Raw genomic sequence first — 72,089 nt, forward strand, 5'->3', positions numbered from 1 at the left:
ACCAAGGCGAACTCGTTTGACTTGATTGATTTGCCGTTTCGTGGTTGACAAATTTGCGTTTTTCCGTACAGATTTTGTTGTACGTCATACACGTCTTAAAATGCATAATAAACGTACTTTGCACGGCAAAAACGTATAGGTTGACAGGTATGATAGTATCAATATTACCATATTTTACAGATTATAAGGGGCACCTAGAAAACCTTAATTGACACGAAAGTACGCCCTATTACCTGCAATATTATGCACGGGGCATGTTAGCCAGCTAACTGACGGGTAAAGAGGCTAACCTAGACTGGAAGCATTCGGCAGCCCTGATGTTAACAGGGAGATATCTGGACATTAGTATACATGTGGTGAAAAAGCACAATGGAGAAGTCATAATCCTAAACTGTGGCGATGGGAAAAATGAGACGGATACTAAAACGGCAGCAGAAAAACGTACCTGTCACAGCTTTTGGGGATCGAAGCATGCAACTTTTACAAAACAGTCACAAATCATCCAGATACACGATACACAACATTACATTAAAAAAAAGCCGGAATGAGCTGTGTGCAATCGCTGTTCACTACAATCGCCATCTGTTTTGGTCATGTGTTTTTTTCTACAGCACCATCGATTGATCTGAATCTTTGTTTTCATCAGGTGACATCACAGCTCTACATGATATGACCCAAATCGGTCAACTTTGAGCTTAAATGTCTTGAGTCCCCCAAGGCCTGGAATATTTTGCAATATATCTGCTTGATTGTGGGGAGGAACACTATGCGTGCATGATTGAAAATAAATAGTCCTTTATAATCCCTTCATGTCCAAAACCTAAAATCTAGTGTAGGTTGTACAAAGACAAAATTGAGTTTAGTATTTTAAATTTGAGCATGCGTCTTTTAATCAAGTGCGCTCTGTAGTCCGGAATTTACGATGTAAACAGCATATAGGATATCTACCAATATATTTCATTGATCGGATTTATTATAATTTGCTAAAATAAAACAATCAAATGGTTGTTATAGCAAAAAGGCTGATTCAGGAAAGACATAAAGTGTAAGAACAGCAGAAACTCGCTGTGGCAATTGCAAGCAGGACAAGACGAAAGCCCCCTTCTGCTCCATAGCACGCAACTGGAACAAGGACAATGTTTGAGAGGTGATTATAACAGAACCTTTAGAACTGCAATTTCATGTTTTAATCTTCTTTCTATTTGAACATGACATTACCATGGACTAAATTGTTTTTGGTTTGTAGGTTACAGCTGGGTGTATGTGGTCTCAATGGGTTTGATTTTAGACCAGGTTTATCATGACAGACTGGGTTTTGACTAAACTGGTATGACAGGAGGAGTACTTCTATCCTGGGGCGAGTGAGACCCAGGGTATTTTTGGATTTAGGTAGGATGGAATTTTGTGGTTGTGGCCATTTAGGACCAAGCGTTCTGGGGACATTGTAACTCATTTCAATATACTTTAGCCTGTTATCATCTTTCCTTCATTGGTGAGAACCTTTTGTTAATTCCCTGTAGCCTTTATAAACCGTCAGTTTGGATCCCCCTCAGCCCAACATAGAAAATGGTGCAAAATCCATGCCTGTCTCACTGAGTGAACTACGAGATCGATTCAGATTCCTGCTATAGCAGAATTCTGGACTGAGATTTTTATCTTGAACAGCTGAAAAGTTTCAGGTAAGTATCTCGGACGGTTGGCGTAACCTAAGTGCCGCGCACAATTGTTTTACAGTCGTGTTGCTGCTGATCGCTGGTGAAGGGCAACCCCTCCCATGGCTGCTAAGATGCTGTTCGGCTTCCGACTGCTCACTAGTGAGTATGGGTTGGTGTAAAGGTTGCTCCCACTTCCGTAGGCAAGTAGCCCTTCTAGAGGGACGTCTCCGTCACTGCCAGCTGGACCTAGAGCAGTTTAAAAGGAAAATGTTAGGTGCCGCGGACACCACTGCTAGCGTGGGTTGTAGCAAACCTGCTAGTCCGGTTAGCATTAGCCCTAAACGGCATGCTAATCGCGGTGAGCCAATCCAGACACATAACAAGTTCAGCCCCCTAGCTAGTCCAACTCCACCCCAGTCTACTGGCTCCCGCACCCTTGTTATAGGTGACTCCATCACCCGTAACATAAAGCTTAGCACCCCAGCCACGATTATGTGTATTTCTGGGGCCAGAGCACCCGACATTGAGGCTAATTTGAGGGAGCTCACATGCAAATCTAGGCACCAGGACAGGGCTAGCTACACCGATATAGTCATTCACGTCGGCTCTAATGATACTAAAATGAGGCAATCTGAGATTACAAAGAAAAATATTGCTAGGACCTGTAATCTCGCCAGAAAGATGAGTCTGCATCGAGCAATTGTCTCTGGCCCCTTGCCTGCAAGAGGCAATGATGAGAGGTCTAGCAGATTAGTCTCGCTAAAACGGTGGCTGGCAAGTTTCTGTAGTCAGCAGGGATTTAGGTATGTGGATAACTGGCCTGCTTTCTGGGGCCGACCTGACCTGCTGAGGAGAGATGGCCTTCACCCTAACTGGAAAGGTGCTCTCGCTCTTTCTAATGTAGAGTACTCTTTAAGCCTTCCACTAGTGCAGGCCAGGTCACAGGTGATTAGTGAACCTTTAACTACGGGTGGGGAGTCTGTATTGCTAGAGCTAACTAGTGCTATGCTAGATTCATGCAATTCAGCTTAGTTTTTGTAGTTTAGAGTGTTCCATTGCCCGCACCACACACCCTGATATGTACTTCTATAGCATCTTCTTCTGTGCTTCTTACCTCTGATTCTCCCTTGTTAGGTGAGGAGGGAGAAGAAATAACATTATTTTCTACCACAAGTCATCCAGCTACTCCACCTGTCAACAATATTCCTGTGGTATGGAATTCGGGCCGCATCTGCTGTCTTACAAGGCACAAGACCCAGGACTGGCAGTATAATCCCGTGGAGGTTACCAATAAGGTTGCCATTAAGGTTCAAAACTCTGGAAAGGGCTCAGCTCAGTCCACAGGATCACTAGCCTCCAAAACTTTACTTGTCAATAACCTTATTAATGAACACAATCTTAACCTTATTGGCCTTTGTGAGACCTGGTTAAAACCAAATGAGTTTGTAGTGTTAAATGAGGCTTCTCACCCTAACTTTGTGAGTTCGCACTTGGCATGACCATGCAAAAAAGGTGGAGACGTTGCTCTTATATTGGAAGGTAATTTGAAATTTACTCCTGGTACCCCTACTGTTTTTCAATCGTTTGAAGCACTTGTTATGAAGTCCTTAATGCCAACACCAATTTATCTAGTTGTTCTGTATCGCCCACCTGGACCGTACTCAATTGTTTTGGATGAATTTTCGAAACTGTTAACAGACTTATGCGGACAATGTTGTAATTATCGGTGATTTTAATGTTCACATAAACTCCCCATCAAATTCACTGGCAATTGCTTTTAAGTCATTGATTGATACATTTGGTTTCGATCAAATAGTTGATGTGCCCACTCATAAAGATGGGAACACTCTAGAACTTGTTCTGACCCGTGGCGTAGTAGCCTCAAATGTTACAGTGTTACCGTATCCTAATGCCATCTCTGATCACTACCTTGTTAAGTGTGAGGTGCTGTTTAATGTTTACTGTGCTATGGAAAATGTAGGCTTTAGCAGTCGCAATATCGGCCCTACAACAGCATTAGCTTTAAAATAAATATTACCCATGGTAACTGCAGCCTTCCCTTCGTACACTGGGTCTGTTGACTCACTTACACACAACTTTAATACTGCTTTGGTTAATGTTGATGATTCTGTGGCGCCCCTAAGGCATACATTTCGAAGAAGCATACACCTTGGTTTACTGAAGAAACCAGGTCACTCAAACAAGGTTGCAGGAAATGGCGCACTACAAAGCTGGAGGTCTTCCGACTGGCCTGGCGTGACAGCTTGCTGAAATATAAAGTAGCTCTTGCCTCAGCTAAAGCATCGTTTTTCTCTAAGATTATTGTTAAACATAAGAATAATACAAATTTTTTGTCTGACACAATGGTGAAACTTACCAGACAACAACTTAACCCAAATAGTTCTACTTATGACTTTATGGATTTTTTTAATAAAAAGATTCAACTAATCAGGAATGAAATTTTAAATTAACGCTCTGTAATCTCCTCCTACCTCAAAGATGTGGAGGTGTTAGGTAAGGACCATGTCGGCGGTTGTTCAGAAACATTCTCCAGTGTCAATGATTTGTCCCTTGATAGTCCAACACAAATGGTCAGTAGGGCCAGACAAACTACTTGCCTGCTTGATTCGTTTCCAGCTTCACTGGTGAAGGATCTGTTTGGGATCTTAGGACCATCAGTTTTAAATATTATTAATATATCGCTATCCTCGGGTATCGTTCCTGTAGCCTTCAAGTCTGGAGTCATTAAACCCACGCTTAAGCGACCTAACCTTGACCCAGAAAGCCTAGGTAATTATAAGCCAGTGTCAAATCTGCCATTTTTTTGCAAAATTACTTGAAAAGGTCGTTGCACAGCAGCTAAATGACTTCATGTCAGAAAATAACCTCTTTGAAACTGTCCAGTCAGCATTTAGGGCAAATCACTCTACTGAGACAGCCCTGGCTAAAGTAAACAATGATCTCCTTTTGGCAATAGACTAGGTGCCTCATCAATGTTACTGCTGCTGGATCTCAGTGCTGCTTGTGATACTGTCGACCACAACATATTACTTGTTCGTCTGGAATGCATTGGTATCTCAGGAACTCTACTCTCGTGGTTTAGGTCCTACCTGACAGACAGGAGGCAATATGTTAACTATGGCAATCTAAACACTCTAATGTCCCCTGTGGTGTTCCACAGGGCTCTGTACTTGGCCCCCTTCTTTTGAGTATTTATATGATTCTGCTTGGTGACATTATCCGCAAGTATATTATTAGTTTCCATTGCTATGCAGATGACACTCAACTGTATGTGCCACTGGAGACAACTGGACTGTAAAATTGAGGAAATCTGGAGGCTTGCTTACTGAGATTCAAAGATGGATGTCACTTAATTTTTTGCGCCTTAACCCAGAAAAAAACTGAAATGTTGATTATTGGTCCAGCTCACTGTCGTGAGTTGTTTTCAAACACTGCCCTGAACCTAGACAAATGTAATATCACCCATAGTGACACGGTCAAAAATCTAGGTGTTATATTTGATTTTAATCTGTAGTTTCAGTCACATGTGAAACATATTACTGGAATAGCTTTCTACCACCTCCGTAATATTGCGAAGATTCGCTTAAAGCTGTCCCAATCAGATGCAGAGGTTTTAATTCATGCGTTTATTACCTCTCGGCTTGATTACTGAAATGTATTGCTTTCTTGTCTCCCGATGTCTACCATCAAAAGTTTGCAGCTGGTTCAGAATGTGGCAGCTCGACTTTTGAGTAAAACCAAAAAGTTTGAGCATATTACTCCTGTATGGGCCAACTTGCACTGGCTCCCAGTCCACTTAAGATGTGACTTTAAGGTTCTCTTATTAAGATACAAATGTTTGCATGGACTTGCACCCTCTTATCACTCTGATTTGATTCCCCCCTATATTCCTGCACGGAGTCTGCGCTCGGACAATGCCGGTCTACTTGTGACTCCGAGAGCCAAGAAGTCTGCAGGCTTGAGAGCGTTCTCCATCCGGGCCCCGATGCTATGGAATGCCCTGCCTCTGGAGATAAGATCTGCAACCTCAATGGAAGTTTTTAAATCAAGGTTTAAGACACACTTCTATTCCAAAGCTTATGATTGATGCCCACCTCATATTCTGTATTGTCCTGTCTTTTTCCGACTGCCTGCCTGGTGGTGATACGAAGGAGAAGGACAATTTGAGATGAGTCAGCGGACCAGCGTTGGACCTGAAGTATGTCAGCTCCTGCATGGACCAGCTGGCAGTGATGGGAAGCTGCGTCTTGGCCGTCATAGACTTTCTGGACTAGTTTGCAGGCTGGTGGCGTCAATGCTGTTATGCACTTTCCGGACAAATTTTCAACATGTTACCTAGTGTTTATTATGTTTGTGTATTGTAATGCTAAATGTAATTCACCCTTGTCATCCTGAAAGGGGGATTACCTCTTGTGAGGTCCCTTGTCAAGGTTTCGCTTTTTCCTCACGCTGAGGTTTTGAGTTGTTCCTTGCCCTGTTGGTTTAAGATCAGGTAATTGTGTCATTGTAATCCTGTGCAGTCCTTTGAGATATTTGTGTAATTAAGGGCTATATGAATAAATGTGACTTGACTTGACTTGAAATACAACAGCCTTTTACGAAAGAGGGTGATTCCGTTAAAATCTGGGACCTATCCACAGGGTAAGCCAGCCACCCTCCCGAATGATTCTCCGTAACCTAAACTCAGCCAAAGGGAGACAGAAGTAGCAGACAGACCGCTGAGCCGTTGGCCATCAATAATAGAGCGCTCCATCCTGCCGGCATGAAATATACATGAGGATGAAGCGCAGACTGCAGGTGTGTGTGAGCCATTCCTTGCTTTATACATGTGTCGCGACACACTCACTTCTGATAGAAAACGGGGTTGTGCTCTTGCTTTGATTCTTAGAGTACTGCAGGACTTATGTTCGAAACACATTGGGTTTGGGACTTAACAGAGAATTCCATGCTAGTCTTATGTCGTATATACGATGCATAATGTTTAAAAACCCGGGTGTATTAGAGTGTGATAGACCAGTGCCATGTTGTGTCTGGTGAGGCACAGTCAGATCTCAAATACATGAACCTAAAACATATTGATAATTTGATTGACAGAGCAAAAGGGTGTGGTGTAAACTGTAGCATATAAAAACACATTGTCTTGCCTCAAATTACAAATCTTTGCGATGCTCCTTTTGAAGAAAAGCATCAATAGATAATTGATAATAGGTAGATAATGCATACTAGGTAATCATCCATTATGAAAAACATACCATGCAACGAAAAGGTAAATGACTCAATGGCTTGACTGTAATTTAGCTTGCTAATACTATAATTAATTATCTTGTTTGGGGATGAGATGTGCACCAAATCAAGTTCCTTGATCCCACTATCACCCTCGACCATGAGCCAAAATATTGGGAGCCTCACTCTGCCTCTCCAGACGCTCAGCACAGTAATTTGTTACATACTAATTGTATTAATAATGTTTCTAATGTAATGTTAAAATATGGCAATTCAAAAAAAGAAAATCAAGTCAAGTCATGCGTATTTGTATAGCCCTTAATCACAATGAGTCTCAAAGGGATGCACAGACCACAGACTATTGCAACTGCAAACTATTATTACACCATCCCCTGATCTATAACCCACATGCGGACAAGAAAAACTCAAAATTATCAGCATGAAAAAAATTAAAATCAAACTTGAGAAGCGACTGCACATGAGGTCTTGGATGACCAGGCTGCTATGGATAAAAATAAAAAATTCCCATGAACCGGAACAATATCAGGACCCAAATGTGTGACGTTTCTCACACAAACTTTTTATTTTACGGGAAATGGGGAGTCATGTACGTTAGGCAACAGTCTGGCGTGAAATAACAGGTAGGCAGAGGCCAACGAGATTGATACAGATTGCCCGAGCAGATATCGGACACCGGATAGGACGGCACAGACAGGATTGATATCGAAACAGGATGTCGAGATTAAACAGGACAAACTAGACGGCAATCAAAACTGGAGAGAACAATAAACAGGACAAAATAGACGGGACATTTGATTAGGTTTGCTATCTCATTTTTGACCGAGCCGAGACCAGTTTTACTTTGAAATATTGTGAAATATTCATGTAGATTAAAAAAGGAATTATTAAAAAAAATGAATTTGAATCAGTTAACAATGGTAATAATGTTTTTTTTTTTTTAATTTAATTCATCTTTTGACAAAAAGTGACCAGTCGATACCCTCAGAACCTTTGGAAAATTAATGTTTTGAAAATTATTTTTTGGAAGATGTCATGCAAATTGTTTTCACCAAGTCTACGCTAGATGGCAAAATAAAAAAAAATAAAAAGAAAAAGAAAATAAAAACATGTGTGAGTGATAGCATGTATGCTTAGGAACTGATTGTATTAACCTAGTTTGATCTAGGTCAGAAATTGTCTCATTGACAGATAATTATTATTAAGTTGAACTTGTATTTAGTCAAATAATAATCCGATGAAGTGGTGTACTCATTCCATGTTTTTTTTTTTTTTAATAATTAATAAGTTCTACTACATTGTGGAACTTCAGGCTGCTTTTAATCTGACATTGATTCCCTAATGCCCACAATTTGCAGGTAGGCGCCTTGCATGGCTGACTCCCTATTGATGTTTGAGTGTGTGTGAATGGGTAAGTGTGAATAACATTGTAAAGCGCTTTGAGAGGTCTTCATTGGCTTGAAAAGTGCTATATAAATGCTGACCATTTACCATAATGTGCACCCAAGTTTTCCTTTCCCCTGGCAACAAACATGTTTTTTTAGAAATCAGTTGCTAAGGAAAAAACACTGGAATCAAAATTGTCTTTTTTCTCGTTGTTAACAGCGTAGGGAAACATTTTTTTTCACAACTTTGGACATGGCACCCCAGGATAAAATATGTAATAAAAAAGACATAGGAATATAACATGTGAGGATAAACAGGGATCATAATTACAAGGTAATGCTTAAAAATTGGTCTATCATTTTCTGTGCATCAGAAGAATAGTGCATTCAAATATTGCAATAGCATTAGCAGAAGCATGTTACTAAAATAAAACTATAAAATATAAATACTTGTTTTTCCTGCATAGACAATATTTAATAAAATATGTTTTCAATGCCCTGCGATTATTTAGGGAAGAATCAGTCCTTCAGGCTATTTGTCCTTGTTTCAAGTGACTTGTAGCATCTACCAGAGGGCACCAGTTCACCTCCCGACTCGCTGGAGGCCAGGTACAATTTTCTGGGCTGTGATACAGGATTTGATACAGTTTTTTCGTGTCCAAATTCAAAAAACTTGTCAAGGCCTTTGAAAGACAATGTTCCATTAGGTCATCAAAAGAATAAATCAGAAGTGAATCATGCACTTTGCGCGGTTATATGTATATCTGTGATTTACAAATGAGATTTTTCATCCTGCGTGTTCATTTATCAAATGATATGATTTTTGGATGTTGAGTACAGATTAGATATATATATATATATCTGGATCCGAACAATACGCGAATAAATGTGTTTAAGAAAAATCCCCATATAGGGGTTGGGTAATGTTGATATATGTCACTTATGCTTTCAGTTGCAGGAAGTTCTTCCCAATACAATTTATCACTGGACCTATATTTATAGCATGATTTGTATTCCTTGCACTAATACACATTTTATCGTGCCCTGTTTATGTGTAGCATGAACCTGTCCTCTTGGGCTTGACCCGTAGGGGGCAATGAGGCTTCATAGGTCAATCCCACACAGAAAAAAAAAATGCCAGATGCCATTAATTACGAAGGAATAACAAATGCAATGGCAAAGGGAAAACTCTATGAGAAGTATTGTTAAGCAGACTTGTTGAGAAATATGACAACAATAGCAAGCGTTCAGTGGGCAGCACGGCGGCGCAGTGGTTAGCGCATGTGCGGCACAGTTCTGAGGTCGTGGGAACCTCCTGCGTGGGTTCAAATCCAGCTCCCGGCCTTACTGTGCGGAGTTTGTATGTTCCCCCCGTGCTTGCGTGGGTTTCCTCCGGGCACTCTGGTTTCCTCCCACATTCCAAAGACATGCATTTCAGGTGAATTTGCCGGTCCAAATTGTCCCTAGGTGTGAATGAGTGAGTGAGTAGTCTGTCCCTGTGTGCCCTGCGATTGGCTGGCAACCAGTTCAGGGTGTCCCCTGCCCACTGTCCGATGATTGCTGGGATGGGCTCCAGCACGCCCGCGACCCTACTGAGGATAAGAGGTGCAGCTGATGAGATGAGATGATGATAAGATCAAGCGTTCACAAACATTCACCCAAAACCCTGCTGTCGTACTCTTAGGTCCCCACACCATGAAACCGTATCCCAGAAGGTTCTCGAACCTGGTTCTGAAGAGGGACACCAAATATTACATTTGTACAAAACTTTATAATGGATGAGGTCACAGGAGGCCACGATGGAGCCCTATTTGATAACATAACAGGAACGTGTCATTTCCAAATTGAAATAATCTAAATTTCTGACTTTGTTCTTCGGATCTGGGATGAAAGGAAAGCGAGTAGAAAAAAAGCAAATAAGAAAAACAGTCAGTAGCCTTTATGCCGCTAATAATACTGCACATTGTGTATTCGGATTTGACGAAGAAAAAAAAATAAAAAGGGGAATACAAATAAAAACAGAGCAAGGAACTTCAAAACAACTTAATTGGAAGTTGCGGATGCTACATGTGCGTAGGAGCTGAGGTTGACTCGCGTTTGTGATCCACAAGTGCTCCTTGTTTGTTTTTGTTTTCATCCCGATGAGGCAGGGTGACACGGTTCATCTGGAAAAAAAATATTTTTTTCAAAAAAGAACATGTTTTGCTTGTTAGTTTTCATTGTTCTTCACACTTTGCAAACCTCAAGAAAATATTAGAGAGAAAAGGTGGAAACTCATTTGTGTCATCGTGGATCATTTATGTATGTGGACGATAATGGAAAGGTTGGCGCCCATCTGATTTAAGTGAATACAGGGTAGTATTGATCGATACCGATCCGATACTGATACTTTTTGCATGGAAATGTCACAATAATTGAAAATTTGAGTCCCTCATCTTTGGGTTACCATAAGAACAACAGACATATTCTCGGCACTAAAACTGTTTGTTTTTTTATTGAATAACTACCATGCAAATTTTAAAGGGTCTGTGTGTATTTTTTAGCACATCATAAAAACAATCCTTTCTTTGTTAAAGAAGACAATATTGTTTTAAATTACAAGCAAAAATACATGAACTGTCATACAAATGTGTAATTAATAAATACGCATAGGCCGATAACTTTGCATGAGCCTCACCGAGAGGGAGTGGTCATTGCTTATCGGTGATTTTGCTGCTACAGCTACCCAAAAACTTCAAAAAGGCTGGGCAAAGAAATTTGAAGTAAGAAAAAGAATGTTGTTCACTAAGAGACCCCGTAGTTGCTGTTCCTTCTCATGTTTTTTAGCATTCGTTTTGTCTTGCACTACATACTACAGAGACATTCAGACGTAAGATTATACACACTGCTCCTTTAACAGTATACATAAAATCACAAAATAAATAGCTCTACTTTATATCAGTGTTGACAAGATTAAAATATTTTGAAAATAGTCCAAATAAAGTGTAAAAACAATTAAAATCAATTACAGTGGAACCTCGGTTCTCGATCATAATCTGTTCCAGAACCATGTTCGAAAACCAATTTGTTGGATCACCGAAATCATTTTTCCCATTAAAAATAATGTACCGTAAATTCCGGACTGTAGAGTGCACCTGATTATAAGCTGCACCCACCACAATTGTGGAGGAAAACCGATTTTGTACATACACAAGCCACACCTGTATATTAGCCGCATGCGCCGACATTAAAAAAACACAATTCAAACACAAATTTAACCAATAACCGATTAAGTTCAAAAGACACAGCCAGCAAATTGAACGGAAAATGATACCGGTACTTAAAATTTAATGCAGACCTGCAGAGTCCAGGTGCCCATTGAAAGTAATCCAAGGAAAAAGTGTATATTTCCAAAGGTAAGGGTGGGAAAAATATATATCCACTATTGTCGGCCATGTCCACAAACACGTCTCACCTTGACTCCACTTCCCGTCAGCTCGCGTTTTCCCGCCCCTTCTTTCTCATTTGCTCATACAAAACATATCAGAATAAGTTTCTAAAATAAATACATTAAACAAAAATATACAGTTGCAAATACATATTATACATGGTTACACATATTTACAAAGAAAGACGGTACACCGAGAGAGTTTTCAAAGCTTTAATAATAATATTATAACTTTCATCCCAAATTGTGCCTGTGAAGGGTAGCAAAACGCTACTAGGAACACGCTCTCAACACAGTAAACAGCTCTGTTAATAAAACATACCGTACCTGAAGTAAGCCCGGTAAACCGTCCTTATCTTCCTCCTCGTAACCAACGTCATCAAAGTCGTCTCCCTTCAGTATGGGATAGAGACTTTGTCATATAGACGTCGTCCCATGCTCCCTAAATAAAAATACGCTTGCATGACACTCGCTAAACAAAGTTTCCTTCTATATCGGACTGCTTGATTGCGTATAACTTGAAAGTTGCGTCATCTGCCTTTTTGTTGCAATTTGCATGATGAGGATATGTCTACGCTGATTTAATTTGTGCACAAGCTAAGAAATTGCAGTATAAATCTTACTTTTTGTACTCAAACGCCTCTGGCGGCCGTTAGAAAAATTACATGAATTGGCCGCATCACTGAATAAGCCGCAGGGTTGAAAGTTTGGGAAAAATGTAGCGGATTATAGGCCGGAATTTACGGTAAATCGTTTTAATCCGTTCCAACACCCTGAATGTTTACCTTGAATGTTTAACGGAAACATAAAGGTAACCCAGGCTGATCGTTTCTTTCTTAAAAGCAATAGTTGTACGCACTACTTTTCTTTTCACTAACTTGCACTGACTTTCTTCAGAGGCACAATTAGGGGCTAAAACACTCCGTACACCTATATTAAAAGTGAAAGCAAAACGAAGCACGTCCGCACGCGATAACAGTTGGCCACGAAAAGAGCGATCTACACCCGTACGCCGCTGAGCATCGCACCCTAGCGTACGCACTCACGCATTACCGGCGTTCGAACTCCGATTTTTTGACCTAACAGCGAAGCAAGAATTTCTCGAATTTTTTGGTCGGACTGCGATTTGTTCGAACTGAGAAAACCGAGGTTCCACTGTAACATGATTATTATAGTGCTTGTTATAATGTAAAGACATTATTGATCCCAGGACAATAGCATTATTCCATTAAAAGCCTTGCTCACCTTACTAATTAAAGTATTACAAAAGGAAAACCAAATGTGAAACCTTAGATGGCACTGACGAAGCCTCCACATTTTCTCAATGTTTTGCATGAGTTAAAACAACAGCGTCACTTAGCATTAATATGCTAATAGCCCAAGCTCACACGAATAGTCTTTGTTTCTTTGTTGAAATGATTGCATACATCTCTGCAAACTTTTGTGATCTGTTCTGAGATGGATCTTTAATTTTGTTTTTGTAGAAAGTTCATATATCTGTCTGATATATATATATATATATATATATATATATATATATATATAAATATATATATATATATATATATATATATATATATATATATATATATATATATATATATATATATATATATATATATATATATATATATATATATTTTTTTTTTTTTTTTTTTTTTTTTTTTAATTCATGTTTTGTATATAATCATTTCCAGGCAACCACAACATAAATAATTTATTTATAATAGTACTTTTAACACAAACCATGATAAAATGCAAGTGTTCTCCATGTGCTAAGAAGTTATTTAATTATTAACAATGTCTCTTGATGATGCTAGAGATATTGCAATGATGCTGCAATAATATATTAGATTAACTCAAGACATAGACAGTACTCTTTAAATACATATATGATACTTGTCAGGGTTAAGGTGGTCCTGGCCATCCCAAAATCCTCAAAATAATATGAAAACTTTTCCTCACTGCCTTTGAAGGACATGTTTATTTAGTAAGCGTGTCATAGCTGTAAAAAAATGTTTGTTAAAAAAACAACGTTGATGTTGATTTGATTAATAATGCAAATAAATATTAACTTTTTATACATTTTTTAATGTATTCATATGTCTCTTATTTTGTGTCTTATTTTACATAATATCGTGCACTCATAGAGGGAACTGAAATAGTTGTGTACCATTTTTTCCTAAAAAACAAAAAACATTGTGAAAATGTGTGCGAAAATAATGAGAAAAGAAAGCGTGCTGTTTGGTGACTCTCTGTAGTCTGTATTATTATTGGTACTTTGTAGCACTGTACAATACAGAAACATCTAGTGGACAAATAGTACAGTGTCCTTTTAAGAAGCTAAGACAAGAATCCTATTAAAATGCTAACAATAAGCTTCATGTGCTAATTTCGATATGGCGTTTCTGCTCTGCAAAGCGACCAAAGACCGGGGATACAATATCCGTCGAAACAACAACCGGAGAGTCGGAGGGCGCTCGGGTGAGGCGATCAGTGGACGGTGCCCTAAAAGAAGCGTGGCATTTTCAAGATGCCGAGCAGAGACAAGGAACTCAAGGAAGTCATTCAACTTTATAATGGACAAAACGGATATAGTTACCAAAGGACAAAATACAATCATGAGTTTAATGGCTAAAATCAAAGATCTAAAAACATAGGGGAAGGACGAGAGGATTAATGCGCTAGAAGGACGTGTAGCAGAACTTGAACAGTACACCAGGATCAATGACATTATTATCACCGGTCTGGACATCAAACCTCGGACCTATGCCAAGGCTGTGGTAAATAAAAGTATTACAACGAATGCTGATCAAGAATCTGCTGAGCAACAGTTCATTGTTTTTATGAGTCAAAAGGGTATATCTCTCATTGCTGAGGACATAGAGGCATGCCATCCATTATCAAGAGGTGAGACCCAACCTAAAGTTACCATAGTGGGGTTTGTCAACAGGAAATGAATGTGTGAAATCCTTAAGCAAGGAAAAAGAAAAAAAGGGACAAATGTTTAATTAAATGAACACTTAAGCAAAAAAAAATAACTCTGACATTGCAAGACAAGCTCGATTTTTGAGGAAAACAAACAAGATACAAGGAACTTGCTCTTCAAATTTTGGAGTATACATAAAATTAAACGGCACTCCAGAAGAAGCAAAAATCATTTGGATGTAAAAAAAAATGCAGGAGCTGGACAGATTTGCCTGAAGACCTGGATAGAGCAGGAAATAAAAATAATGACGCTGGACAATCTCGGGCAATGATGGATTGAAATGATACAATGGCATCCTGGACTGACAACATGGACACCTTTATTACAGACACAATAAAAAAAATCTATCAAAATATATTATGTCATGATCCATCAGAAATGAGCATTACTGATCACACTGACTACAATAATTCACAATTGGATGAATTCGATCCTGACCACAAATTTCTATCAACTCAATCATACAATTGCAAATAATATACTGGAAACGAAAAAATACTTATGTTAAATCTGAAGGGAAATTCTCAATAATGTTACCTCAACAGCAGAATCATGTACACACATTTTGAAGACATTATAGAATGCCTAAAGCTATTTGTGTGATTGCAGTTTCTAAAACGTGGTTCAATGAGGAAAAATGAGTTGATTTTGAATTAAATGACTATAATTTGAACTATGTAAATAAAACAAACAAAATAGGGGGAGGAGTAGCTATATATGTGCACAAAAAGATTTAAATCTAAGAGTATACAAAACATGTCATTTTTAATCAATGATTTACATGAAGTCCTACAATAGAAATTATAAATGAAAAAAGGAGAAATATTATAGTCAGTTTTGTATATAGATCATCAAGCTCAAATCTTGAAACCTTCACAAACTGTGCAGAAAAAAACATTCAATAATAGGCAACAAAACACTATTCATCTGTGGAGATTTCAACAGATCTAATGAATCCAAACAAACATAAAAACATTGAAGAATATATTAATATAATGTACAGCATGAGTTTATACCCAACTACATTAAGACCTAGTAAAATATATTTACAAATAATACTGAATTTACAAACGTTAGCGGATTACTGGTTTGTGACATTTCTGATCACCTACCAGTATTTCCAGTGTATGATGAAAAGGTTACTAGACAATAATCAACAATGGAATATATTTACAAACGGGTTAGGACTGAAGATACTATTATATCACTCTATGAGGACTTAAACAAAACAATGGTATATATGGTACAGAAGATGTGGATAGTGCGTTTGACATATTTTTGGAAATATTCACCAACAAGTATAAGAAAAACTCTCCAATGAGACAAATTAATATTAAGAATAAATCTGTAACGCATCCATGAATAACTAAGGGTTTATATAATGCTTGTAAGAAGAAAAACACCTTATATTGAAAATGTATTAAACTAAGGACTGAGGAAGCTGAATCCCGATATAAAACGTATAAAAACATATTGACAGGAATAATAAGAGCGAGCACGAAATTATATCATAACAATTCATTACATAATAACAAAAGTAATACCAAAGGTATTTGGGATGTTTTAAATAGAATAATAAAAGGAAATAATGTGAGGAGGTGGGGTCCGCCACCGAACGTCTGTGGCTGGGCCTTTGCTCACGGGGTCTGGCAGGGCTCAGCCCGAAGGGGCGACGTGGGTCCCTCTTCCCATGGGCTCACCACCTGTAGGAGGGGCCAAAGGGGTCGGGTGCGTAGATAGGTGGGTCCTTGGCGCGACAGTCCCCAGCTACATAAACTGGCTCTTGGGACATGGAATGTTACCTCTCTGGCAGGGAAGGAGCCCGAGTTGGTGTGTGAGGTTGAGAAGTCCCACTGGTTATAGCCGGACTCACCTCCACGCACGGCTTGGGCTCTGGTACCAATCCTCTCGAGAGAGGTTGGACTCTCTTCCGCTCTGGAGTTGCCCGTGGTGAGAGGCGCAGAGCCTGTGTGGGCATATAAGTTGTTCCACGTCTCAGCGCCTGCATGTTAGGGTTCACCCCGGTAGACAAGAGGGTAGCCTCCCTCCGCCTTCGGGTGTATAGTGGCTATGGGGCACTGCTGACCTCGACCAGGGACGTTATGAATCGGTGGGTAGAGTAGTTCGAAGACCTCCTCAATCTCACCGACACGGCTTCCTCTGGGGAAGCAGAGCCGGAGAACTCTGAGTTGGGCTCTTGTATCTCTGGGGTTTAAGTCACTGAGGTGGTCAAAACGTTCCTTGGTGGCAGGGCCCCGGGGGTCGATGAGCTCCGCACAGAGTTCATTAACGTTTTGGATGTTGTGGGCGTGTCATAGTTGACACGCCTCTGCAACGTCACGTGGGCATCGGGGACAGTGCCTCTGGACTGGCAGACTGGGGTGGTGGTTCCCCACTTTGAGAAGGGGGTTCGGAGAGTGTTTTGCAACTACAGGGGAATCACACTTCTCAGCCTCCCTGGTAAGGTCTATTCAGGGGTACTGGAGAGGAGGGTCCGCCAGGAGGTTGAAACTCAAATTCAGGAAGAAAAGTGTGGTTTTCGTCCCGGCCGTGCAACACTGGACCAGCTCTATACCCTCTGCAGGGTCGTTGAGGGTGCTTGGGAGTTTGCCTAGTTGGTCTACATGTGTTTTGTGGACTTGGAGAAGGCATTCGACCGTGTTCCTCGGGAGGCCCTGTGGGGGGTGCTTCGGGAATATGGGGTACCGCACAGTCTTATCCGGGCTGTGCAGTTTTTGTATGCCCGGTGTCAGAGTCTGGTCTGCAGCGATTCAGATTCGTTCCCGGTGAGGGTTGGACTCTGCCAGGTCTGCCCTTTGTCACCGATTCTGTTCATAACTTTTATGGACAGAAATTCTAGGCGCAGCCTTGGTGGGGATGAAGTCCGATTTGGGGGCCTCAGCATTACGTCACTGCTTTTTGCAGATGACGTGGTGCTGTTGGCTTTCTTAGGCCGTGATCTTCAGCTCTCGCTGGAACGATTCGCAGCTAAGTGTGAAGCGACCGGGATGAGAATCGGCACCATGAAGTCCGAGACTGTGGTGTTCAGCCGGTAGAGGGTGGCATGCTCCCTACGGGTTGGGGATGAGATCTTACCCCAAGTGGAGGAGTTCAAGTATCTTGGGGTCTTGTAGACGAGTGAGGTTAGGATGGAACGGGAGAGCGACAGACGGGTCGGTGCAGCGTCTGCTGCCATTCGGACCCTGTACTAGTCCATCGTGGTGAAGAGGGAGCTGAGCCAAAAGGCAAAGCTCTCGATCTATCGGTCGACCTACGTTCTTACCCTCACCTATGGTCATGAACTTTGGGTTATGACCGAAAGAACACGAGTGGCCGAAATGAGTTTCCTCCGCAGGGTGTCTGCGTTTTCCCTTAGAGATAAGGTGAGAAGCTCAATCATCCGGGAGAAGACTATGTGTGGAGCCACTGCTTCCCCACATCGAGAGGAGCCAGTTGAGGTGGCTTGGGCATCTGTTAAGGATGATTCCTGGACGTCTCCCTCAGGAGGTGTTCCGGGCATGTTCCACCGTCAGGAGGCCCTAAGTTTCCTTCTATATCGAACTGCTCGATAGAACTATTTTATTGATAAGAACAGTGAAAATTACAATTTAAATCAAATTGTGGAGAATTTCAATAGTTTTTTTGTGAATGTTGGACCAGAACTTGCTGCAAATATCCCAGAGTGCAATAATAATCAATTTGAGTCACTGATAAAAATTAACTCCAAGACCATGTTTTTATCTGGGGTTACGGAATCAGAGATCTTAGAAGTGGTAAACAACTGTCAAAATAAAACGTCTATGGATTATTTTTACATCTATATGGTATTAGTTAAGCATATTATACAAAGCATTGTGAAACCATTAACCTACATATGTAATGTATCATTTCTAACAGGCAAATTTACAAATCAAATGAAAATACCAAAAGTTATACCAATATACAAAAAATGGAAACAACTTTATAAGTTCTGTTTGAAGACGAGAAACTAGCTTTTCAGTTTCCTAAAAAGTTGCCCATTTTATGCATACAAAATGCAGTTTTTTGAGTGCCTTGTCGTACTAGACGTTCTCCTTTGTGATTTGAACGTCCTGATGGAACAACCATCAAATGTTCCTGTCCTGTTCGAAAAAGATAGTGGCTCGAATCATGATGTTTCATTGAGGTTCACTGATGTAGAATAACGGACAAAAGATTTCCGCTAATGGACGGTTCCTTCACTGCCATCAATGAAAAGGTATATATTTTTTTGTGAAACAGGATGAAAGTAATTTCCTGTGGAAAATGCTTGAATTTTTTTTGTTTTGTATCTTGTTAGAAGCAGCTGAACAGACTTACAGTGTCCAGTGTCCAAATACAAGGCAATCATGGCATATAATCTGTTAGTGTACATAAGCGACCTGGGAATGAAGCAGTGGTTCACCTTTCAATAGGACAATGAAACAAAACAAAAAGCATAATATACAAAGGAATGGTTGAAGTCCACACCTTATAGAGTATTTGTGGAAAAATCTGAAAAATGGTGTGCACAAATGATTTTGCAAGGCACTGCATCTATTTTAAAGATAAGAAAAGATTATAACAATGAAATCAAAAACGGTTTGAGGAAAGAGAAAACAATAATGGTATTCAAGATTAGGTAAAGCAAGCATTAAAATAAGTGCAGTACCCATCACACAACACAGCATAAATGGGGAATATGAATGAGAAAGAAGCTTGCTGTCACTAATCCACCTCTTAAAAAAAACATTCTGATTAGATTGATCTTCTCCTGCGAGGATTACGAATATTGGTGAAACCTTAAACCCATACAAAAATCAATTTGAATGGGTCTTAACATCCACACGGAGGAACCTTTTTTACTCTCAGCAAAGACAAAACTCTCAGCAAAGACAAAATAAATGCACATTTAGAATGTCAAAACAATTTATTTGTGTGAGGTTTGCTTAAAAAAATAAGTTAAAAAAAATGACGTTCTGAAGGGATGGCAGCAGGGTAACCTGACCATCGAGTAACAAGCCACAAGTTTTCTTCAAGGCTGTCGCGCCTGTAATCGCGAGAAAGGTCACATTTAATTGAGCTCTTGCATGAAAAACAATTTACCCGTCTTGTTGTTAGCTGCAAACATGTCTGGCTCTATTGTATAGCTTCTGTGAGAACCTCTCATTACTGTAGAACGTAATTCGTTGTAAAAAGATCAGCTCAAATATCACATAATTGATTTCTGTTATTTGCCATTCATATATTTTTGGAAGCGAATGTATGCTCTAGCAGACATTCTGTAAGACCACATAATTTATATACAGTGGGACCTCGTTTATCACGGGATTTATGTTCCGAATAACCTGTGATAGGAAAAACATGTGGAGTATAGACCTTGTTTTTTTTTTTTTCTACATTCAGTTCAATTCTCTGGACTACATCGAAACCAAAGAACAAACCCTGTTTGCCGGATGAGACATTTGCGTAACAAATAATACGTATTGTAGATGTAACCCCGGCTGCACACTTTACAGGTCTGGGTTGTGTTCTGGGTTAATGTTGGTAGAGTGGAGAATAACAGGCACAGAGGTCAAAATACAGCTGAGACGTTCACTATTAACTTTGTGAAACCAAAAGAAACACTACATACATCTCCGACTAAACAAAAATACAGCTTTTGATTCATAACATGTCAACAACTGACATACAAAGATGGATGCCACTTACTTGTTTGCGTCTTAACCCTGAAAAAAACAAAATATTGATTGTTGGTCCAGCTCATTGTTGGGATGTGTCCTTAAACACTGCCCTGAACCTCAACACATGTAATATGATCAATAGTGACTTTTGACTAAGACAAAACCGTTTGAGCATATCAGGCCTGTATGAACTGACTTGCACTGGCTCCCAGTCCACTTAAGATGTGACTTTACGGGTCTCTTACTAACATGGACTTGCACCCTGTTAGCTGCCCGAATAAATGTTCCCCTATGTTCCGGCACGGAGCCTCCGCTCAGGTAATGCCATGAGCCAAGAAGAAGTCTGTAGCATACTTGTCAACCTGTACGGTTTTGAGGTACAAAGTACATTTTTTATGCATTTTAAGACGAGTACGACGTACAAGGAAATCTGTACGGAAAAACGCAATTTTTTCAATGATGGGTACCATCCAGTATACACCGACTATCAAGAAACGGTAAATCAATCAAGTCAGAGGAGTTCGCCGCGGAAGCCTCTATCTCGGTATTGTATGAGTATGATGCTACTGTGCGCATGCGTCTGCCGTATGGGGATTTCCCATCATGCTTCATTCAAAAAAAAATATATATATATATATATATAGGGTGTACGATTATTTTGTATTCTGTACAGGAAAATACGACAGTTTGTACGGGCATGGAGCCGTGGAGGTTGACAGGTATGCTGTAGGGTTAACAGAATTCTCCATCTGGGCCCCGAGGCTGTGGAATGATCAGCCTCCGGAGATAAGATCTGCAACCCCAGTGGACGTTTTTACATCTAGACTTAAAACCCACTTCTATTCAATAGCTAATGATTGATGACCACCTCATACTTTTCTTTTTCTCTCTTTCTCGGACTGCCTGGCTGGTGGTGATACAAGGGAGAAGGACAATTTGAGATTAGTCAGCGGACCAGCATCTGGACCTGAAGCGTGTCAAGGCCTGCATCGACCAGCCGGGAGAGATGGAAAGCTGCGTTGTTGCTGTTATGGACCTTTTGGACTATGTTACAGGCATGAGGCTTCGTTGCTGTCATGCACTTTCTGAACAAATTTCAACATATTACCTAATGTTTTATTTTATTAATGTTCACTATGTTTTTTGTCCTGTTACCCAATGCTTCATCTGTTGCACCCTGGTCATCCTGGAACGGGAGATCCATTTGTGGGGCCCCTTTTCAGGTTTCTTATTTTCCTCTTGCTAATGTTTTGAGTTTTTCCTTGCTCACATGTTGGTTTAAGATCAGGCGATGGTGAAATTGTAACCCTGTGCAGTCCTTTGAGACATTTTTTTTTGTGATAAAGGGCTATACAAATAAATGTAACTTGACTGACTTGACTTCAACAAAAATAAAACACCTAATGTTCGAAAATCGACTTATTTAACGTGTCAAAATGGTTATTGGGTTTTAATCAATATTTATTCGGAATATTTATGGATCTTTTGTCAGAAACCAGAAACGGAGACATGACCAACTTGCGTTCGTTTTACTCAGCTTTATTTAGAAAGTGGAAAATCGCTTCCACCCACCATCCGGTGATTGTCGGTCACAGGTAGCAGATCGCTTGGAACGCGGAAGTGGCACTTCGGTGGCGAGCGAAGGCAGTGTTGAGAGCAGGGGAAAGAACAGGTCGATGGCCGGGACGGTGGAGCAGAAACGTAATCGAGTTCAGAAAAGAGGTCGGCGCTGGGAATCAAACGGGAATCAGGACAGGATTGAATCAGGAGTCAAAAAGTGCTTGCCTGGCGTGGGGCTGAGGTTCGCAGACAGACTGAGACTCGTTGACAGGAAGATGGGGTTTTAAAAAGAGATGAGCAGCCAATCAGTGTCCGAGGCCGTTGGCGCCAAAGGAGCGAACTCTGGTGCCCCGCATAAGTAATCATGACATCTTTGGGTGTTCTTTTAACTGTGAATGGATGACTGGATGCTCCAAACACAGTTTAGTTGTTTGTTTGACAATGACAATACATTTCCTGAACTATGAACTCCGAACTCAACAAATTAATACATCTTCATCTTTTCAAACCAAAATAAACACTGATGTGAAAACGGCGCCACAGGACGAGAAAGGAACATTAGGGGGTCTTGACCAGGACAAAATAAACGTACCTGTTATAATTGACAGAAAACACGAAAACAATAAACGGTGTAGGCGTACCCCCTAGTGAGAGTTTTCACCAACTGCCCTATATCTACATGTTATTTTGGTTTTGGTTTCGATTACACACTTTTCCTCCTAACAAATTTCTTTGGATAATTAATAATCTCTAGGATCTGATTGCTAATGTGGTAACATGTGAAATGCACAAGAAAAGTGACACTCGTCTCTGGTTGTGACTGAGGGTCGTGTAGAATGCATTTTCATATGACATCTTTATCACTGATGGTTCACTAGTTAGAGCACAGCTCTCTATCCGCCGCGACCCGGGTTTGAATCCCGTTACAATTAATGTGTTTGCAATAATATGTTATACCCAAATCAATAAGGTAACTTCAAGGAGAAGTCCTAAAAGAATTTCCTTCCAAACAATATTTAAAAAAGCTACATGGCGACGACTACCAAGAGACCAAGCAGCTAAAAGTCATCATTACTAAGAGGTGTCACAACCCGACTAATGCGACCATACGAATGTGCAAATGCAAATTTAGTCGCGAAATGCAACTGCGGCACAATAAGGAGTTGTATTCTCAAACCAAATTGGATTAAGGGTGTCGTGCATCGTGGAACAAGCATAAGAATAATGTTCCCTTGAAAATTTGCACTAGAGGAATAGCGCGCCTTTGAAAAATGAGCTGCCTGTATTTTTGTTGGGAGACAATTGGCATTCCGCATGGATGAAAGAGCACGGGCCGGGTTGGGGAAGGGATGAAGAAGACTCGACATCCAGAGAGATGATCCTGATCATGATCAGAGCCCATGCTCCGATACATGCGGATAGCCTCACAATATTAAAGTAGATGATGCATTGGGACCCCTCAGACTCTATTCTTCTTCATCATTCCCCTTTCTCACTCCACTGTCTCTTTCCCATTTTTTCTTGAAATGACTTTGCAGCACAAGTCATATTTTCTCTGTGTTTTCCGCGCTTGGTCATGTCATAAATATTTGATGCTTTTCGTTGATGAGTGTCAAAGGAGAGAGGGATCGGGGACGGGACCATTAGGATGCTGGGTTCACTGAGATTGCTATCTGGTAAGGGTGTGATGGTTGATCCAAATATCAATATTATGGATACAAAACAAAAACTTAAATTGAATCAATGCTTTTGTCCTGGGATCAATACTTTGTTCCTTCACCAATTTCCTCAAAGTGCCATTTCTCTTTGTTGATAGTGCCGCCCTTATCTCTTACTCATTGCCCTCGGCAGCTCTCTATGTTGATGCCTCAGTTGTGACTGACAGGTACACTTTTAGCAGTTCTACCTAGCAGAATCTAAAAATGACGGAGCCAAACAGGAACGCTACGCAGTGTGGACTTTTTTTCAATGACAGAAAAAGACAATGCTTGGTGTGATTTGTGTGGTAAAGTCGTATGCTACTGTGACATCACCACACATTTACATACACTCATGAAAGAGCTCAGTCTGCATTAGAATATACTTGAATATACCTTTATTGTCGTTGTTACAACATGGGATATATTGTGACAACGAAATTGGACGTGGCACTCCAGTTCCACATTTTACTGTGAGGATATGGAAAACAAAGAGATAAAGGACCAAAGAAGACGTTTGTACTGTCCTTGTTGTATAGGCTTTGTTTTCCTCCGGAGGGGGGGTGTGTGAGGGGGTGAGGGGCAGACAGAGATGGGCGGATCCAACTAGTTGATTGATCTTACTGTACACACGTTCCAGTGTTTTTTTCCCTAATTGCTCAATCCACGTATTGAATGGATTTGGGAAATGCAGTCCTTAAACATGCCCGATTAAAGTCGCCGGCGACGATAAAAGGTCCGTCGGGGTGTGCAAGCTGCTGTTTATTGATAGCAGCGGGTAGAAGAATTAGCGCTATGCTAACATTAGTATCCGGTGGAACGTTAGCATCCGGTGGAACAGCAAGCACAATGACCACAGTTAGCTCTCTCTGTGGGTAGAAGGGTCTACACGATACTGCTAGAAACTCTATATCGAGTGAGCAGTGTGTGTCAATGATTTGGCTGTTATTGTAGCGCATAGTCCCCCACCCCTGTTTTTACCGGAGTCTCCGTCTGGTTCGTGCCGGTGAAGCCTGCGTCCTGCTAGTTGGACTGCGGCGTCGGGGAAGCCAAGACCGCGTGATGACAAAAATACTCAAATTTCGGACGAATCTGTTGGTGGCGATCCGCAGCTCAAATTCACTCATTTTGTGGACGATGGATCTGGCGTTGGTTAGGAATATGCTTGGGAGCGCTGGTCTTTGTGGTCGCCTCTTAGCCTAGGCCCGACTGGCAGCCTTTTTCTTTTGCTCCGTCGTTGTCGGCAGGCACATCACCCAGGGAGATCCGGTGGTCTCTGTATAGCCCTTGGGGTGTTGTGGATGTTATTGTAGTTGCGAAAAGAGCCAAAGGGAAAATATGAGGGATAAAAGAACACTGAAAAACAAATTACAAACTGGAGCCCGTGAAGCCGCTGCACTCGCGCGCGCCGCCATCTTGGAACATTAGTGACTCGATTAAAAAAAGATTACAATGGAAGGTATTTTAGTTCAGTAGTTGACATTTCTATAGATTATTTCTATTTTCAACACTTTGCTGTTTTATTTAGTTTGACACTCTTGGCTTTTGTTCTAAAACAGTTGTAATAGGTTGCAATCTAATCATTTCATAAAATAAATGAAAAAATGTATGTGCTGGGTTCATCATCATTATCCACTAATGGAAGGGGTTCACTTTTTCAATGATACTGACATTTCCAAGCAAAAAAGTATCTGGATCGGATTGTATTGATCAATACTAGCATGTATTTACTTGGTTTCAATCAAGACCTAAATTCCCAGTATTGTCCATCAGAAAATAATGATTTTCCCACCAACACTCATATACCAAAAAACTCAAATCCCCTTTCAACCATCAGGGGTCTTTATCTCAATTTAGATGGGATCCGCCAGAGTTAGGGTCTTGGTAAGGTTGGCCTGTTGTTTTGTTTTGTTTTTTCACAAAAAAGTTTGGAAAAAAAACACTCCAGAGTTTTTAAATACAATTTTCATTATAAATCCCTACACAAAATATGATCTAATAAAACCTTAATAATTCATACTAGTATGGCTGTGCATCACCCGAGTTGAGAAGAAAAACAATTATTGGGTGGCATCTCCCTTTCTGGCAGTGACCCACCTGATTGCTCGTAAACTATTTTGATCCTGGCAAAAACGTGTTCTGGCCTGAGAGAGTAGAATGTTTTTTTCGCGAAAGCTGTTTAGCCAGCAATACCAAAAATGCAGAGTCAGCTGTTATTGAGCAGTTTCCACATTTGGGGTTCACGTATCCCTCAACCGCATCGGTCTGCAGGGCACCAATGAAGACACAAATCTGGACATTCTTCTCCACTGTTGACTATCCTCTCTCTGTTCTTGGGTCATGGAAACGTTGGCACCAGTGCATTTCTCAATAGTGTCGGCCCAGTTCTTTTTCTCTCTTCCTCTCCTCCTGCCCAGTTAGATTGTGCCCTGGAAAATTATCTTGGTCAGTCCTGATGATCTTGTAACATGATCATACCACTGAAGTGTCCAACTGCATACAGGCGACAACTGTTCTTTGTTGGATCGCTAAAGGTGTGCACCGTTGCGTTTGTCACATCGGCTAAGTAGCGTCCTATCTCCTAGGTCTGGATTTTATTTTCTAGTTTTGGTGTGAGAGTCCATGTCTCAGAAGCGTAGAGGAAGATAGAACCAACCAGCGCTTGCATGAGTCTGATCTTTGAATCCTCTGCTATGTTCCTGTACATCCCGATGGGTTCAAGTCTGGCAAGTCTGACTGGGGTTTGAGCTAACCTGGCTATGAGTTCTGGTTCGAACTCCTCTTCTCATATGACAGCTCAAGATATTTTAATTTGATGACAGGTTCTAGCTCTCTGTGGTTAGTGGTAATGTTTGAGGTGATACCTTGGGGATTGTTTGTCATTACTGTTGTGTTTTGTTTGCTAATTTTGATCCCATACTGGCTTGATACATTCATTGTCCAGGCGATCAACCAGATCTCTAAGTTGTTGTTGTTCGTCTCCTTCCAATCTGGCGATATCATCAATAAAACAGGTTAGTGAGGTTGTGTCCTTCAATACTTATTATACATTTATGTTTCTCCAGCGCTTCAGACTTGATCCTCTCCAGGAAGACGTTGAAAAAAAGTTTAAAGAGAGAAAATGCAGCTTTGTCTCACACCAACTTTGGTTTGAAACCGTGCTCCATTCTTGTAAAACATAATGTTGGAGAATGGAATGTCTTTCTCAGACAAAATACTGAGTCAGCAAAACCAAAATTGCCGAGTCGAATTTTAAGGGCATTTTTCACATAAAGGCCAACATGTCCAACTGTCTGTAAGACTATTTGCTAAAATTGAATGTTCTTCTAGCCTGGGAAATAGGAAGTGGTTGCATTTGTAATCTGATCAAAAGCAATATGACGCGGCACTCTACTTGACACAGTTCTTAAATAATTGCAACCATTCAGGTCATGTACAATAATGGCAAGTGCAGACCTCTCATGGTATGCCAGCCCCTCAATGTATTTGTTTGAGCACTTGAGAATGAATATTAAAGTGCATCTCCGACTCAAGTGACACTTCACATTTTTGTACACAATGCATTTGTACTTATAGTCCCTCAAGGAGGAAATCCAATTTAGAATCAAATTTACCCTTTAGGGAATTTCACGTCTAAGTAGAATTTCCCCTTGAGGGATTTCATTAAATGTTTGCGTCGTTCTGAGAGAAAAAAACTGTGCCTTGTTTTTGCATAAAGAGCAAATCCCAAACGGCAAATTTCATTCATATGCAAAGCAAATACCTGTGGGTGACAACACAATTACACATTCAGATTCTGTTTGATGCCACACAATAGTTGACTAATTGCACTTTTTATTACGCGTATTCGTCTCTGACAGCTTAGTTCAGGCGTGTTAAACATATTGCCCGTGGGTTGGATCAGGCCCGCCAACAGATTGAATCCGGCCCGCGAGAAAATGCCAAGAGAAACGCACGAGAAAAACAAACGAGCCAAAAAACAAACTGCTGTTTGAAATTTGTCCAGTTGATGCTGCCGGCACCCCTAGAACAACTGGAGCTGTATTTATTTATTTACCTTTCTTTCTGTCTTTCTTTTTCCATCCCTCCCTCTATCTCTCTCTCTTTCTCACTCTTGCATTATATTTGTTTCACCCTCTTTTTCTTTCTCTATATTGTTTTTTTTTCCTCATAAGGGTCTTACCGTTATTTCTATCACTTCCTATTTGTGTCTCTCTTTTTTCTTGTTTTGTCTCTCTTTCTTTTTCCCTCTCTCTATATCCCTTTATTTTCAACTCTCTTTCTCCCGACGTACGTGTCTGTTCCCTGTAAGGCCTCTCACCACTTGCTTACTGGGCATGGAAACTCACCTCACCTATACATTCTACCTAAGGTATGTCCTAGTCGTAGTATCCATATGTTTCCATTTAATACCAAGAGTGTGTTATTCAATATAAAAAGCAGTTCGCATTTACCAAGATATTTTCAAAGATTGGACGCCTGGGTCGGGAGTTGCTTGTTTTTTATGAAGTGGGATTTTCACCTCAGCGTAGAAACCTTCACTCCGCTTGTAAAAGACGAAGGTGAAGGTTGCCCATCTTCACTTCAGTCAAATGAAGGATTAGAAAATCTGGAAGACTCGCCCTTGACAGGGGAGCTGATCCCACAAACAGTAGTTAAAAATTGCATTAGGATCCCGGGAAATGATCCCTGCCCGACCGATTGAAAAATGAAGCAATAACCAGTCCGAGGAGAGTTAGGGAATTTTCCATTCAACCACAAATGCCTCATTCTATCGAACCACTCGTTTTTCTTATTAAAAACAACTGCCCACCATATTGCCATTGCCTGTTGTGAAGGACTCTTAACTCGTTCTGTGTTCATAATACCAAAACATAGTCTTTTTTTTTAATTGTGAATTAAACCTTAAGATAAATGCTTTCTTTCTCTGCTTTTTACTCTTCTAGTCTCGCAACCCGGATGTTAATTAGAAAATGGTAATATGAAACGTCTTGTCCTCCATATTTGGCTGTAATGAACAGCTATTAAGTGATATAAAAGAAAATAATAATAATAATAACAATAATAATATTGATAATATCAAGCCAAAAGCAAGCCACCCTGTGAAATACTTTCATATTGCATGAATTACTGCTCTCTCTCTCTCTCTCTCTCTCTCTCTCTCTCTCTCTCATGTACATATAATATATATATATATATATATATATATTATATATATATATATATATATATATATATATATATATATATATATATATATATATATATATATATATATATATATATATATATATATATATATATATATATATATATAGATATATAGATATATAGATATATATATATAGATATATAGATATTTATTTTGGGTGGGGGATTGTCTGCGCCTAGCTCGCAATCAGCTCAGGATGTCCTCTGCCCGCTAGTATGAGATCTAACAAGCCCATTAACCATAAACGGCACCAAGATTGGATGGATGGATGCATAATTTGAATTGTTATATATATGTTTCTGTAGGATAATACTGGGTCAAAATTAATAATAATTCTAATAATAATAAGAGATCATTATCCTATCATAACCTTCCAATAGCTTCAGCTGTAGATGTTACTGTTTGGCTGTGAAGCTAACATTAACTATTTAGCAAGTTGGACATATTTATTTAGATATTGGCACAAATAATGGAATAGTAAGTGATAAAGAAAATGAACTAACTATTTTAGTTTGCCATTGACGTGAGGTGAGGTTCATCTATGGTGAGGCACACTCAGCTTTTAAAATTAAATCAACCTACATCTTATTCTTCATTTGATTGGATGGGCAAGAAACCAATACATCAACAGCTCATTTTAACAAAAGCATACAAGAAATAGATAATAATTGATTATGAAAAAAAAAAAAAATCTGCAAAACATGGGTGTCTTGACTTGCTGTTAGCTATGACTTATTTTCTAATTTTAGGCTGATGTTTGTGCCAAATCAGAATCATTGGTCTCACTTTTGCCCTCTGCCAGGAGGCAAGATATTTTTGTGCCTCCCCTGCTTCCACCAACACAGTATGCTAAACAGTCAACTGTTTATTTATTCTCGAACTTGTCATCCTGATGAGAAAAGGAATCCCGATAGCCTAATTCTATTTAAGAAGCTAAGCTAGGCACTTCTGTGCCGGATCTGTTGGTTAACCCTCTTTAAAACCCGTCGCCACAATTATCCCCGATCTTGTCATCCTTGCCCTCCTGTTCCTCATCCAATCACCTTCGTCAAGAGTTGTTACTAATGACTAAATTAGCTAACATAAGCTCTATAGCGCTCAAATTGTCTTTACTTATTGATTAAGGGCAAGATTCCTGTTAGTGATTTCCTCAGGGGCGGTGAGAGGGGGGCAAACGGTGCTTTCTGAAACAATTGCTTCCTTGGCCACAAATGGCATCCGTCAAAGGCTTAAATAAGCAACCGAGGAAATTGATTCCATTGCCTCGTTTTGTTTTCTTATTTAGTGCCGTAATATCTACATATAATCAACATAAAACAGGAGGCGTGAGCGATGTTGGGAATTTTGGTATCAATGCCATCTAAGTAATGCAGGATAGTATTGATTGGTAAGATACTATACCGATACTTTTTGCTTGGAAATGTCATGATCGTTGGATAAAGAACCCTTCCCTTTTGAGTACGTTTATGTATACAATAAACATAGAACGTACATTTTAGGAATTATAAAGATTAATTGTTATTAAATAACAATATCACAAGTGAAAACTAATAGAAACATTTATATAACACCAAAAGTGAGCAACAGTGTAAGGAAAATGCAAATACTTTGTAACAGATGAATATAAATCTTTCACTAAGCTTTATTTCTAAAATAAAGTCTGTAAGAAATATTTTTGGTTTTGTTGTCATAATGACAATGGATTTTCCGGGTATTGTTCAGGAACCGCATACCTACCAACCCAACAGCTTTATGTCAAGTCAAGTCAAGTCATTTTTATTTGTATAGCCCTAAATCACGAAGAGTCTCAAAGGGCTTCACAGATTGTTACACTATATTACACAAACTATTTTCAACCGACAAGAGGAGTAGGTTATTCGTATGCAATGGAGTAGAAGTGAGTTTTAAGTTTAGATTTAAACATTTCCACTGAGGTTGCAGATCGAATCTCAGGGGGAAGAGCATTCCACAGCACCGGTGCCCGGATGGAGAACGCTCTCGAACCAGCAGAAGACTTCTTTGCTCTCGGGATCATCAGAAGACCAGCACTCTCAGATCGTAGGCTTCGGCCCGGGACATAGTGGCAGATCAGATCTGAAAGATAAGAGGGAGCAAGTCCATGTATGATTTTGTACAATACTAAGAGAACTTTGAAGTCACATCTTTGGCTAACTGGGAGCCAATGCAGGTTAGCCAAAATCGGTGTTATGTGATCGTACTTTTTTGTCCTGGTTAAGAGCCTCGCTGCGGCATTTTGTACTAGCTGAAGAGACTTGATTCTGGATTTCGGGAGACCGGAGAGTAGTGCATTGCAGTAATCGAGACGGGAGGTAACAAATGCATGAATTATTGTTTCCGCATCAGACTGAGACAGTATTGAACGGATTTTAGCAATGTTGCGAAGATGGAAGAAGGCAGTTCTAGTAATTTGTTTTACATGCATCTCAAAGGATAGTTCAGGGTCAAATATGACACCTAAATTTTTAACTGAGTCACTCTGTGTGATGTGACATTTGTCAATGTTCACAGCAGTTTTTGAGAATAAGTCCCGGCATTTAGAAGGACCAATGACTAACATTTCAGTCTTTTCAGAGTTAAGACGCAAGAAGTTGAGTGACATCCACTCTTTTATCTCAGTGAGACAGGCCTCCAAATTTCCACAGTTTAGTGTGGAAGATTCCTCCAACGGAAGATATAGTTGAGTGTCGTCTGCATAGCAATGGAAGCTGATATTGTACTTGCGAATAATATCACCTAACGGAAGCATGTAAATGTTGAAAAGTAGGGGGCCGAGCACTGAACCCTGCGGAACACCGCAGGTAACATTAAAGGGCTCAGATGTCGTTTCACCATATTTAACACAGTGTGTCCTATCTGAGAGGTAGGATTTGAACCACGAGAGGACAGCTCCTGAGAGACCAATCCATGTTTCCAACCGTTCTAGTAGGATATTGTGGCGCACTGTGTCAAAAGCAGCACTAAGATCCAGCAGCAGCAAAAGTGATGAAGCGCCAGAATCCATTGACATTAGGAGATCATTTGTTACCTTGATCAGAGCTGTCTCAGTAGAGTGGTTAGCCCTGAATCCTGATTGCATGGATTCAAAAAGGTTATTCTCCGATATGAAAGCATTCAGCTGCTGTGCCACTACTCTTTCGAGTACTTTAGAGAGGAAAGGTAGGTTTGACACAGGTCTGTAATTACTTAATATTTCTGGATCAAGGTTGGGTCGTTTCAGTGTGGGTTTAATAACGGCGGACTTAAAAGCTGCTGGAACTACACCTGAGGAGAGTGATGTATTTATAATATTTAGAACTGAAGGCCCAAGGACGCTAAAAAGACTTTTAATAAGTGAACCTGGGAGCGGGTCGAACTGGCAAGTTGTCGGTTTGGCCGCATTCACCACTTGTTTGAGATCATCAAGTGACAGTTCACTAAAACCGGCCATTTTCCCAGGGCAGCCACCCTGTCGTGCATCTGTAAATTTCAGTCCTTTAATACGTGTGGTACTAACAATATCTTTTGCAATTTCTTCCTGTATGCATTGAATCTTCTTAGTGAAGAAGACCATTAAGTCCTGAGAGCGATGGGTCCTTGTCCAAAGGAGAAGCCCGCATCGAGTACGGCTTTGCAGACGACCGCCACAGCGCGGTGAAGATCCGCCCCAAGGAGGGAGACGTGTACTTCGACGTGGTGGACTTCATCATGAACCAGCCCAACGTGGTCCCTCGCATCAATTCCCGAGTTCTGGCCACCGCCAGGACCTACCTGGACCTTTCTGACACCAGCAACCATTTTGTGGACGATTACGCCCGATTTTCCACGCTGGACACACGTGAGAAGAGCACCGCGGTGGCCAACAGCATCAATTACATGACCAAGAAAGACGATGGTTACATCCGACCCGTCACCTTCTGGGTAGTGGGAGACTTTGACGCCCCTTCAGGACGCCGTCTTCTCTACGATGCCATCAGACACATGAAAACGAGCAACAACGTGCGGCTGGGCATGATCGCCAACCCTACGGGCGAGCTGTCGGGCGAGAGGAGCTGGGTGACCCGCGCCATCTGGGCCGCTATGCAGACGCAATCCGCCAACAACGCCAAAAACTTTATCACCAAAATGGCCAAAGAGGAGACTGCAACGGCGTTGCAGAAAGGAACTGACATTGCAGAGTTTGCTGTTGGGGGAATGGACATATCTTTGTTCAAGAGCGCCTTTGAGAGCCACAAAATGGACTTCCTGCTTTCACACGCCGCCTACTGTCGAGACGTGCTGAAACTGAAGAAGGGCCAAAGAGCCGTCATCAGCAACGGACGAATCATCGGGCCCCTGAAGGACGAGGAGGTGTTTAACCAGGATGACTTCCTGCTGCTGGAGAGCATCATCCTCAAGACTTCGGGCGAGCGCATCAAAACCAAAGTGCAGCAATTTGGCATTGAGGAGGACAGGGCCAGCGACCTGGTGATGAAGGTGGACGCCTTGCTCTCGTCCCAGCCCAAAGGAGAAGCCCGCATCGAGTACGGCTTTGCAGACGACCGCCACAGCGCGGTGAAGATCCGCCCCAAGGAGGGAGACGTGTACTTCGACGTGGTGGCGGTGGTGGATCCTGTGACCAGGGATGCTCAGAAACTGGCTCCTTTTCTGATGGTTCTGAAGCAACTCGTCAACGTCAATCTGCGCATCTTCATGAATTGCCAGTCTAAACTCTCTGACATGCCGCTCAAGAGTTTTTACCGCTACGTCCTGGAGGCGGAGCCGACGTTCCAGCCAGATGGCAGCTTCTCTCCAGGCCCAATGGCGCAGTTCCTGGACATGCCTCAGACGCCGCTTTTCACGCTCAACCTCAACACTCCAGAAAGCTGGATGGTGGAGTCGGTTCGCACGCGGTATGACCTGGACAACATCTACCTGGAGGAGGTGGAAAACGTGGTGGCCGCGCAGTACGAGCTGGAGCACCTTCTCCTTGAGGGTCACTGTTTTGATGTCAGCTCGGGTCAGCCGCCGAGGGGACTTCAGTTCACGCTAGGCACTGCCACAGAGCCTGTCATCGTGGACACAATCGTCATGGCTAACCTTGGTTATTTCCAGCTCAAGGCCAATCCTGGAGCTTGGAACCTGAAACTGAGGAAAGGAAGATCTGATGAAATCTACAAAATATACAGTCACGACGGAACTGATTCACCGGCAGACTCGGATGACATCATCGTGGTCCTGAACAACTTCAAGAGCCGAATCATAAAGGTCAAGGTTCAGAAGAAAGCCGACAAATTTAATGAAGAGCTTCTGAGTGACAGCAGTGCCGAGGAAAATGACGCCGGTTTCTGGAAGTCCTTGACCAGTAGCTTCACGGGTGGCGGGAAGAAAGAAGAGGCCAAGCAAGAAAAAGATGACGTCATCAATATCTTCTCGGTAGCTTCGGGTCACCTGTACGAGCGCTTCCTCCGGATTATGATGCTGTCGGTCCTCAAGCATACTCGGACCCCCGTCAAGTTCTGGTTCCTCAAGAACTACCTGTCGCCGACATTCAAGGAGTTCATCCCCCGCATGGCCGAGAAGTACGGCTTCCAATACGAGTTGGTGCAGTACAAGTGGCCCCGCTGGCTCCACCAGCAGACAGAAAAGCAGAGGATCATCTGGGGCTACAAGATCCTCTTCCTGGACGTTCTTTTCCCCCTGGCCGTCGACAAGATTCTCTTTGTGGACGCCGACCAGATCGTGCGAACCGACCTGAAAGAACTTCGAGATTTTGACCTCGAGGGGGCGCCGTACGGCTACACGCCTTTCTGCGAAAGCAGGCGGGAGATGGACGGCTATCGCTTCTGGAAGTCCGGATACTGGGCCAGTCACCTGGCAGGACGCAGGTACCACATCAGCGCTCTCTACGTGGTGGACCTGAAGAAGTTCAGAAAGATAGCAGCAGGGGATAGACTACGAGGGCAGTACCAGGGTCTCAGTCAGGACCCTAACAGTCTGTCTAACCTGGACCAGGACCTCCCCAATAACATGATTCACCAAGTGCCCATCAAGTCACTGCCCCAGGAGTGGTTGTGGTGCGAGACGTGGTGCGACGAAGCCTCCAAGAAAAACGCCAAAACCATCGACTTGTGTAACAATCCGATGACCAAAGAGCCCAAACTCGAGGCGGCCGTGCGCATCGTGTCAGAGTGGAGCGACTACGACCGGGAAGTCAAACGGCTGCAGACGCTCGTGCAACGGGAATCCACGCATAAGAAACCTACGGTGGAGACACCCCACACAGACGCCCACATCGAGCTGTGAGGACGCCGTCTCGTCTCCGGGCAGCTCTGTTTCAAGAGTCCGCTTCCCACGCTCGTCGTTTCGCCCACAAAATCGGTGTTGGGTTTCTCAACACGTCTCGGCTCTCTTCACATGAAGGCCGCCCCAAAAAATCGTAACCTGCAGCCAGTCCGAGGCGCACTGCTTGTATTCCCTTGAAAACGCCTATTGAGGGTTTTTTTTTTCTTTTTTTCTTTTTTTTTTCAGAAAAACTATGTTTTTTTCTAAACAACAACAAAAAACTTAACTTGAGAATATTGTTTTAGTTTATTATCCATTTTTGAAAAAGGTTTACCAGTTCTGGTTTCAAACAAGCACATCGAATGCTATTGAATGTCAAAGGTCAGTGTTTATGGAACAGTAACATGTTTTTAACATTTTTGTTTGCAGCTCGTTGCTCTCTACAAGGTGAGCTTTTTCTCATGTTTATGTACATTTGTGGTGGTGCCACGGTGACACACCAAATTACTATACAAATAACAATTGGCATTGTCCTTCTCTGTAGATGAAAAAAGTCCACACTGCATTAGAATTCCTGTTTGCCTGTGTCGTTGTTAACTTCTGACAGATGGGGGCGTTAGACTGATTGGCTTTTGTAAACTTTTCATCACACTCTCTCCTGCCTGCCAGGCTGTATGCAGCCAGACCTACTCACAATTTATTGGTGGGAGGATGAGGACGGTGCGCACACTCGATCCGGGGATCGATGGTCGCGGAGTGGATTAGAAATCCAAACAAAAGAAAAGTCGTCAAAAACAAACAAAAGATCAGACAAAAACAAAACAGAATCAAATAAGGGCAGACTCACAGATCTAGGCATTTAACAGGTTTTACCAGGAGTCTCACAGAAGTCTCACGGAGTTTAACCAGGTTTAACAAATGTTCCAGCAAGGCACAGTACAAAGGAGCACGTTTAAGTACTCCAAGAGCAACCAGTCAAATGCGTCTCAGCCGGTGTCAAGGGGCGGGGCCAGATGGGCGGCATGACAACCGTGCAGGACATGACAGAACCCCCGTTCAAGGGGCAGCTCCTGAGGTCCCAAAAATAAACAAATACCTCGCCCCCCAGAATGGGTCGACACTCCCAATGAGGGCAACCCCACTCCCTCTTCCGAAAACGCAGGAACGGGGAGAGGCATGGGCTGCAGGTGGACTGGCGATCAGCGGAGTCGGACTGGTGATCAGTGGAGTCGGACTGGCGATCAGCGGAGTCGGACAGGCGATCAACGGAGTCGGACTGGTGATCAGCGGAGTCGGACAGGCAAGCAGGGGATAAAGACACGCGAGCAGGGGAGTCAGACAGGCAAGCAGGGGAGTCGGACAGGCGAAGAGGGGAGTCAGACAGGCGAGCAGGGGAGTCAAGCGCGGCGTTTAGGCCGACAGGGACCTCGGATGGCTCGGCGCCAAATCTTCCCGGAAACCCCATTCGAGGCACAGCAATGGCCACGGCGGGCGGGGCAGTGGTTCGAGTGGGCGGGAGAAGTGACGGCGCGGCCGGAGAAGTGACCCCAATTTGCGCTGGTGTGAGCATCCGCTGGGTCCAAAACTGGCTGGAATTTTCTGTCAAGAAGTGGAGCGGGAAACAGAAAAAAAGAACCCATTTGCGTATACGTACTTACAATTTATTGGGGGGAGGATGAGGACGTACGCACACTCGATCTGGGGATCGATGGTCGCGGAGTGGATTAGAAATCCAAACAAAAAAAAAAGTTGTCAAAAACAAACAAACGGATCAGAAGACAAAAAACAAAACGGGATCAAACACGGGCAGATTCACATAACTAGGCCTTTAACAGGTTTTAACAGAAGTCTCACAGAGTTTAACCAGGTTTAACAAACGTTCCAGCAAGGCACAGTACAAAGGAGCGCGCTTAAGTGCTCCAAGAGCAATCAGTCCAATGCGTCTCAGCCGGTGTCAAGGGGCGGGGCCAGCTGGGCGCCATGACAACCGCTCAGGACATGACAAGGAAGAGCTAAGTTCTGATTCCCGAACAATAGTACTTGATAAGTATTGCTATATTCCATATTTTGAGCAATATTCCAGGCTCTATATCACAGGGTAATATTAGAAAATGTGATACAACCACTCGAGTTTGAACATGCTGGTGATTTGCATGCCCATTAGAAGATCATTAAGCAATTTGCCCTTTTTGTTTCTTTCTGGATTAGATGAATTAGCTCATATAAGCAAGATCATTAGCCAGACATTCAGTGATTCATCAATCTCTTCTACTCGCAAATGACAAGTTCATAAATATCAGCGGAAGTCAGCGTCAGATAAATCAGGAAAACGCAAATCTTTTTGGGTGACTTCTTTTTGAGTGATGAAATACGCTGTCATTACTCTATAAAAGCTCAAATGCTTCTTTCGTGGAAACAGCGATTTAAACAAAAATGCAATGATTTACAATGTGTCAGTCGTTGCGATTTTTTGTCACGAGCTTACTTTATTGCCACATGAGATTCAGATAAAAAAATTCCACTGTTCTCTTATTTTTTTTTCTATTGTTTATTATTTTTTTAACTTGTGTTTGGAAATAGAAATCGAGAGGTTCAATTCACAATACCAGATATCACTATTGGTGAAGATAACAGCACTTTTTAGAATATAAGTACTCCTGTCGTTGGGAAGTACTGCCCCCCTCTGTGGCCATATAAGAATATAGATTGTATCCAGGACTTTCTTTTTCGCAACGGAAGGAATTGTATGTACTACCAGTATCAGTATGCAGTACCAGTACTGATAAGTACTTTAGAAGTGGGAAGAATAGACCAGCTCGGTAGCCTAGATGGTATGGCGCCGTGGAAAGTTCTGTCAAGAAGCCGAGCGAGAAACAGGAAAAAAAGGACCCATTCACTCAGACGTACTCACAAGATACTGGGAACATAAAAAGCCGGCTTTTTGTCTCTAGGCCACATCTGTTTCCTGTCCCGGCAGTGAAGATAAAGTCCCTCGGCTGCTTCTCTTTCCTGTCCCAGCTGCAAGGAGAAGGTCCGTTAACCGTGTCTTGTCCCTGTCCCGCTGGCGGAAAGGTTCCTGACGTGATGAAGAGGTACAGGTCACATGGCTGTTTTTGGTCTCTATTTCAGCGGTGAAGGACAAGAAACATTGACTGCCCAAGTCCAGGTGGCGACAAGGTACTCGGCTGCCTCTGGCCCTGTTTAAGCCAGGACAGACCAGTAACTTCAGTCGTTCCCTATTAAACAAGCATCTGTTTCTTGTTATGGCGGCAGGGAGAAAGTCCCATGGTCGCGTTTGGTCCCTGCTTCACCAGGGAAGGACAAGGACCTTTGACTGCCTAAGTTCAGTCGGCGAGAAGAGCATTCCTGTGGTTTTTCTTGCCCTGTTTTGGCAGATATAGAAGTGGACTTTCAGCCCTACCCTGTTCCGGGGAAAGTTTGATTGATGCATCCCCCATTTTGTCTTCCCTGCATTTATGTGTATTTGCGCAAACGAGACAATGGAGTAGTTAAAAACAAGTCCACATCGTGCTGCGCTTCCTGTTAGCCTCTCATTTAATGGTAGGCTGGGCATATAGATTTAAGTCAAGTCAAGTCACATTTATTTATATAGCCCTTAATCACAAAAATGTCTCGAAGGACTGCACAGGATTACAATTACAAAATTGCACAATTACCAGATCCCAAACCAGCACGCGGGCAAGGAACAACCCAAAAACCTCAGTGTGAGGAAAAAAGAGAAACCCAGAGAAAGGACCCCACATGTGGCAATCCCCCCTCCAGGATTAACCGGGTGAACTACAATTAGCATTACTGTACACAGAATAGTAAATATTAGGTAAGATGTTGAAGATGTCCGGAAAGAGCATGACACCAATGACGCCCCCAGCCTGTAAACTACTCCAGAAAGTCTATGACGGCCACGACGCAGCTTCCCATCTCTGCCAGCTGGTAAATGCAGGGGTTGACATGCTTCAGGTCAGACGCTGGTCCGCTGACTCATCTCAAATCGTCCTTCTCCTTCGTATCAGCTAGGCAGGCAGTCGGAAAAAGACAGGACAATACAGAATATGAAGTGGCCATAGAAAGGTGGAATAGAAGTGTGTTTTAAGCCTCGATTTAAAAACTTCCATTGAGGTTGCAGATCTTATCTCCGGAAGCAGGGCGTTCCATAACACCGGGGCCCAGGAGGAGAACGCTCGCGAGCCTGCAGACTTCTTGGCTCTCGGAGTCACAAGTTGACCAGCATTTTCCGGGCTCAGACTCCGTGCAGGAACATAGGGGGAAATCAAATCAGATAGATAAGAGGGTGCAAGCCCATGCAAACATCTATATGTTAATGAGAGAACCTTAAAGTCATATCTTAAGTGGACTGGGAGCCAGTGCAAGTTGGCCAATACAGGAGTAGTATGCTCAAACTTTTTGGTCTTAGTCAAAAGTCTAGCTGCCGCATTCTGAACCAGCTGAAAACTTTTAATTTAGCCGTCTCTTTTGTCTGGCAGGCAGAATGCAGCAGCAAGCAAGGTAAGGAGAGTTGCTAAAACCAAGCCTGTCCGTCACACACACAGGCGTAAACTTTGAGAGTTGCTCAGGGAACTGGGTGAGAAAGAGAAGAGCTGTGATGTCTAGAATAGAATAGAATAGAATAGAATAGAATAGAATAAAATAGAATAGAATAGACAGAATATAGCACCGGTGCTGTGGACGGCTCTTCCCCCTGAGATCCGATCTGCAACCTCAGTGGAAATGTTTAAATCTAAGCTTAAAACTCACTTCTACTCTATAGCATATGAATAACCTACTCTTCTCGTCGGCTCCAGAGCAGGGGAATGTATAATAATATTCTGAAAAATAGTCTGTGTAATATAGTGTAATAATCTGTGAAGCCCTTTGAGACTCTTCGTGATTTAGGGCTATACAAATAAAAATGACTTGACTTGACTTGACCTTTATTGTCATTGTTACAACATGGGTTGACTATATTGTGACAACTAAATTGGACGTGGCACTCCAGTCCCACGTTTTACAGTGAGGAGAAAAAAAACAAAGAAGATAAAGGAACAAAAAATTTGTGTGTACTGTCCTTGTTGCAGGCTTTGTTTTCCTTTGATTGTAATGTCTATTATTCCCCCAATACAGGGGTCCAAAAAATTAAATCTAAATGTAATCTACACATTGTCTCCATTAATTGTAATGTCCTCGTGCAATTTTCACCATCCAAGTCAAGTCAAGTCAAATTTATTTGTAGAGCGCTTAATCACAAAAATGTCTCAAAGAACTGCACAGGATTACAATTACGCCTAATCTTAAACCAACCATCCAAGGAAGGAACTAAAGATTCAATTACACGGTCCTTCTTTGATAGTATAGCTGCGTGTCATAGTGATGACACTACATAATCGAAAGTACTTGCATCGCATTGATAAGATCAATATTTGGATCGATTCGCACATACCTAATTTCTGTGGCGTTAGCGCACTGGGGCTTGTATTTTCTGTCCTGATCCCCTTGACGGTATCCTGTGCTCGCTTGTCTAGATGATTCTAGACCGTCTTTTGAACCGTTCATTATTATGGCTAACATACGTGTCTATCAATGCCAAACACTTGTCAGAGTTATTTATAAATGTATGCAACGAAATACACGAGCTGAACACGCATTAGCGTTGTCTTTCATGTCAACAGCCTCTGAAATTCCTCACACTCCGCTGTCGTGCTTAGCGGTCCATGGACGCCATTTACAAAGCGGAATAATCCCTGTCAAATGGTTTGGCTTTCGCAGAACAAAGATGTTATTTTCATACCTCAAGGATGCGTTTATTATTAAAAAGCTTGAATTATTTCAGGCCTAATACATGTTTGATGGGAAATGCTTGTAATATGGCCTTTTACGTGTTGCATTTTCTTAAGGCTGTCAATTTGATAATGTCAAAGCTACCTCATGTGTGCATCATTTTACATACATGCTTAGATGTATTAAATTACATGATCTACTTTTCAAATGATTTGAGATTACGGCGGTGATGAAAATAATTTTCAAAAGCTTAATTTGGTAGAAATGGGAGTAAAGCAACAAAGGTGCTACTATAATTCAAAAAAATAAACCACCTAGTTGATCTGTTGTCTTCTGGTAGGTGCTACAGGTCACTTAAAGCAAGGACTGACATGCTCAGAGACAGTTTCTTGCCTAGGGCCATCACCACCCTAAACTAGTGCACAGGACTGTGACAAAAATATATCTTGCCGGAGTTATTGAAAAATGTTTATTACAAAGAAAAATGAGCATTTATATCTGATTTGTTGATTTGTAGGGAATGTTGTTGCTAAATGTTATTGCATTACATATCATAGCAGTTTGTTACAATGCGCTTACAACCTATTACATTCTCCAAGCACTACCTCATACATATACTGTAGCTGTATGTTTATCCTTTCATTCTTGTTCTTTTTTTTCTCTTTTGAGTCTTTATTACAATGTTAACTACCTTGTTATCAATGACAATAAAGAAAATTGATCAGAAGATTGCACAAAGCTCTTAGAATCTCTGTGTTTCTTTTTCCAATAATTTGATCATGGAAATTATTCAGGAGGGTCAATTACCGATACTAGATATCAGTATATTGTTAAATCTTTTAAGTTGACTTGTTCTCAAAAACTGCTCTGAACATTGACTAATGCAATAACACCCAAAATGACTCAGTGAAAAATTTAGGTGTCATATTTGACCCCAATCTGTCCTTCCAAACACACGTTAGGAAAAATCCTCGAACAGTTTCTTTCATCTTCGCAACATTGCGAAAATTCGCCCTGTGCTGCCTCAGTCGGATGCGGACATTATAATGCATGTGTTTGTTACTTCCTGTCTCGATTACTGTAATGCACTACTCTCCGCTCTCCCGAAATCCAAAATAAGGAGCCTTCAGCTGGTACAAAATGCTGCAGCGAGGCTTTTAACTAAGACAAGAAAGTTTGATCACATTACTCAGATTTTAACTAACCTGCGTTGGCTCCCTGTTAGCTTAAGATGTAATTTTAAGGTTCTGTTGGTATCATACAAAATCATGCATGGACTTGCTCCCCCATATCTTTCAGATTTAATTTACCCCTATGTTCCGGTCCGGAGTCTTTGCACGAAAATGCTGGTCTACTAATAATTCCAATAGCCCATACGGGCCCCAGTGCTGTGGAATGCTCTTTCCCCTGAGATTCGATCTGCAACCTCAGTGGAACTGTTTAAATCTTGACTTAAAACACATTTATTTTCTATAGCTTATGAATGACCTATATTTCATATTGACAATATCTGTGTATTGTTTGTTATTGCAACATCCGTTGCAGTCTGGTCATCCTGGAAGGTGATTACCTCATGTGCGGTCCCTTCTCAAGCTTTTTTCATTTTCCTCATTTTCCTCAAGTTTTTGAGTTTTTCCTTGCCCTCATGTAGGTTTTAGATTAGGGGATGGTGTAATAAAAAGTCTGTGGTTTGCAATAATCTGTGGTCTGTGCAGCCCATTGAGACTCTTTGTGATAAGCGATATACAAATAAACATGACTTGACTTGACTTAAGTTTGTATTACATGATTGTTATGTGTAATTCTGTTGCAAACAATGTTCACATTTTTGTCAGGGATGAGGTTTTTTTCCAAGTATTTACAATATCATGCCCAGCAGATGACAAGAAAAACGAAAAACATACTGTACAACGATTAATCAACAAAGCCCAGATGATCATTGGCTGCTCTCTGACCAGTCTGGGGGACATTGCAAGCTTGTCATTCCGTGGAAGAATTATCAATATCATATAATACTCTTCTCACCCATGCCACCACCTCATTAACCTGTTGCCCTCTGGCAGGCGCCAAAGGTCCCTTAGGGCAAGGACTAAGAGGCTCGGAGACAGTTTCTTCACGAGGGCACACTAAAGAAGTATCCAAAACATGGAAAATATGTATCTTGCAAATTACTTGGGAATCTTTCTGTTGCTAGTAAAAGTCACTGCACGATTTTTCATTGCAGTACTGGTATAATGTACTTTTATTTAATTGCACTAGTATTATAAGGTTAAAAGGGCATTTATAACGTAGGTCAGTCTCTTAACTTTACTCTGTAAATATGTTGCCTGCTTATTCTGACATTTCCATTTATATTTTTTGCCTAGCGTGCCACGTCTAATTCTTTTTCTCAACGTTGATATCAATAACAACAAATAATTCTATTATATCATATTCCTGTTTAGATTCATGATTCATTAAATCTCTTTGTAATTATAGTGTACGTATATTCGTTTATTTTCTATAGAAAATCACAAAGCATTGTTTTAGTCCTTCAAGTGTCTCAACTGAAAACTTCCCTTGCTGTTCAATGCTTAGTGCCTTCCATTATTTGTTGGCAAACTTCTATGTCTCACTTTTGGATAGGATTTACTTCGTTATGGCCAATTCTACTTGTATCTGGATTTGTGCCCATAAATAATTCAGGAAGTCACAACAACCACACTGGCAATCTCCCATAACAAACCCTACCCGGGGTCAAAAGTTTAGTTATATCCTTTGGCCGCATACCTGGTAGGATATTTGAAGGCCGTGTCTGTCCTCAGCATCCCCGTGTCTGTATCCTGTGACCTTCCCTTATAAAAGCGGCATTAACTTCCAGCCCTCGTCTGTGTGTGCAGGCAATGCCGATAACCTTAAGACTATGGTCAGCACAGTGTGAGACTCAAAATTCTGGAATGCCTACAGTGATTCTAGGAACACTTTTGGGTGGATAATAATAACACAATTTTCCTCAAGGCAGCAAGACAGAGTAAGTAATCTCTCATGCTTGCTTTATTACAGAGGATGTGACAGCATGTGGATCGTCATGGCCCATTTATCATGGTGCTATTGCACGTGCCGCATCCAAACAAGTTCACTTTCAAAGGAACAGTAGGGGTGGGCTGATCGATCCAAATATTGATGTTTTCGATACTCAGTAATTACTTATATTGGGTCATTACTATTGCCCTGTAATTGATACTTCACTCATCCACCAAGCTCCTGTGGGCACAAATGCTCTATGTCGATACCCATCATCCTTAGCCAGTCTCTAAGTTTAGGTCTTGGTTATGACTGACAGGCACACTTTTTGGCACATCTTCCTACCTGGCCCTTGCTACATCCTGCCTGCCAGGCACAAGGGAGCGCCAAATCTAAGGATTACTTTTTTTTCGATTTCTCCAGTGCCTTCATCACCATACAACCTCTGCTACTTTGTGGTAAACTGAGAGAGATGGGAGTAAGCTCACACCTTGTATCATGGATTACGGACTACCTGACAGGTAGACCCCAGTATGTGGAACAGGGGGGATGTACATCTGACACTGTGGTCAGCAGCACAGGAGCACCGCAAGGGACCGTGCTCTCTCTGGTCCTATTCACCCTGTATACGTCGGACTTTCAGTACAACTCTGAGTCCTGCCACTTGCAGAAGTTGGATGATGACACTGCTATCGTGGGATGTATCAAAATTGGGCAGGAGGAGGAGTACAGGAAATTGATCCAGGACTGTGTCCAATGTAGCAACGCTAACCACCTGCACCTGAACATCACCAAGACCAGGGAGATGGTGGTGGACTTCAGGAGAACTAGACCTCACCCGTAACCTGTAACTATCAAAGGAGAATGTGTAGAGTTTGTCTAGACCTACAGATACCTGGGTGTGCAGCTGGACAATAAACTGGACTGGACTGCCAACACAGAATCTCTGTGCAGGAAAGGACAAAGCCAACTGTACTTCCTCAGAAGGCTGGCGTCCTTCAAAACCTGCAAAAAGCTCCTGCAAATGTTATATGAGACTGTTGTGGCAAGCGCCCTCTTCTATGCGGCAGTGTGTTGGGGAAGCAGCACTAAGAAGAAGGATGCCCTAGTCTTAATAAACTGGTGAGGAAGGCATGGTCTCTCTGTTAAGGGCACAGAGCTGGAGAGCCTGACAACTGTAGCTGAGAGACAAGCTGCGGTCGATCATAGACAATTCATTACATCCACTACACAGCATCATCCCTAAACAGAAGAGCAGCTTCAGGAACAGACAGCTGTCAAAGTCTTGTTCCACGGGCAGACTGAGGAAATAATTTCTTCCTCATGTCATTAGGCTCTTTAACTCCACCAGGGGGAGTAAAAGCCCACATTAAACACCAACCCCATATTTGCATATTACAGTGTCTATTTTTTGTAGCTCCATTTAAATACTCTATATCAACACGTTATATTGAGTATGTTTGTATTCTGTATCTTTTGTTTTATTATTTTATTTTTCAACACAAGGATACTGCTGGAAGTGTGAATTTCCCTACAGGGATGAATAAAGTATCTATCTATCTATCTATCTATCTATCTATCTATCTATCTATCTATCTATCTATCTATCTATCTATCTATCTATCTATCTATCTATCTATCTATCTATCTATCTATCTATCTATCTATCTATCTATCTATCTATCTATCTATCTATCTATCTATCTATCTATCTATCTATCTATCTATCTATCTATCTATCTATCTATCTATCTATCTATCTATCTATCTATCTATCTATCTATCTATCTATCTATATTTACATGTTTTATACTGTTAAAGTTTCAAGTGTGATTATTTAATCCATATAAACCATTCTATCTAAAGTATAATCTAATTTAAATATATCTAAACTATTTTATTAAATCGGAATTTTGTGTGTATGTGTGTGTTTGTATGTGACTTTTAGGCTCTAAAACAGCTGAACTATTTGTTTAAACACAAACTCAGTTGTTTTTTTAATCCTCCGCAAGAGTTGTTAGCTAGGTTACATGTCAAGGCACCTCCAATGATAATATCGGTTTACATGAGGTATTTAACGCCCTCTGGCAACAAAATTGGGTACTTCAGCTCCAAAAAGTGACCACTCCAAGCAGCTAAATCCAAACTTTCAACCCCAGGCCATTTCCTTGTAAACAATGACGTGTCTGATCGTCATCGACCAATACTTTTATATATTTACTTAGATCAGGTTGGTACCAGTATTGCCCACCCCTAACGATGGATACATTAGCTCAGGAGGTAGAGCGCTAGTCTTGGGATCAAGGGATCGCAAGTTTGAACCCCGGCTCTTCCGTGGGTAAGACACTGAACCCCTAATGCCCCCAATCAGCAAGTTGGCGCCTTGCATGGCTGCACGGCCGCTATTGGTGTGTGAGTGTGTGTGAATGGGTAAATGTGTTGCAGATAGTAAAGCGCTTTGGGAAGTCTTCATTGACTTGAAAAGCGCTATATAAATGCAGATCATTTCATTTCATTTACACATTCAATAGAGGGCGTGTTAATTGCCTTGTTTACCCCGTTCATTCCCCACTACCCACTCTCTTCCCTTGTCACTGTGGTCTGCATGCTCTTACAAAAATCTGTCACCCTTCGGGAAGGCCAAACGCACACAAATGCACTCTGGCCGCCTAATGCATGACCGGTCTGACGTGTACACTGCGTGTTTCAGTAGTGACCAATTCGCCAAAGCGGCCGTGCTTTTAATAACACGCTGCCACCCGTACTGGGTGACACAAATGCTTTGGATACAAGCCAGAGGGCAGCTTGTGCTCTGAGACTGCTAAAATGTGCAAAAAGGAGAGGTCCTGTTCCACAATTTACTAGTAGGTGGGACATATTTGCAAATTAAACATGTAGCAGACTCTAACAAATGTATTTTCTCTTTAACCTAAAAATCTGTGGTGACATTACCATACTTTCCAGATTACAAGGTGCAGCCCCAAAAAAAAAAAACAAATTGGCCAGGATATTGATTGTGTAGACAAAATTAGAACTGCATTTCGATATTTATGCAACAATTGATCAATCAATTAATTACTGGACTGTCTCAGAAAATTTGAATATTGTGATAAAGTTCTTTATTTTCTGTAATGCAATTAAAAAAACAAAAATGTCATACATTCTGGATTCATTACACATCAACTGAACTATTTCAAGCCTTTTATTATTTGAATATTGCTGAATTTGGCTTACAGCTGAAAAAAACTCAAAAATCCTATCTCAAAATATTAGAATACTTCCTCAGACCAAGTAAAAAAATAAATTTATAACAGCAAAACTAAATCAAACATTTGAAAATGTCCATTGATGCACTCAGTACTTGGTTGGGAATCCTTTTGCACGGATTACTGCATCAATCCGGCGTGGCATGGAGGCATTCAGCCTGTGGCATTGCTGAGGTGTTATTGATGCCCAGGATGCTTCGATAGCGGCCTTCAGCTCATTTGCATTTGTAGGTCTGGTGTCTTTCATCTTCTTCTTAACTATACCCCACAAATTCTCAATGGGGTTCAGGTCAGGGGAATTAGCAGGCCAATCAAGGACAGTGATGCCATAGTCAGTGCACCAGTTACTGGTGGTTTTGGCACTGTGGGCAGGTGCCAGATCATGCTGGAAAATTAAATCCTCATCTCCATAGAGCTTTTCAGCAGATGGAAGCATGTAGTGCTCTAAAATCTCTTGGTACACAGTTGCATTTACTCTGGACTTGATGAAACACAGTGGACCAACACCAGCAGCTGACATGGCTCCCCAAACCATTGCTGACTGTGGGAACTTCACACTGGATTTCAAGCAACTTGGATTTTGCTCCTCTCCAGCCCGTCTCCAGACTCTGGCGCTTTGACTTCCAAATGAAATGCAAAACTTGCTTTCGTCTGAAAAGAGGACTTTGGACCACTCTGCAACTGTCCAGTGCTTCTTCTCCATAGCCCAAGTCAGACGCTTCTTCCGTTGTCTTGAGTTCAGAAGTGGCTTGACCATGGGAATACGGCTATTGTAGCCCATTTCCCGGACACGTCTGTGAACTGTGGCTTTTGATACCTGGACTCCAGCTTCAGCCCACTGTCTTTGAAGCTCCCTCAAATTCTGGAAGCGGCTCTTCTTCACAATTTTGTTAAGGCTGCGGTCATCTCTCTTGGTTGTGCAGCGTTTCCGGCCACATTTTTCCCTTCCAACAGACTTTTTGTGGATATGCTTTGAAACTGCACTCTGTGAACAGCCTGCTCTTTGAGGAATTTCTTTTTGTGTCTTACCCTCCTGATGGAGGGTATCAATGATGGTCCTCTGGACAGCAGACAGATCAGCAGTCTTCCCCATACTTGTGATTTAGTTTACTGAACCAAGCTGAGTGTTTTTAAGGCTCAGGAAACCCTCGCAAGGTGTTTCGAGTTAATTAGATGATTCAGGTGATTAGTTGAATAGCCTACTTGTATACTTTTTCATGATATTCTAATATTTTGAGATAGGATTTTTGAGTTTTCTTAAGCTGTAAGCCAAAATCAGCAATATTCAAACAATAAAAGGCTTGAAATAGTTCAGTTGATGTGTAATGAATCCAGAATGTATGACATTTTTGTTTTTTTAATTGCATTACAGAAAATAAAGAACTTTATCACAATATTCAAATTTTCTGAGACAGTCCAGTATATCGGCAACGATAATTGTATAACATTGGTGGCAAACAGGTATATAAACAGCAATGAGAAGCGCACCAAATCCTAACCACTAGGAAAATAGAGGACCCACGAAAAGGGTCTTATCTCAGTATCATACCATGTTTAGTCACAGTACAAGATATATTAGAGTAGATACAATGTTATTCCACTTTTGGGAGGCAAAGGCATATAACGAAAGGTGCTCCACACATAGAAATGAGGGAAGAGACAGGTAACAGAAAACACTGTCTAGAAAAAACTCACAGCTATCAAAATTCAGGAAGTCCAAAATAGATATAAATAACTGGGCGGCCGTAGTAACTAGCCTATGACTGGGGAAGAGGTTAAAGTCTTGCAAGTGGAGAAAGAGAATGGATTGCTGTAAGAACCCTCTTTACTGGAAATGTGTGGTGATCATGGAACATTAACGGTGAAAAAGAACACTTAGGGTGAAAATTATATTCATGGCCAAGCAGACAAATGACTATTGATCGTCCCGCAACCGGTTGAAATAATGTGTAGAACACATGTGTCAAAGTCAAGCCAAATGGATGGCGTTTTCTACGGCCCTTGAGATGATCTTGGTACATCATCTAAAAGGAAACATTTTTTCATTGTTACTTGTCCTCAAAAAGTGTTGTTTACAGTGAATAGATTCTTGCACTTCATTATATTGTATTTCAGTCGAGTGAATTATGTCATTTTAGAAACTACAGGGTACTGATGGTCCTGGATATTAGTGGCTAGTGATGCAGCTTCTTGCATCAATCCTCAATTGAAATGAATACACACAATACTCTGCAAAAATATTTTTTTTAGTTTTTATTTCAAAAAGTAAGCACATATTTATTTTTAGTTTTTGGCTAATAGCTTTAGTTACTGTATTGTCATTGCTTTAGGGGGTACCTAGCCTGCCAAAAGGTGTACGAGCGTTAGCAACTTACATTCGCAACTTACATTAGCAACTAACATTGCTTCTTCTTGGTTAAACTATTAGAAAATTGAAACTCAATGCACTTCAACAAATCCTTTTTTTTCCCCTAATTTCAAGTATTGATTGTCCTAGAGTGTGGCAGTTGTCAGCCTGAAATGAGCACATATTCATCTATTAGCTTTAGTTTTGTCTAGCATTACTTAAGGGGTCGCTCGCCGCGACTAGTACATTAGCAACTAGCAGCGTCTTACATTTAATGTTCATGTTATGGGGACTATTATATCAAATAAATTTGAAAGCTCTTGTGCCTGTTGAAAATAAAGCATCACTGATAGAGACATCAGGAAACTTTGCTATATGTGTCTGATCATATTCTGATACATTTTCTAGGTTTTAGATAGATAGATAGATAGATATATACTTTATTCATCCCCGTAGGGAAATTCACACTTCCAGCAGTCTACCCCGTTGTTTATTAACAGATTAACATGATGCCCGAGGGTGCTTGTAGCGGAGTGGATGACGTCACGCCAGTCCAAAAGTTCGACATTCCTGCGGCAGATGGAAATCTTTTCTTTGTGAGAATCCAGGGATACACCACCTCGTGTTAGCAAGTCCGCCTCCTCTCCGATTCCCCCCGGCTTTCATGTCTCTGTTTAGCGACGTTGAAGCCGGATTTCTCCAGGTGGCTCCGGGTGGCTACACGTTAGCGTCCGGAATGCTAAACGTGAGCCACGTTTCCGCAAAACACAGCAACTGCGCTCCCTGTGCGCTTCGATGTTTTCAAAAAGCACTCGATGATCATATTTGGTCGTGAGTTCGCATTTACCATGATTACGGATGGTACCGAAGACTTATAACGCCGCTAGCCGCTTCGCTAGCTCCGGCTCTTCTTCCAGGATAGGCCCCTTCATCACGCCGGCACGAGAATTCCTCAGGGCAAGGAGTTGAAATACACGCATTTCTTGTGCGTTGAAACCCATGTCCATAGGATAGAAGTAATCCATAGTGTAGTTGTCAAAACGGGAAGAAAAAACACCGAAGATAGGAGCAGACAATAAAACAACAGGGCAGCTGCTGGAAAAGGCAGCCGCTCTTGGCAGCGCCGCTTTGATCTTTTAGGTAGTTTCAATCAGGATAAACTAGAATATCATTGGAATACTTTTTTATCATTCCATCAATTTGGCCTTTTTAAGTTGGCCCTCGGTCCGTTTGTCTTTGACACCCCTGGTCTGAACCATAAACATTTCACATGCAATATAAATTGTAAGATGTGTACTTGATGAAGACATATTGTTTTCCATTATGCTTGCAGTCAAAGGAGAAAAATCAATTTTCTAAATCGCTATGAAGTTATGGACCTTTGCGATCAGAATTCTCTGAAAATGTTTGGTTGTAGAAAAAAAATGTCAACAAATAAGGAGCTCAATATTTCTGAATAGTTCTCTAGGGAAATTTGCAACATTGGATGAAGGAGTCACGTTTAGTCCCTGCTCCGCTTTGTACATTTTGATATTCATGAACCCTTGTTTTTATAATGGTCTTTTCTCTGAAAATAAATAGAAGAGCCTGCTTGTTTTCCATATTTCCCATTAGTTCTCATCACGCTGCTGGTCCCCAGCTTTTGATTGCTGATGTTTGAGTTAGAAAAGCATCTGCTCCCATGTTCATTTACTCGTTCAGAAAATTTCATCGGTTCAACGTCATAAGCCGATGCAAAGAAAGTTTTGAATTCATCTCGTCATTCTTTTCCCTTCACCAGGAGGTCAGATACAAAAGTTTTTATGTTCTTGTACGACACCAAAAGAAAGGGGTTATCCTTGTAAACCCAATAAAGTCTGAGTGTCATTCCACCCACCCGTTTATGACCTAAACAAAATTCATCTTTGAGATGTGTAGCGACAATGGCCTCATGGCGAATAATATGTCGTCTAATATGATATCCCACTCCTACAAGCCAGCTAAAAAGTGCTTTTACTGCATATGAGTTGGAAGAAGGTTTGTACACTTAACAAGGTACACCATGCAACAGTTTGGACTGTATTTTTCCTTCAGAGGTGCCTCAATTTTTTGTGCGATAGATTCAATAAGGTGATGGAAGCATTCCTTGGAGAAGTTTGTTCCATATTGACATGATGGCATCACACAGTTGCGCAGATTGTCAGCTGCACATCCATGAAGTGAATATCCCCTTTCACAACATCCCAAATATGCTCCAATGGTTTGAGATCTGGTCAAGTCAAGTCAAGTCACATTTATTTGTATACCCTTTAATGACAAAAATGTCTCAAAGGACTGCACAGGATTACAATGACACCATTGCCTTAAACAATCTTAAACCAACATGAGGGTAAGGAAAAACTCAAAACATCCGCGTGAGGAAAAAATAAATCTTGAGAAGGGGCCCCACAAGTAATAATCCTCCTTCCAGGATCACCAGGGTGGAATAGATTTAGCATTGGGTAACAGTACACAAACATAGTAAACATGAAATTTGTCCAGAAAATGCATGACAGCAACGACGCCTCAAGCCCGTAAACTAGTCCAGAAGGTCCATAACAATGACGCAGCTTCCCATCTCTGCCTTTTGGTGGATGCAGGCGTTGACATGCTTTAGGTCAGACGCTGGTCCACTGACTCATTTCAAATTGTCCTTCTCCCTCATATCACATCCAGCCAGACAGTCAAAAAAGACAGGACAATACAAAAATAAGGTGGGCATTAATCATAAGCTATTGTGTCATAAGTCTAGATTTAAAAATATTGTGACTGTGGGGCCATTTGAGTAGAGTGAACTAATTGTCATGGAAAAAAAAAAAACAGTCTAAGATTATTCCAGATATGACAAGGCGCATCATCCTGCTGAAAGTAGCCATCAGAAGTTGGGTACATTGTGGCCATAAAGGGATAGACATGGTCAGCAACAATACTCATGTAGGCTGTGTCATTGCAAGGATGCTCAATTGGTACCAAAGGGCCCAAAGAGTGCCAAGAAAATATTCCCCACACCATTACTACACCACAACCAGCCTGAACCGTTGATACAAAGCAGGAAGGACCCATGCGTTCATGATGTTGACACCAAATTCTGACCTACCATCCAAATGTCGCAGCAGAAATCAGTTTTTATTATCCTTTTTGGGTGCTGCAAGGTTTGTGAAAAGGTTGGATTTATTTGAATGAGCTTAGGGAGGTGAGGAATGTCAAAATGAATACAATTTGGTGCGATAAGTGGGTACTTGTTTTGCTAAGAACAGCAGGATGAGTAATGCAATTAAGAGGTTGCTGCAAGTTGAATTTCATTTTAAAATAAATTTGTCTATTTTTTTACTAACATTATTCATACAATACATAACAGGAGCAAAACAAGATGTTTGACAGGACTTATTTTTCAATATTTACAACGCAACATAGTCCTCAATTTATACGCCTGGATCTGACAGTAGTGCAAGTTATCCATGAAAAATGCTATAATTCAAATTTCTGTCAGGACCAGAACGGAGATAGGACCCACTTGCGTTACGTTTCTCACAGTTTTATTGGGAAGAAAGGACATGATTGCACCCACAATCGCTAGTCGCGGGAAGCAGGTTGCTCTGAACGTGGAAGTGGGACTTCCGTGGCGAGAGATGGCAGTGTCGGGAACGGAAAAAACGGATCAGTGGCCGGGACAGGAGAGCAAAAACCGTGGTCGGGAACAGAAATGGGTCAAAAGCCAGGAAATAGACAGGAGCAAAAACAGGTGTGAGTCAGAGTCGAAAAAGCTTGCCTAGAGTAAACTGAGGTGCGCAGCCGGACTAACAACCGGTGACAGATAGTCGTGGGTTTGAACAGTGACAGGGAGCCAATCAGAGTCCGAGGCAGTTGGCGCCAAATGAGCGGAAACAGGTGCTTCGCATCAATAATCCTGACAATTTCTTATCATCAGCATCAATGTCATGTCAAGGAAGTGTCCTTTAATCCATGAGGAACGATAACAATCAAATGCAATTTGGTCCATTACCGTGGAAACCACCAATGACAATAATACAAAAAGACACATCTGTGTTGCAAACTGGCCCTTTCCTTAACATTATTGTATCCCCGTTGCTGTCATCTCAAAATATGAGGCTCACATTTTACTAAATGCAACCCTTACTTGCCTTTTCTTTCGGAGCAGTATTGCATATGTTTTTTTTCTTTGTAATTGCCATCTTAAATGTTCACATGATGCGAAAGGTGTCAACAACAAATTTCCTCCACGGTTGGCGCAAAGTAAGCGCAAGGCTAGAAATTTAGGAAATTGATTGGCATCTGTTCATTTTTAAGGCTTAAAATCTGGTAAGGCATGAACAAATAAAAAACGTTTTGTTTTTGAATTTAGATACAAGGGTTTTGATAAGGTGGACTGCGTACTGCGGAATTTATAGTAGGCTTGATTGGCATCATTTTTAAAATTTGATTTATTATTATGTAGAAAATTGTGCACAGTGATTTCCGTATCTTCACCAAAATGGAAATTCCTAACCACCAACCCTAACCCTCCATTATATTTCCTGAAAGTTTTTTTTTTTTCTGTTTTTCACATTTGATCGGAAGCATTTGCCTTTTGTCATTTCAGGGGTGAGCTCGCTTGGAAAAAAATCGCATTTAAATTTATTACAATCAGAAAGTGATTTGGCGCACATGCAAATCGAGTTACAATCCCTCTGTCTACTCCACGGAAATGCATAATCATGTATCATCCTTTTTTGGTCAATATCAAGATGTTCTAGAGACACTTTAAGCAGCCTATGAGGTAGAAACTGTGAAAATGGGCAGGCCGCACAGGCAAAGTGAACACGTCTTTGGGGTGCTGAATTACTGCAGCTCGCTGACTTGACAAGGCTGGGAATGGAAAATAGGAAAGAAAGGAGTAAAAAAACAATAATAGTAACGAAAGGGAGGAGGGAAGCTGAGTGGCGGTCGAGAGCAGAGGTTGATGTGCTCATTTCATTCCTCGTGCATGATCCAGGTGACAGGTAGTGGTGCAGAAAATGGCAGCTCTCAAAGGTCTCCTCCCAGGGGGGTGTAGGGGTTTTAACGTCGCTTAGTAGTGTTCAGGTGTGCAAGTGTGATGGTGAAAGAATATCATAATTCATCCATGTTTCTTTTTGCCCGTGTACAGTATCTTGAGCAGGTGTTTAATGAGCATACCCATTAAGCCAGTAGACAAATTCTAAACTCATTAAACCAACAAATGTAAAATGTTTAATTCCCCAAATCCTGGATCTAAAACTTGAGACTCGCTTAAAATGTGAAGGTCAAGATTCATTCATAGAAGAATATACGATACGTGTGAAAACACGAATCGGCGCTGTCCGTTGAGCCGGCTGCAAGTTTGTTTTGCCCTGACACATAATAATTATAATTATAACCCCATTTGTTGCCTTTTAACGAGTTGGTGGAACGTCTCGTTCCGTAAAGTTGAGATCTTTGGCATCTGCTAAATCCCCAAATTATATCAGAATTGTTTATGATTCAAAGTTGGATGAAAGCTTTGATATTTGATTTCAGTTTACAGTCAACAAAAAACATTTTCATCAATTTCAACGCAGCGACTACGGTAGGGCCCTAACTGTCTAATCCTTAATCATCATGAGAAAGACGCACATTCGTCCCCAGACCAATCCTTGCCTTCATTTCAACCCCCCTAAAATTCTGCACAGTTAACCAACATACGCCTCATAAAGCATCTCACCTGCAGAAGTCCATTTCCAGTCAATTACTCCTGCTAAATCACGACCGGCGATAAAGAAATCTTTCGACGGTGGACGTTCTACGCGGGTGCCGCAGTTGACTAACCGTGCCGTCATAAATTTCGCTTCCCCATGGCAAGCCAAGCGTGCACGATATTATTACAGTATAAAAAGGTGGACGGAACAAAAGTTCCCGTCCTTGACTTTTCGCCTGATACGATTTGAGAGATGACTGTGAGCGTTTAGCCGGAGTGACACGTGATGCACAGAGTGTGCGAAACAACGCTTGACAAAGTGCGACGGAGCGATGAAGACAGGCGTTCGCGTTGGGCTTCTAATTTAATTGCGTGCACTACTTTATCATAAATGAAGCACTCATGTGAAACCTTGGCTTATCTCACCGCCTGCAACCACTCCATCCTCAAGTCTTCCAGCCTGGCCGACACTATCTCAAAGCAGTTTAACAGTGTTCTAGCCACGTGAACAAAAAGTGGCAAGGAACTTCTCCAGCGGTTTAATGGACAGAGAAATAATCAGATCAGATTTAATGTGGAGCGGTTGGGGTGACAGTTCATGGTACTCTTAACCGTGTGGGTCATCAGGGCAGCACTACCTGTGGTGTGTCTTGGGCAAGTCCAGCCTGGAAACACATCTAAATCTGAGACCACCGTTTTCAGTTAGAAACACGTAGTTTCACATATCTGGGTTTTCCAACCTAAAATATTTTAGACCCCGAGATATGACGTCCCTGCTCTACAAAATTTTAAAAAGTTTGTGAAATAAAATTATTTTTTTGGGCAATTTGTATGACATTTTCGGCACTATACGACATTCATTCATGTTTTCGGGCTTGTATAATCACTTATTAAATTTAAACTTTGCTGTGTTCAGGCATATGATGTCTGTCTGCTATTGGTTGACGCCATTTTAAATGCTTTGCATTGGTATGTGTTGCGCCATCATATAAACGGCGGTACATTTTTGGCTGAACTTCCTCCCACTATTTACTTTTCTTTATCTTCACGCTTTATTTACCTTATAGAATACTTTGCGAGACAGTGATAAAGTACTAGATATTTTAGCACTGGTTTGCAGTGATGCTAAAGGAAGAAGCAATAACATGATAACCATTCAAACAAGCTTGAGAATATTGTGAAATGCAAATAAGTCACACAAATTGTTTCCTTGCTAAATTGGATTGCAGTCACCAATCAATATTTGGGAATTAGGTCAAAAAAGGAGGAAAAGCAAAGAAATGCCGTCTCAAAAAGGGACAACAAGCCTCTTAAGTTGATGTGTTAAAATCTGTTTGATTTTGTTAAGATGCCATTACAGTATCCTTTCCCTATCTAGATCCACCTGCCACTCAGCTTGACCAGCTCAAGTTACAACAAAGCGAAGGGAAATTCAAATTGTATTTTTTTCCTTTCCATGTATGTTCAAAGATATGCACAATTATTACACATATGTAGTGCCTACTATATACTATTCTTTCTTGTTTTAAAGATTGTATCTAGGGTACCGGTGGTTCAGAACACTTAAGCAATTTAACATTAGCCTCAATCTCTGCTATAAGGCTATTTTGCTTTGTGAACCCCACCTTGGAACAGGATAATGCTGTACCCGGTCTTCTAATGCATAGATAATTGCAGGATCTTGTCTATAAATGAAGGCAGAATAGAGGCAAAAATGGACAGAACAATGTAACAAATGCCTTGATGTAGACTCTGGGTAAGTATGTTGTTGTCAAATAGGAACTACAGGCCAGAAGGTAAAGCTCATGATTACACTTCTACCCTCAAAAGCTGCAGGTCATCCAGGTACAAAATGCATACCTTAATTTCACCAGTTTTCTGGAAGGTCTTACCTTGAGAGGAGCTGCCCGAGGGGGCTTAGGCACTTGCCTCAGTATATGCTCAAGGCATCTCCAACAAGTGGGACGCATTGGGAACACCTCAGGACTCAGTCAAAACTATCTATCCGTCTAAAATTCACTTTCCAGAGACAACTCCCTAAGGGTTGGAGTTTTACAATCCTTTCAAATTTTCTGTAAAGCGCACTTATGAGCTGAATATATGAATCAGTGTGGTCTTAGAATTACATTTTAATTGTAAAGTATCGTCTGTGGATGCCAACTTGTGATTTCTAAACACATCCTCAGGGATTATGGGTGCAAATATTGTGTTCTAAAAGTTAAAAAAAATATCTACAGGGTTGGTGCAGCTTTCTCATGGCCAAATTCAAGCACTTTTAAGGACTTTCAAAGCCAATGTACTATTTTATCCAGTACCATTAAAATAATAAGTCCAGTGTGAATCATGTATTTTGCAGAGCTACAAATATAACTCTGATTTACATGTGCAAATTTTAATCTTGCGTCTGCATTTATCAAGGTGTATGATTTAGAGATCTTGAGAAAATCGAAATACAATTTTGTACGTAAACAATATGTGTGTGAATAAGTTTAAGAGAGCAGCATTGCGGCGCAGTGATTAGCACGTGCGAGGCATGGTTCTGAGGTCATGAGATCGAACCTTCCTGTGTTGAGTTTGCATGTTCTCCCCATGCTTGCGTGTGTTTCCTCCGGCACTCCGGTTTCCTCCCACATTCCAAAAACATAGATTTCAGGTTAATTAATAGTTGTGAATGAGCGAGTGAGTTGTCTGTCCCTGTGTGCCCTGCGACTGGCCCACAACCAGTTCGGGGTGTCCCCTGCCCACAGCTCAGATGGGCAACACCCCTGCGGCCCTACTGAGGCTAAGCGGTGCAGAGAATGGATGGGTGTATGGACGTTTAAGACGATATATACTGTATATTTCTCTTTGCACATATTCTCATTTTTGCCATGCATTGTAACTGCTACCACCTCCACAACCCCTCCCATCTCTTCCTTCTATTCTAGATTTCAAGTGACAAGGAAAGTCAGTCATCACTCACAGCGGGGGGTTGATTGGCTACCGGTGTTTTGAAAAAGAAGACGGCCCTTTGAATTCAAATTGACTCAAGTGAGAGGGAAAGGATTACTGGAAGCATTTTTGCACTTGGGGTCAAAACGAGAGTCAATGTTTTTAATCCTGTAATATGCAGTAAATGGGGAAGTTCAGGTCCTTTGTTAACCTTTTTGATCTTAAATCATCTGGTGAGCGCCTTTTTTCATCATACAAAAAATAACTGACGGGCTATATCAAGAACGTCTGCGATGTATTCCCCCAACATTATATTTTCTCTGTAACAGTATATTCTATTTCATGTTAAAAGCTGCCCGAGTGGGATCCCGAGGAAAAATGAAATTATATCCAAATGATGGTGAAAAAAACATGTCAATTCTATTCTGTCAATGTAGTCAATTTCCGGCGTGGTCGGAGAAACGAATGCCATAAGTGTAGTCATCCAATAAGATTTTAATAAATAATGCATATACAGAAAATTAATCAGTATTGGATGGCTGACACATGCATTTGTTTTTATTTTATTTTATTTATAAGACACATTATTTTGACCACTGTAGTTACTGTAGCTAGAAAACATCAAATATAATGTACGTTATTTTGATTTGTATGCACTGTCGTCATGAATGTTGCTGTTTGATTCCCAAACCCTTAAGGCGGGTCTGTGTTTTGCAACCTAGAAGCTTAATAACAAGGAAGGGCACGGCGAGGAACTCTTAGAACACGTTGTATTTTATTATCCGATGGTTTCGTCCTCTCCTGTTATCATTGCAAGTTCAAGAGCCACTCATGTGTTTTCTCCTTATTTTGAGTGTCTTCTAAACTATAAATGTATTTATAGTTTAAGTAAACAGAAAAACAAAGTCGACTAGGATCATCAGAACCAAAGCTACTCTAACACAGGTTCAGCCACTAACAAACTCCCTATTGTTGAAACATGAACTCATGAAGTTGAAAGAAGAAAGCAGTATACATCCGTGCATAAACTAGCTTTAACTAAACAGAACCTTGAAAGAATCAATGCGGAATACAAACAGGTTGTAACTGAACGGAAACATGGAAGAGAGACAACCCAGGATATGTTGGAATACTCACAAGGTTTAACTGAACCAAACATGAAAAGAGGGCAACACACAACCCCAAACGTTTATACAACAATAAGAAGGATGTTCTGATAGTGAGACCATAAAATACCAAATGTATAGTACAAAAGGCAGTGAGCAATCAAGAGGGACATTGTAACCGGAAGAAAATAAGGTACAGAGAGAAAAGATAATCCTCTAATACTGCGGAGGCTTCAAGTGCCATTTAATACTTCCAAAAACATCAAATTCCACTGAAAGAACTAACACAAATAATGTGGCAGTACTGAAACACAATGTGCTCTTTCAATGATTTTAAAATAGTTGTATTCACAAATTAAGTGAATCCAGCATGGCTATCCGTCTCTTCTCTTTTTGGCTCATGTTTCACAGTGTTATTTTATTTTAATTATCCACACAACAGAATGTCAGATTAGCTCCGTTACTTTTTATAAATACATTTTTAAACCCCCAAGTGTGGTATTTTTTCCACGATCTGTTGTCCACAGACGAGTTGGGAATTATGTGGTTTTGTTTCGAGAATGTGGCATTACCCCCACATGACCAAGAATAATCAGCAGCTACACTGCTAACAGGGTATGTTTAAAATAAGCTGGGGAGAACATTAGGAACAGCAGATTTATCATTTTAAACATGATTACCATAAAAGTAGGGGAAATGAACGACTGGACCCGGGTGGATTAACAAAAGATCTGACGTATAGCGGTGAGCGTATTGATCCAAATGTTGATATTATTTATACTTAGCAAGTAATTGGATCGGATCGATACTATTGTCTTGGAATCGATACTTCACTTCTCCATCAATTTCGCAAAAAGTGTTGCTTTACTATGGTAATAGTGCCCTTGGCCACTATTTGAGTTCAGGCATGAGTTGTGACTGACGGGCACCTTTCCGTACCTCGCCTGCTGCCGCATCCTTCCTGCCGGGCAGAAGAAAGGGTCAAATCCATGTGCATACCCTTACCACAAGCTAAAAATGACAGAGAAGAAATGGAAAAGGCCAGGTGTCATTTTTGTGCTAAAGTGGGCTACTGTATCAACACCACACATTTACACGTAAAAAGACTTCACCTCGCAAAAACAAAAATTTAAAAACATATGACTGTTCCCGAACAAACACCTGTAACTCTATTGTTACTATGGCAACAGAACTACTAAGAAGCAATTGCCCCCTAGTTTGCATTAATGACATGATTTTGAAATATTGTGATTGGAAGACATATTAGTTCTCTTGATGACATTGGTAGACAATACCTGTATTTTTCTTTGTTTGTATTTTTTGGTTTAACTCTTGGCTTTTGTTCAGAATCAATTGTTGTAAAAATATGTTAATTTATTTTTCAAACTATTAAATTTTTGCAATGCAGTTATTTATGGAAACTTGAAACATGTTTACTGTTAAAACTATTTGTGCTGTGGTTATCGTAATAATAACCTAACTTAAAGGAAGTGGAGTGTCAATTATGCAATGAACATGACATTTCCAAGCAAAGCGTGTTTGTATCGGATTAGTATTGATACTAATATGTATTGACTTGGATTAAATTGATAACGACATTTCCAGAGTTGCCAACCCCCACTGACGAATGAATCCAAAGCAAAGTTTGAAAACTGTCTATTTAGAAATGGGACATTTTTCGTAAAATGTGAAAAGTCGAAATTCAAATATTTCTAAGAATGAAAAACTCCTTATTGTATTTAATTTGATGGCACCGGATAGACCACAAAGCAGTGTTAGCGTCGAATAAAAAATACAAATTGTATTAAAGATAAATGTTTCCCTTCAATTCTGCCCCCTTGTTTTTTTTTTAGAAACAAATTATACATAAGTGGTTGCAAAAGCCATTTCAGTAAATTTGTCCCATAAATGCAGCTTTCGAAAAATGTGCTTGAGTAGTTTAGCATTTGTGTGATAATGGATTGTCAGATACAAAAAATAAAGAAATAATAATAAAAGTAAAGCTTGGGTGTTTGTACAATATGTTTTCTAAAAGTAATTATGCCCAAAAACTGTATAATAATTATTATCATAATCATTTTACAGAACCTTTAACCGCCTGCGTCATTGGGGCACAGCTTCCTGTGGTGTGTATTGGGCAAGTACAGCCTGGCGACGCCCATCGCTATTCAGGTCATTTACTTTGGGGTAGGGCTTTTCTCTCCCACAAGAAACATATTATACTGATTACCTTGGTTACCAGTAGCAGGAGAAGCCTCCCGATCTGATACAGCATCTTCATCATCTGGTCAATGTTGTTTTTGGAGGTGAGCTGGACATTGACGGGCAGTAGCGTTTGTAAATACTAATACGGACTTAAGCTAATCCTATAATGTCACTTTTGAGAAACATTTGTTTTCTTGAAATTTAAAACATCAATTTCTTAACACGGGGCAGTTCAAAAGAATTGTGCTGGTGGTACAATTAGCATTTTCGAAACATTGTTTTTAAGGAAGATTACATGACAAGGGTAATATTTGACAACTCAATGTTCAGTGCAACTGAAAAAGAGTGCTACAAAGCAAATAGAGAATTGCAAACTCCAGAGACCAAAACTGCATTTTTTTCTTCAATTTTTTTTGCCCAGGATTTCACAAGGTTTTTCTTTTTTTAGGGTACCCTTCGAGGCAAATTGGTGGATATGTTGGTCAGATCATTCTAGGTGTTATGTTCAATATAAATATATATGATAAATACAAATTTCTACAAATGTGATTATTTAAAAAAGTAAGTTTATATAATTAGGGCAGCACGGCGGCGCAGTGGTTAGCGCTTGTGCGGCACAGTTCATGTGATGGGAACCTGTCGTGGGTTCAAATCCAGCTCCAGACTTCCTGTGCGGAGTTTGTATGTTCTCCCCATGCTTGCGTGGGTTTCCTCCGGGCACTCCGGTTTCCTCCCACGTTCCAAAAACATGCATTTCAGGTGAATTGGCCGGTCCAAATTGTCCCCAGGTGTGATTGAGCGAATGAGTTGTCTTTCCCTGTGTGCCCTGCGACTGGCTGGCAAACAGTTCAGGGTGTCCCCTGCCCACTGCCCGGAGATGGCTGGGATGGGCTCCAGCCCCCCCGCGACCCTAATGAGGATAAGCGGTACGGCTGATGAGATGAGATGAGATGAGTTTATATAATTGTTCATGTACTATTGCCCTTTTTTCAATTGAAGTTGTTATTTTGAAACAAATTAAGTTATTTTACCAATAGGAAAATGCAATTTCCCTTAAACTATCTAAAGAGAAATAACAATTTTGAGAAAAACACTTTGTTGTTGTTATACTAAAAAAATAAACTGGTGGCGCCATACATCCATTCAGTCTTGTCAAGCCGCATTTCTCACGCAAGATTCAACTTGATTAAATTAAGATTATTGTCGGGGATGGATACTGCAAATGACACCACGGCAAAGTTTTTGGGATCCGGTGTCATCTGCCCATCCCAGTCTTTCCCGGTGAGTGTTTGAATTATGCAAGTTCTCACTCTGTTCTTTTTTTATCCTCTACTGTTTTGCAGACAGCAGAGGTCTGGGACATCCAGATGTTTGCTGACCTGGATGTGTGTGTCGTCAACAGCTGCCATCCCTTCGTAGGGGACCGGAGACCGTAGAAGTTGGACTTTCAAATATTTTTCTGCTTTGGTTAGTTTCCTCTCAGCTTTTTAATTCATATGCACGGATGCACGCATGCCACAAATGGCCTTTGATGTGCTCCCAAATACGGTTGTGTACTCTGCCAAAGCCAGGAGAGAAAAAAAAAAACACAATTTCACTCCTCGTTCCGTATTTTTACGATATTTCATTCCATTGAATGAATTATAGTTGTCTGAAAATTATTCACTTTACTTTCTCTGCTCCACTGAATTTTTAATCCATGTACAAATGCTATTCACTGGCCAAATTTGACTTGAACATGTGGAATGTTTCCAGAGCGCAGGAACAAAAATGAAAAACAAAACAAAAAACCTGCATGAGGTTTTTTTGGCCAATCCATTTAAAGCACTTAGTCAGCCAAGTTTCTCAAAAAAAAAAAAAAAAAAAAAAAATGGGAGATAGGGAAAATGACTAGCAGGCAGTCAGCAATTAGAAGAGAATGGCCTCACCGGTCACTTTATTAGGTACACATGTTCAACTACTTCTTAACACTTAATGTCTTAAGAGCCAATCACATGGCAGCAACTCAGTGCATTCGTGCATGAAGAAATGATCAAGAAGATCTCCTGTAGTTCAAACTGAGCATCAGTATGGGGGAAGAAGGGTGGTTTGAGTGCCTTTGAATCTGGCATGGTTGTTGGTGCCACGGTATCTCAGTAACTGCTGATCTACTGGGATTTTCACTCGCGACCATCTCTAGGGTTTACAGAGAATGGTCTGAAAAAGAAAAATATCCAGTGAGCGGCAGATCTGTATTTTAACTTCTACTACTGTGCTTTTAGTCTTTGTTTTTCAGTGGCACGGAAGAATTACAACATCTTGCGAGCAAATAATGCGAACACTGCTCCTTTAATTTTTATAGGAGGGTCGAGGCCCCCAAACTGTAATCCTGAGGAGCCCTGATTCCCCCCTGGGCCGTGATTTTGAAACCCTTGTTGTTCAGTTTGAAAAAAATGTGTGAAAAGGGGCCGACAAAAATCTTAATCCACATCATTAAGCGAGAGCATCATGAGGTCGTGACACTGTATCCCGGGGATCTACTGTATTTTTTATTTGAAACTTCTATGATGTTGTGGTTGGTTTGTTGGATCCCTTAAACACTAGGGGTTTAGGGGCACCATTTCCCATGGTGTGTCTTGGGTAAGTACAGCATGGAGGTGCCCATCCCTCTCCAGGCCAAAAAAACATAGATGTGCGTCTGTCTGTATGCCTTAACCACTAGGGTCGTAGGGGCACCGTTACCTGTGTTGTATCTTTGGCAAGTACAGCCTGGTGGCGCCCATCCCTTTCAAGGCCAACCTATGTTATGCATATGTTTTAAATAGAAAACAATTTAAAACACCAAAGGAAAACAGTTTCGTTATTTATTTTTTTTTAATTCTTGTTACAAGTGCAATAGAGCAAACAGATTGGGCACCGGCCCAATCTACTGTATGTTCCGAGTAAAACGGGATGTTGGGAGACAGATGTCTTTGCTCCTCAGCTGCTGTTTGGCTCATCTGGCTGGCCGAGGCCCAACATCAGTGACATGTTTGAACATCCGAACGGGGAGCTCAGGGTGTCCACAGATGGCAGACTGGCCTCTAGTCCTTCCTGCATAGCTGTCATGCAGGGTTCTGAATCATGAATGCCAAGACTCAAGAGGTTCTATGTCATGGTTTTGTATTTGCATTTACCTGGGCTTGTCCCAAAAGCCAGCTTTTGTCATTGAATTTGATAAGTTTGCATGAAAATCCAGGAATGTTTTGGGTATGAAAGGTGAATACTTCTCCTCCATTCAGTTTTTGGTCTATCAATATGTTTGACAGAATCCTTCAATCACGTTATCTGTCATAGCGGTAACGAAAACAGAGCCAATGAGCCTGGTCAGCCTGTCTGTGTCAAGTCAAGATTGACCTCTAAACCACATTCACTTCCTGTGGGTTTATCCTTCTGATCCATACCTGTGCCCCCCAAAATGCAGAGATATGGAGCCAAATGTCGCAGCGGAATTAATGTCAGCACAACACATTTGTATGCCGAAAACAAGCAGACAGATGTTCTATCACTGTGTCCTTTTTCTGTCTCATAATCCTGGCAACGACCCAACGTGCAGTTTCATTCCATTTCGTTTACAATTTGGTGCTAATTAACTAGATTTCCTCGCTACCTGATGATAAAAGAAAAACACATTGATGAGGTGGCTTCTGTTTATCAACTCTATTAAACGGTAATCTGACTGTTGACGAGTGGCACGCATTCCAAATGAACGCCAGAGTTTCGCTTGCGAGAATAAATTATTTAGAGGAATAATGACTTGATGTATTAATAACATTAACTATGTTGGGTTTTTTTTTCCCAGGGAGGCAGTTACCAATCAACACCGTCATTATTTATAAGTACTGAGGAACCTTGGTCTTGAAATTAATATTAATTTGGTCCCTTGAGCCCATTACCCTGTAACTTTCAAAAACATCAAAAATATGTTTAGCATTTACCTGTAAATTAATGGGAATTTCCCATCTATGTATAATTATTTTACCTGATTAAAACAATTGTTAATGAACAACAAAATGGGAAATTTGCTACCATGACATAATTATTTTATTTCAAAAACATTTGGAAAAAACAGAGATAGTATTTAATGGAAAAAAATAAATTGTTTTGAATGTTTTAAAATAGTCTGAGATTAAACCCAAAAGTTGCATTTGTATATATATATATATATATATATATATATATATATATATATATATATATATATATATATATATATATATATATATATATATATATATATATATATATATATATATATATATATATATATATATATATATATATATATATATATATATATATAGAACAGGGGTTCTGGAACGGATTATGGTCGAGAACCGAGGTTCCACTGTAGGTCAAGAAATTTGTATTTGTTTTAATAAGTATGAGGCCTCCCTAGAGGGAACTGACACGATCGTCTACCATCTACTCCGGTTACCCCAAAAACCAAAAACTGTGTGAAAAGTTTTGGCAAAAATGACATAAATAATATTTTGGTTCGTTCACTTCTCTTCTTTGTAGTTCGTAATCTTCTTTGTAGCACTTGTTTCTGTTCTAACCACACATTGGGGTGACATCTAGTGGTCAAATATCACCCAATTCCCCTTTATACTTTAGACAACTCTTTGAATTTCGATGAAAATCAACCCTGAGTCGACCCCTAAATTCCCCTGGAATTCATTTAAACCAAGTCGCCCCCTAACACCACCCATGTAGCCTCCGGACTGGCTCGGAATCATGGGTTATTTTGATTTTCTCCTAAAATTAATTTCTTCTGGCATGATGTTTAGTGGGTGAATGAACCATTTTAACCTCTGATTATTACAACCAGGTATTGCAATAACATTGTATTAACATGTTATTTCTAGAAATGCATGTCAGACCATTGTGCTAAACAGCAACACAGTGTTAGCTCTCAGGTTCCAAAGGGTTGGCGTCCCTTGGTCAAGACAAATTGTTTTCCCTTCTCCAAATGGTTTGGTCCTCAAAAAGGAAACCACAAAAATAAAGTACTGCGAGTCTGTATTTGACATACCTTGCCTTAATGCGGTAAATAACAGCAGGTGTAATTGTAGCCAGCGAGTGTGGTCTAAGTGTAGAATCAGAAAAATAGCCCGCTTGTAAATGACTCCCTTGGTAGAAGAAGTGTTTGCATATTTGTCTTGCTTTGTTATGGGAACACTTAAAACAATTTTAAAGGTTAAATGCACAAGACACAAAAACAGACAAACACCCTCAAGGTAGATTCTGGCTATAGACGCAGGTATTTTTCACTCATAAATTTGACGTAAATACGCAAACTTTTCTGGGTAGTTCCTCATGCAACACTGCCACAGAGGTGACTTTTAAAGACAATCTGTATAAATGCCAAAATCGAATGTGTGACCTTCAGTGGGACCTGTTGTCAGTGACACGGAACAAAGGATACCTGGTTGGGAGGATTGTTATTCGAAAGTGCAAACAAGGCCGATTAAGCATTGAGGGGCAGTCGTTTTACGTACAGGTAAGATGGAAATTATTCATAAGCTTTAGTTTAGGTCAATTTATGTTTGCTTGAACGGGTGCCATTTTATTTTTTGTGGCCCTGGGAAGTGGATTTCACCCTGGGTCACAATCGGGGATGCACAATTGTCAAATATATGTATCTATCTATCTATCTATCTATATATATATATATATATATATATATATATATATATATATATATATATATATATATATATATATATATATATATATATATATATATATATATACACCTCTGCGACCCTGCTGAGGATAAGCGGTGCAGATATGGATGGATGAATATATGAAATAACCTTCTTTATTTGCAGGGTTTGCGTTCACAAAATGTCCTGCAATAGTCAAGATATGCCTTGTTTATTTATAAAATACTCCATTATACAATAAAACCAAAGAACAAACCCTATTTACAGGCTCAAGCATGTATTAAATTTAACAAACTGTGGACATTATTTGGTAGACAAAATGTGTCGTAAAGTGCTTTACCTTCCTTTATTCCAAATAAATAATATCATTATTTTGTTTTATTTGATTATTTTATATATAAAGCAAAAAAGGGGACCATACCTTTTCTCTTGACATATTTAAGTAATGTTCTCCACTTAAAAAAAGCTAATTCCTAAAATGAAATATAATTTTAAAAAATCTGACTTTTCTGGGAATTTTGTTGTTGTTCTAAACATTTTTTCTGGGCCATACACAACTTTCTTAGACGAATTTGCTGAACTTTTGTCTGAACTAGTAACCTATGCAGACAAAATTATAATTATGGGAGACTTTAACATTCATATGAACTCCCCACACAGTTCACTTACTATTGCGTTTAGTTCTCTAATTGATGCACTTGGTTTTACTCAACTGGTTGACTTGCCAACCCATAAAAATGGGAACACGCTAGACTTGATTCTGACTCGAGGAGTTTTAACCTCAAACATTATGGTTCTACCGTGTACTACTGTTATCTCTGATCATTATTTAGTGACATTTGAGGTGCTAACTAAATGTAGACTTAATAAAGCTGAGGGATTTAGCGGACGCAATATAAGCACTGGCACAGTTTCTGAGCTCTTTGAACTCCTTCCTGGAGCAGTTGCGTCCTTTCCTAAATACAATGGCTCGATTGACTCACTCATGAATGAGTTCAATACCACCCTGACTAGTGTGCTGGATTCAATAGCGCCCATAAAACTAAAATCACGTCCTAAAAGACGCACACCTTGGTTTACTGATGATACTAGAGCCCTTAAAAAAGAATGCAGGAAATGGGAGAGAAAATGGCGCGCTACCAAGCTTGAGGTTTTCCATCAAACCTGGTGTGACAGCTTGTTAAAGTATAAAGCGGCCCTTGCCTCTGCAAAATCGGCCTACCTTTCGAAGGTGATTGCGTCTCAAAAGAACAACCCCAAAGCCCTTTTTGACACTGTAGCATCGCTTACAAGGCAACAGACTATCGCAGACAGTTCGACACACTCTGCTCAGGACTTAATGGTCTTCTTCACTAAGAAGATTCAATGCATACAGGAAGAAATTGCAAAAGATATTGTTAGTACCACACGTATTAAAGGACTGAAATTTACAGATGCACGACAGGGTGGCTGCCCTGGGAAAATGGCCGGTTTTAGTGAACTGTCACTTGATGATCTCAAACAAGTGGTGAATGCGGCCAAACCGACAACTTGCCAGTTCGACCCTCTCCCAGGTTCACTTATTAAAAGTCTTTTTAGCGTCCTTGGGCCTTCAGTTCTAAATATTATAAATACATCACTCTCCTCAGGTGTAGTTCCAGCAGCTTTTAAGTCCGCCGTTATTAAACCCACACTGAAACGACCCAACCTTGATCCAGAAATATTAAGTAATTACAGACCTGTGTCAAACCTACCTTTCCTCTCTAAAGTACTCGAAAGAGTAGTGGCACAGCAGCTGAATGCTTTCATATCGGAGAATAACCTTTTTGAATCCATGCAATCAGGATTCAGGGCTAACCACTCTACTGAGACAGCTCTGATCAAGGTAACAAATGATCTCCTAATGTCAATGGATTCTGGCGCTTCATCACTTTTGCTGCTGCTGGATCTTAGTGCTGCTTTTGACACAGTGCGCCACAATATCCTACTAGAACGGTTGGAAAAATGGATTGGTCTCTCAGGAGCCGTCCTCTCGTGGTTCAAATCTTACCTCTCAGATAGGACGCACTGTGTTAAATATGGTGAGACGACATCTGAGCCCTTTAATGTTACCTGCGGTGTTCCGCAGGGTTCAGTGCTCGGCCCCCTACTTTTCAACATTTACATGCTTCCATTAGGTGATATTATTCGCAAGTACAATATCAGCTTCCACTGCTACGCAGACGACACTCAACTATATCTTCCGTTGGAGGAATCTTCCACACTAAACTGTGGAAATTTGGAGGCCTGTCTCACTGAGATAAAAGAGTGGATGTCACTCAATTTCTTGCGTCTTAACTCTGAAAAGACCGAAATGTTAGTCATTGGTCCTTCTAAATGCCGGGACTTATTCGCAAAAACTGCTGTGAACATTGACAAATGTCACATCACACAGAGTGACTCAGTTAAAAATTTAGGTGTCATATTTGACCCTGATCTATCCTTAGAGATGCATGTAAAGCAAATTACTAGAACTGCCTTCTTCCATCTTCGCAACATTGCTAAAATCCGTTCAATACTGTCTCAGTCTGATGCGGAAACAATAATTCATGCATTTGTTACCTCCCGTCTCGATTACTGCAATGCACTACTCTCCGGTCTCCCGAAGTCCAGAATCAAGTCTCTTCAGCTAGTACAAAATGCCGCAGCGAGGCTTTTAACTAGGACAAAAAAGTACGATCACATAACACCGATTATGGCTAACCTGCATTGGCTCCCAGTTAGCCAAAGATGTGACTTCAAAGTTCTCTTAGTATTGTACAAAATCATACATGGACTTGCTCCCTCTTATCTTTCAGATCTGATCTGCCACTATGTCCCGGTCCGAAGCCTACGATCTGAGAGTGCTGGTCTTCTGATGATCCCGAGAGCAAAGAAGTCTTCTGCTGGTTCGAGAGCGTTCTCCATCCGGGCACCGGTGCTGTGGAATGCTCTTCCCCCTGAGATTCGATCTGCAACCTCAGTGGAAATGTTTAAATCTAAACTTAAAACTCACTTCTACTCCATTGCATACGAATAACCTACTCCTCTTGTCGGTTGAAAATAGTTTGTGTAATATAGTGTAACAATCTGTGAAGCCCTTTGAGACTCTTCGTGATTTAGGGCTATACAAATAAAAATGACTTGACTTGACTTGACTTTAAAACTACAAGGAAATGAAGAAAAAATATTTTATCGAGCTTTGCAGTGTATTTACAGTTAAACATAATAATAGACTTTTTATTGATTTTAATGAATTTTATTTTATTTTTGTAACTGAGGTTTTGAGAGAAATGTGGAATAGAAAATATGATTTGTCTATTTGCTCCTTTTCATTATATTTCATTGATGCCTTTTGTTTTTATTTTAGGAATTTGGAAACAATTAATAACATTTTTAATTAAATTCAATTAATCAATTATCCTCTAAATTCATGGAATAATATCATTTGGGAAGTTACATAGCACATTGTATACATATTTAATAGTTGGACCGATGCATTAAACTGATACAGTTCATACAAACATTTCATTTCCTTCTGCAAAAATACATTTCAAAGCAGCATCTTAGAAAGACTGGGAGCCAGTGCAAGTTGGCCAATACAGGAATAATATGCTCAAACTTTTTGGTCTTAGTCAAAAGTCTAGCTGCCGCATTCTGAACCAAACTAGCTGCAAACTTTTAACCCTAGACATCGGGAGACCAGAAAGCAATACATTACAGTAATCAAGCCGAGAAGTAATAAACGAATGAATTAAAACCTCTGCATCTGATTGGGACAGCATCGAACGAATCTTCGCAATATTACGGAGGTGGTAGAAAGCTATTCTAGTAATATTTTTCACGTGTAACTGAAACGACAGATTAGGATCAAATATAACACCTATATTTTTGACTGAACCTAGACAATATTACATTTGTCTAGGTTCAGAGTAGTGTTTGAAAACAACTGACGACAGTGAGCTGGACCAATAATCAACATTTCAGTTTTTTCTGGGTTAAGGCGTAAAAACAATAAGTGACATGCATCTTTGAATCTCAGTAAGGCAAGCCTCCAGAGAAAGGGTTAACACAGATAAGATAATGTAAGATAATGTGTCTATGTGTGCACACAGTACATGGCGACCTTGCCGTCAGTCTCCAAGCTGCAGCTCCTTTGTTGACGTGTGTCAAAATTGCGCTTTATAATGTTGGTCCATTAGCACCAATGAGAATTTGTGTGTACGGAGATCCAGTTTGATGGTTTAAGGGCTGGAACTGATGCAATCGTCCACCTGTGAAATGAGAAAATCGAGGCGGGTTGGGGGTGTAGTTTTAACTTTATATTAGCCTCAATGAGTCACAGCTATCCGATTTTAAAACATGTATCTACATGTACTGTATTTTCTGCAGTATAAGTTACACCTGATTATAAGGCAAACTCGCAAAAAGTAGTATTTTGTCATTAAATTAAATACATAAAAGCATCGGACTATAAGGCGCATGACATCGAGACTACAGTTCGAGCTTCCATTTGCAAGAGTACATTTGATGCATTGTACATAAAAATAAGTGATACAATGCATGTTGTAAGATGTGATACTCCGAATAATGAGATAACAGTTTTTTTGCCAGTGATTTTTGATGTAGTTTTAACGTCGTCTCACACACAGAGTTTCAGCTAATCTCTGAAGACTGGGGTGAGACTTTACATCAAAAAACAATGGCAACCCGATGATAAAGGTGCTGTATCTGAATCAGATCAGGAAGCTTATCTTGCTATATGTAACTGTGGAATCCAGTACTACCTGTTTAATGTTCGTCATACAGAAAAAAAAAAAACTGCCTCGGAGAAGGTTGGACGCCACAATGGTATACTTGTCCAAGACACATCACAGGAAGTGGTGACCCAAAGACCCTGACGGTAATGGGACTC

At 40.7% G+C, this 72,089-nt stretch overlaps 1 protein-coding gene across 1 annotated transcript; it reads left to right on the top strand.

Annotated features, from left to right (window-relative positions):
* Window positions 1–14,128: 14,128 nt before the first annotated feature.
* Window positions 14,129–35,304, top strand: LOC148371221 (UDP-glucose:glycoprotein glucosyltransferase 1-like). Its single transcript, XM_088327693.1, has 6 exons — window positions 14,129–14,197; window positions 14,390–14,512; window positions 17,472–17,525; window positions 17,685–17,770; window positions 18,095–18,261; window positions 32,473–35,304. The coding sequence occupies exons 1-6, from the start codon at window positions 14,129–14,131 to the stop codon at window positions 35,148–35,150; spliced, it is 3,177 nt and encodes a 1,058-aa protein (XP_088183819.1). The 3' UTR covers window positions 35,151–35,304.
* Window positions 35,305–72,089: the final 36,785 nt, after the last annotated feature.

This window comes from Urocampus carinirostris, chromosome 2 (genome assembly GCF_059441175.1).
Source record: "Urocampus carinirostris isolate Australia breed hairy pipefish chromosome 2, RoL_Ucar_1.0, whole genome shotgun sequence".
NCBI classification, from domain to species: domain Eukaryota; kingdom Metazoa; phylum Chordata; class Actinopteri; order Syngnathiformes; family Syngnathidae; genus Urocampus; species Urocampus carinirostris.

Excerpts from the sequence above, each read along its gene's own strand:
- LOC148371221 (XM_088327693.1), top strand. The coding sequence starts at position 14,129 with ATGGCGTTTCTGCTCTGCAAAGCGACCAAAGACCGGGGATACAATATC. Across the intron at positions 17,526-17,684 it reads TGAGGGTTGGACTCTGCCAG|CTCTCGCTGGAACGATTCGC; the intron begins GTCTGCCCTTTG and ends CGTGATCTTCAG. Across the intron at positions 17,771-18,094 it reads GAGACTGTGGTGTTCAGCCG|AGATAAGGTGAGAAGCTCAA; the intron begins GTAGAGGGTGGC and ends GTTTTCCCTTAG.